The 60,948-nt window shown below is 39.8% G+C and overlaps 6 protein-coding genes across 6 annotated transcripts in view; 2 read left to right on the top strand and 4 right to left on the bottom strand.

Moving 5' to 3' along the window:
- LOC116258396 (phosphoglucomutase, cytoplasmic 1) overlaps window positions 1-1,809 on the top strand; it is an 11,787-nt gene extending 9,978 nt beyond the window's left edge. Inside the window, exons 17-19 of the mRNA XM_031635526.2 lie at window positions 1,071-1,203; window positions 1,338-1,454; window positions 1,541-1,809. Coding sequence (XP_031491386.1) covers window positions 1,071-1,203; window positions 1,338-1,454; window positions 1,541-1,612 — 322 coding nt within the window. The 3' untranslated portion in view covers window positions 1,613-1,809. The remainder of the gene's footprint in view (window positions 1-1,070; window positions 1,204-1,337; window positions 1,455-1,540) is intronic.
- A 5,075-nt stretch (window positions 1,810-6,884) lies between these two features.
- On the bottom strand, window positions 6,885-10,429 carry LOC116258395 (probable inactive receptor kinase RLK902). The gene is made up of 2 exons (XM_031635525.2): window positions 8,873-10,429; window positions 6,885-7,932 (listed from the first exon to the last, which is right to left on the bottom strand). The coding sequence occupies exons 1-2, from the start codon at window positions 10,272-10,274 to the stop codon at window positions 7,196-7,198; spliced, it is 2,139 nt and encodes a 712-aa protein (XP_031491385.1). The 5' UTR covers window positions 10,275-10,429; the 3' UTR covers window positions 6,885-7,195.
- Window positions 10,430-27,452: 17,023 nt separating this feature from the next.
- On the top strand, window positions 27,453-31,609 carry LOC116258359 (plasmodesmata-located protein 6-like). The gene is made up of 3 exons (XM_031635479.2): window positions 27,453-28,861; window positions 30,479-30,595; window positions 31,290-31,609. The coding sequence occupies exons 1-3, from the start codon at window positions 28,114-28,116 to the stop codon at window positions 31,295-31,297; spliced, it is 873 nt and encodes a 290-aa protein (XP_031491339.1). The 5' UTR covers window positions 27,453-28,113; the 3' UTR covers window positions 31,298-31,609.
- Window positions 31,610-36,053: 4,444 nt separating this feature from the next.
- LOC116258809 (ubiquitin-conjugating enzyme E2 variant 1D-like) lies at window positions 36,054-41,244 on the bottom strand. The gene is made up of 5 exons (XM_031636216.2): window positions 40,880-41,244; window positions 36,825-36,964; window positions 36,623-36,748; window positions 36,421-36,547; window positions 36,054-36,314 (listed from the first exon to the last, which is right to left on the bottom strand). The coding sequence occupies exons 1-5, from the start codon at window positions 40,905-40,907 to the stop codon at window positions 36,256-36,258; spliced, it is 480 nt and encodes a 159-aa protein (XP_031492076.1). The 5' UTR covers window positions 40,908-41,244; the 3' UTR covers window positions 36,054-36,255.
- A 692-nt stretch (window positions 41,245-41,936) lies between these two features.
- Window positions 41,937-46,717, bottom strand: LOC116258807 (uncharacterized). Its single transcript, XM_031636214.2, has 8 exons — window positions 46,389-46,717; window positions 46,051-46,291; window positions 44,789-45,011; window positions 43,578-43,648; window positions 43,335-43,412; window positions 42,745-42,832; window positions 42,464-42,519; window positions 41,937-42,125 (listed from the first exon to the last, which is right to left on the bottom strand). Exons 1-8 carry the CDS (start codon window positions 46,575-46,577, stop codon window positions 42,052-42,054), a joined length of 1,020 nt encoding a protein of 339 aa, XP_031492074.1. The 5' UTR covers window positions 46,578-46,717; the 3' UTR covers window positions 41,937-42,051.
- A 1,753-nt stretch (window positions 46,718-48,470) lies between these two features.
- Window positions 48,471-51,857, bottom strand: LOC116258808 (nudix hydrolase 17, mitochondrial-like). Its single transcript, XM_031636215.1, has 5 exons — window positions 51,720-51,857; window positions 50,537-50,648; window positions 50,219-50,302; window positions 49,162-49,293; window positions 48,471-49,071 (listed from the first exon to the last, which is right to left on the bottom strand). Exons 1-5 carry the CDS (start codon window positions 51,788-51,790, stop codon window positions 48,910-48,912), a joined length of 561 nt encoding a protein of 186 aa, XP_031492075.1. The 5' UTR covers window positions 51,791-51,857; the 3' UTR covers window positions 48,471-48,909.
- Window positions 51,858-60,948: the final 9,091 nt, after the last annotated feature.

Consider the following 60,948-nt stretch of genomic DNA (forward strand, 5'->3'; position numbering starts at 1 on the left):
TTTCTTGTTTTTTGGACTTCTTAATTACTTGTGCTCATTGATTAAATAATTCAGATTCTCCATTTTCTTTTTCTGTAAAGATTGCTTTGAAACAGTATTTGGCATTTATGCTTCGTGTAAAGGACTATATTGATTGCATAATTTGAACCTTGTTCTTCGATGTCACTGTGGCTATTTTCTGGAGAGGTCTTTCTTGAAGATTTTAGGAATTGTCAAGCAAGAGATAATTGTCACATGGGACACTCTTGGAAGGGCACTGTATCCATGTCTGCATATCTGGACTGAGTGTGGGTATGGGATAGGGTTTGGACCTAAAGTATGGGTACAGGTGCTAGTATGGTGCGAATCACTTTTCAAAAAAAGTTGGGTTTGAGTACATGGCTGTATATATATATATATATATATATAGAGAGAGAGAGAGAGAGAGAGAGATTTTAAACAAACAAATGTAGTAAGTTCTATTAGAAAAAGAAAAACTAGCTCACCAGAAAGTCCTGCTGAACAGGTGCAGGCAGACTGCAGAGAACATGAACAGCCCTTCACTTTCTTTCTGTTAAGGGCTCTTAATTTCCATCATATATATAGATACTATGGTTTAACAAAAACCTAATTAGTGGATAAAAATGGATTCGGTCAACTTTCATTAAGTCCAGAAAAGGATGGACATGGTCATCACCCAAATAGGGGTATCCGTGTGATGTAGGTTTGGACATGAATACTCACTTTTTTGCTTTTTTTTTTGTATGTTTTAATACTTTTTGTTTAATAGTCTATATCTTATAAGTATGAATTATGAAATGAATATATGTGTTTGTTTGCTTACAGTCTTTGTTGCTATCATACACACACAGACGTCTCTCTTGCACCAAGTTTTTTTAAAATGCTTTGCCGCACCACTGTCTGCACTTGCACCTGTGTCTGTTCCTGCACTTACATAGAGTATAAATAATAATTGAAAAAAAAAAGTAAAAAAAAATATGTTGGAAAAAGAAGCACTTACATAGAAAAATCTGTTTTTCCAGATATCTATACTAGGATTTAACTGAAATTTTAGTTACTTTCTGTTGCAGGATGATAAAGGGTATAAGATCAGATGTATCAAATGTTGTTCAAGCAGATGAGTTTGAGTACAAGGATCCCGTTGATAGCTCTGTTTCAAAGCACCAGGGCATACGATATCTCTTTGAAGATGGGTCGCGATTGGTAAATAGCCTACCAATGTACTTGTTGGACCTGTTGCTTTAAGTTTGCCAAATGCTTGTGAAAATTGGTCCCGTGGACTAGAACGCCAAGTGCTTCATGGAATTTATAGTTAAGTTGCTTCTCTGAACATGCAGGTGTTCCGTCTCTCTGGAACTGGCTCAGTTGGTGCAACCATCCGTCTGTACATAGAGCAATATGAAAAAGATCCTTCAAAGACCGGACGGGATTCTCAAGATGCACTCGCTCCTCTGGTACAAGAAAGTTCACAAACATCTTACAAACTTCTTTTACATGTTTGAAAGTCTATGGTATGCTAACTAACGTGATGAAATTTTAGGTGGAAGTCGCGTTGAAGCTTTCGAAGATGCAAGAGTTCACCGGTCGCTCTGCTCCTACAGTTATAACTTGAGCAACATATAGCCACTTGTGCAGGCAGGGTTTTTGAAAAAATGACTGATGAGTCTATGAGTCAGTTTTGCTTGAGAATAATGTCAAGAACCATGAAGCTCCCAATCATGTGGAGTGTTTACACAGTTTTGCTGCTGGGCAAGCAACTCCACAGCTATGCTATGTTAAATATATAAAATGAAGTTTGTTACTATGTTACTATTTGCTTCGATGAGCGTCTATGAGGCATAGCTCTCTCTCTCTTTCTCTGTGTGAGTTGGAGGGGTGGGGGTCTCACTTAAGATCTATGGATTCTATTGAAATCGAAAGATTTTGCAGGAATTACAAATCCATAGCGTAATACTTGCATTTTTTAAAAGTATGGCATTCCATATTCTTGTTACAAATCAAGGATTTAAAAATCTTAAACCACCTCAAATCTAACATCCACGGTAGCCAAAATACACCTTAAGTGAATTTCTTTGCAGTTGATTGATGTCAGATTGGAAGGGGTATACTCTTACCAAATGCTTGTGCTCTGCCCTTTAGAACCTAATCTTGAGTACGTTGCTTATAGTTTCATCAAGGGAAATGACCCAATAAGGTTAATTAACAAGTTCGGAGTGATAAAGCTGGACTCAATCGTCGGTTAAGCAAAACTCGGGCCTTCGCTCATAATGTGATCGTCTGAAGCGGCTTCTTCAAGTGAAAGCATTTTGCGGAGTTGAAAGTAACAGGATTTAGAGAAGAAACCTGTCCACCCAAGCTTGAATCGGCCATGAACAAGATGTTTTGGAATCTGAACTTTCTTGGCAGCCCAAACGCTTCAACAATTATTTCCAAACTGTTAGACAAATGACATATGCAAAATATATTGTTATGATCAATGTCACCAAATCCAAGATGCATCGAGGTAGAGTTCACATTTAGTTAAAACGAGTTTCATACTGGTTCTTGGTGCCGATATGCCCGGTATGGGAAACTGTTCGCCATGGGAAGCTTCAAAGCAACCATTTATCCAGTAGACTAAAAACCTGCTCATGATTCCGTGAACAGATTGAATTTAGACATCCGACCTTGTCCCCGGCCGATGCCTTCTCAACTTCGATCACTGTCATGATGTAGATGATGATGAACATCAGATATCAACAGTCGATGATGCTTGTCTTGGTAGGCATATTGCTTGCTTCAGGTTGCAGGCATTTGAGAAAGGAAAATGAAAAATTGTTTGGTCAGTGGTCCTGTTCCCACATAGACTGGGTCGGTTGTAGGTCCCAACAAATACAGCCCCAAGCAAAAGGCCACAGAACAACACCAGTCACTGTTCCTGAACAGCTCATTGAAACTCCTGCATTCACTGTTGCCACACTGTTACAAAATGTATTCTTCCACTCAAATTCAATCCCATGATTGGAGATGCAAAGGTCGTTTCAGGGACAGTTAACTAGATGGGAGTTAGACCGGGATTCGATTTGGAAGACCCAAAAATGGCAAAAGCCCAATCTTCAATAACCAGTTTGAAGCATAATCAGGCACCTTTTCTTATTTTTGGCGAATGATGGGAGAAAAATTAAATTGCCCATGTTGTTAGATTAAAGGGTTGTTTGGCAATGAGAACTGTTTGTTACTGTTCTATGGGTCCACTTCAACAAGGGCATATCTATGGGACAGTAAACAGTAACAAATTGTTGGTGTTGCTAAACAACCCTAACTGTTCTGTATCAAGCGCACCACCAGCCTGAGTGCAATGGGAACTGTTTGTCACTGTTCTATGGGTTCACCTCAACGGCATATACTTATGGAACACTGTTTCATGGCTAGAACATATTCATGAAACGATAACAAATTGTTATTGTTGCTGAACAACCCCAACTGTTCTGTATGATGCACACCAGCAGCCTGAGTGCAACGTGGGTCTTATTGTGACTCCCACTAACAAATCGCCTTTGCAAATTAATCTGTGATCTCCACCATCTTCTCTCTATAATAGACGTTCATCACTGAAAGATTGACTTAGGTATATGTCCGCGGTTCCTACCATCTGCATTGAAAATAGCTCGGTGGAACTACAACTCAATGTCAAGATTTCCATTATTGGGAAAATGATCTGAAAATGATTAGAACTGGACCCTAATCGTTATATGAGTTCGCCATTTATCTTAGGTAGTTAAGCTGCCTAACATGAACGCATATCCAACGAGTAGTCAAAATATAAATAGTGGCAATAGCGATTTCTTAGTTATCAACTGTATTCGTCAAAGAACTCTACATTCAAGAATATCCATCAGTTTGATTTGGAATTTCTGTCAGATATTTCAGCATCAGTTCTTCTGTCCAAATGGTGGAGGCTGGGAAATGAGGTGAACTGATTATGGATTGGCCTGAATTTAGCTCGTCAAAAATTTTTACAAATTCATGAAATAAGATAAGGAAGCTGAACATTTAGAACAAGCCTTCGATTCAAATTTAGACAAAGAGGCCCATGGCCTAGTGAAAAAACACGCTCGAATGTAGTTCATATATGAAGTTCACATGGTAAAGCACTAAAATTCAGCCTTCTGATGTATAAGAAAATTATAAAATGTAAGCGATTTGCAGAAGAAAATTGCGCGTCTAACATGTGAAAATACCATGGTAAATTAATGTTGTACTTTGTAATGGACTTGTGTTTAACATATAACTTTTCTTAAAACCGTTAAAATATAAGGGATTTGTAGAGCAACGCACATCTAACATGTGAAAATGTCACGGTAAATTAATGTAGTAGCTTGAGATGGATGTTGCTTGACATTACAACTTTTTTTTTTAGAAAAAAAAATGTCGAGGCATTAGAAAAAACCACTGATCCTCAAAAATGAAAAAACAAATTTGTTGGACATTTTAACATTTTTCTTGTTCTTCAGTACCTATGTCCCTGCAACTGGTGGGGTTAAGGATCTCTCCACCTTAGTTAATCATGTGGTTGGTAGATCTGTGATTCGGATCTAGATCCAACCTGGGCCCGCCTGACGCATTGGCAAAAGGATCTACAGCCTAAAAGGAAAAAGTGAAAATAGAAAGGTAGGTGTAATACTAGAAACAGAGACATACCAACAAAATATTTCGAAACCTATTCTTACATCAGATTACAGATTTATGTGAGGCAGCCAGGAAGGCAAACAAGTTGGATTTGGTTCATGCATAGTCACTACTGAGTCTTGCCTAGTGGAGTCCAGCCTCAGATTGAACAAGCAAACAATACTTGGTCGAGGACCCATTAGCTAGCCTGTTTGCAATTAGATGTTAAGATTTGGCATGAAATTAGATTGAAAACTCTACCCAAATCAAAATCGTCTGCAGGCATGCTTAGTTTTCATTACTTGAGTTCAGATCCGATTTAATAGCTGAACCAACTCCAGTTCTTGGCATCCCTAGATGCAGAGCACATTGGCAGATAGATCGGATTAGGTATATAGCTGGAAAATGACGAAGCCCCACCCAGACCTGATTCATTTGCAAGTTGCAACCTTCATCCTGGATCTGCTTTGCTTTCTTCATTTAAGATATAACCACAGAGAAAGCAGTGGGTTTGGTGATTCTCAGGCTGGGCAGTGTTTATATTTCCTGGTTGTAAGAATGATCAAACTGATTCATTTCTTAGCAGTTTGTGACAGGGGAAACTATACATCTCTTCCCTTCACCCTTTTGGTTTAAGGCTGCTTGGGGAGCTGGGTAGTTCTATGGTGCACTTGTTGACTCATATCTGCAATGCTAGTACCCATAAGAATTGAACAGAAGACACATTATACTAATGCCGACCAACTATGCTAAGTCTCTCAAGATTGAAACGAATTCATTTAGTGGAAATGTGAGGAACCATGCTCTTTCTATCCATTCACATGGAGCAGTGCAAAATTTTAATGCAACAGTCAAAGGTACAGGTGTAGGAGAAACATATAAAACAAAGACGCTCATTTATTGCAGCGCTGAGAAGATCAAAGCAGGTCAGTGTGAATGAATAACCATGGAGGAAAAGAAGGGGAATATTAGGAAACGCAGACGAGAATAATAAAAGCATAAGCAGCAGAGAGATTGAGCCCATCAAAGGGGCAACGTGGGTGTGGAAACATGTGAGTCCCCAGAGGAAAAGCTGTACTGCGATATTAATTTAAGGACCTCTTTTTCCAACGTTGAAGAGACTCCCCATCTAATTTTCGAAAATTCGATGATGGTACTTGATACTTTGTAAAAAGTGCGAATAAGGGGCCAGGCATTTGGAGATGAAGGGAAAAGCTGGGTTTGAGATTGAATTTGGAGTAAAGTCGGGACCGATTCGGGCAAGTTCGATTAAATTTTAGTTTTCTGCAAGCCACTTGCTCTTTTGACTCTGGAGATGCTGCACGGAGGCACAGCTATTATCCAGGTCATCTCCAGAGCACTATCACTCAAGCCAGATCCACAGGCCTTCTTCACCTTTATATAATCGGATTCAAAGTTCTAAATGCACCACATTCAATACAGTTCAATAATCAGCAGGCCATGCTTGAGATTGGAACGGAGATTCGAAAATTCAATGGTACTGAACGCAGCTGGCCTCTTCGAGCTCTTGATTCCAGTAAAAAAGCACAACAGAGAGAAGAGCAGCCCACTTAAATAACCAATGATGGCACCACTGGCTTCCACCACCACCGCCGCTGTCACAGATAGAAGGACGCCACCAAACTTCAATTCTCTCTCGTCCCGGCAATATCTCAGATGTGTATAGAAGGACGGCCGACGGATGTGGGGCCAAACCAACCACATGGACAGGCGTGGCCGCAATTATTGATGCTCTCTTCCCACCCTCAGTTTCTTGCTTCAATGGGCAAAGTGTTGTCATCAATCACCATTCACTAGCTAAACGGTGTTGCTTAAAACACGAGATCTCCCTCTGTCGGTAATGATCTCTTTCTTGAAGCATTTGGAGCACAAGCGACCATTCCTGCTTACCCTTCTTAACTGAGGATGCTGATATATTGATGACGACAATGACTGGTGATTACCATGAAAGCGAGACCCAGAGAAGAAGCCATCTTAGGAAGATGAAAAACAGAGGCTACGCAGAGAATTAATGTTTAGTTTTTGTTCTTGGCATTGGTAAGATCAAGATTGATCCTTCATGGCCTCCCCTTGTTTGATGTTAACACCATTGCAGCATGCAGTTTCTCTTTTTGCTTCCTGCGAGGCGGGCCAACTGGGCCCTTTCGGCGGACTAAATTTTGTCCTAGCTCAGGGTGCTGTGAAGGGAAAAGATTTCAATAACGAGAGATTGTGGATTGACAGCGAGGAACTTTCCTTGAAAAGTGAAAAACAAGAGAAATTACAAGAGTTTCTTTAGATAGAAGAGAAAAGAAAGAAGGGGAAAAAGAAAAAGGAAAAGAGGTAATTACAACAGGCAACCAGCATCCACCAACACATAAAGCCCATCTCTCCTGCTTCCCATTATTCCCCTTTCTAAAATCACACCTCGATGGTAACACCAAAAGTAAAGTACACAAGAAATGAAGGAAAAAGGAAAAGAAATGAGAAGGAACACCACCATTGTGAGGATGGTGAAATGATAATGAACTCTTTTTTAAGTGTTTCGTTAACCAACAATGACTGCTAAAACATCCACCTTCGGCTTACCTTCATTTGCTTGTGCCTTTAGATCAATCAAACAGGCTCGGAGGGGAGGTGGGGCATTACTACCTGTGTCCTCGATAGAGTTGGCTGTCCTCTGCGAAGAGTGTGCTCCTTCCACGTCATCATGGCCGCTGGTAACATTTCGGCGGAGCTCTTCAATCCTTCTCACTACTTCCTTCATTGTGGGCCGCTGGTCCGGGTAGTTTGCAGCACAATCCATGGCCAATTGTAGCGACTGAACCATGTCTTCTTCAACGTTCTGGTATCTCAAGAGCTCAAGATCAAACACCTCGGCAGTCCACTCTTCCCGGACAACAGACTGCACCCATCTCGGCAGGTCGACACCTTCCTCATTGAGCAATGCATGAGCAGGTGGCTTCCCTGTCAAGAGTTCAAGCAGCAGCACTCCGAAGCTGTAAACATCTGCCTTCTGAGAAATTCGAGTTGGATCAGTGACCTCTGGCGCTCGGTAGCCGATCACACGATTAGTCGAAGGCACAGAGGAAACGAGTGTGGCAAGGCCAAAATCAGAAACGCAGCCATCATACTCCTTCGTCAGCAACACATTGGAAGACTTGATGTTGCCATGAGAGACGTTAGGGCCTTGAGAATGGAGATATTCGATTCCCCTTGCTGCTCCCAGGGCAATCTGCGACCTTGTCTCCCAGTTGAGTGGTGTTCTGCCTGCTCCTCTGCTTCCTATTAAGAAAAAAAATGCTAGATTTATAAACCTAGAAAGGACAATACCAAGAAAACCAAGGAGCAGAAAATAAATCAACAAAAAAGGAACCAAATGCAAATCAACGTTGCTCACAGAAAGGTAAGATAAAATTACTCAACCAATTTTGTTATCCAATATTACGAAAAGAACCAATCGGAATTAATTGTCCAATATTAGTAAGAAGTACTAAATAATTACAATAGAGCACAAAGCTATCAAATCTGCTAGGAAGAGAAACACAAGAATCAAAGGACCCAGTGTACTACTTATGATAATCCTAGAGAAATCTAGGATGAAAACTAATCATGCTACTGACATGAAAAGCAAACCAGGAGAACAAACTGGTCAGAAAAACAAGTACGACCAACCAATCCTAATCGGCTGAATGAAGGAAAAGGTTTAACTACAATCTAACGATGCCCACAAAAAGAATATTGAGCCCAATCGTATCAGCAAGCATTAGATTAACCGGGATGAAGACCAACAAAATAAACTCAAACACTCAAATAACTATTTAAGAAGAAAAAAAGGAGACAAGAAGTTCAGCATAAAACAAACGAATGTTTTACAAAATTACTTATCTAAAACTCAACACTGGAAATGATTGAAAGAGCTAATTCAATCGAATTTCTCAAAAAAGAAAAAAAAAAGTAGAGGAATTTGTGCACAACGAATTGTACACTGGAAGGATAACTTACAAGCAAGATGAAGGAACCAATACCCAAAAGAGAGAGAGAGAGAGAGAGAGAGAGAGGGAGGGAGGGAGAACAACCAGATGGCGTGTACAAAAGAGAAAGGAAAAAACAGAAAAAAGAGATCAGAAACAGAAGGGCAATGCAATGCTACATTGATACCAAAAGAAAATCTCAGCTAGCCAGATCAACTCATTCAACAAGACAGATCCACTAGAAGACTTACCATGAAGCAATGCAGATAAGCTTCCCATAGACATGTAATCATACACAAGGAGCTTCTCCTCCTTGGAGTAATAGTAGGCCCGTAGGGGAACCAGATTCCTGTGCACCATAGATCCGATCTTGTCTATTTGTTCACCAAAATCTCTCTGGTTCATACTCACATCTTTCAACCGCTTCACCGCCACCACACTCCCGCCTTCAAGGACAGCCTTATACGCCGTGCCGAACGTCCCCTTCCCCAGAACCTCCGCCGAGGCCCTGAGTAAGTCCTCCAGATCGAAGCCCCGTCTTGAACCAGGGAAGAACACCAACTTCTTCCCGCCAGCAGCAGCAGCGGCAGCGGCAGCAGCCACCTCCGCCTTCTCGGCAACACCATACTCCTCCTTTAACCCTGTAGCAGCAGCAGCAGCACCACCCACATTGCCTTCTTCCGCGTCCAGCGACTTATCAAGCCCCACTGGATCCGGCGGAGGCGGCTTCACTGCGGCCATATCGATAGCGCCAGTCTTCCGTCGGTTGCTCTGCTTCTTCCCAACGCACATCAAGCAAATGTATACCAGCACCACCACTGCCACTGCGCAGGCGATCACGATTCCGGCGATGGCAGCACCGGACAGCTTCCGGTGCCTCTTCCCCTGGCCGGCATTCCCGTTTTCGCCACCACCCGAGCCGGTGGTAGAGTTGGGGAAGGGATTAATGGCGACTCCGGGGCAGGGAGGGAGGGGATTCCCGCACAAGGCGAGGTTGCCAGCGAACGACTCGGCGCCAAGGCGGCTAAGCGATGTCGGGATAGTTCCGTTGAGTCGATTGAACGAGACGTTGAACTGGCCGACGGCGAGGTTCGTGAGGTTGAGGTCGGGAATGGAGCCGGAGAGCTCGTTGGTGTCGAGAATGAGTGTGGCAAGCCTAGTAAGGTTGTTAAATGCAGGGGGGATCTCGCCGGAAAAGTTGTTTGCAGCGAGGTTGACGCGGACGAGCTTCTGGAGGCCGAAGAGTCCAGGCGGGATGGGGCCAGAGAAGTGGTTCTGCTGCAGGTAGAGGTTGCGGAGGTCGGCGAGCTGGCCGAAGTCCGAGGGGAGAGGTCCCGAGAGGGCGTTGAACCTGAGACTGACGGTGCGAACGGCAGTGAGGGCGCCGAAGACGCCGGAGGGAATGACGCCCATGAGGCCGAGGCCGGGGAGGTGGAGGGCCGTCACTCGGCCGCCGCCACACTCGACGCCCTGCCATGCGCAAGGGGTCGAGTCAGACTGGTTCCAAGGGAGGAACCTCCCCACAGCGGACCGTAAGGTTAGCAGTGCCGCCTTGTCGCCAGCTAGGTCTGGCTTCACCAGTTCAAAGAAGCCGCAGAGAAGCAAGAAGAGGACTAGAAGGAGTGGACGCAGCAATGTGGCCGTCGAGGCCATGGCCCTGAGATGGCGTCGGCAGCGGTGAAGGTGGCGGTGGAGCTTCCTTTTTGCCTTCAATTTTCTCTCGGTTTTGTGGTCTTGAAGGAGAGAAGGTCTAAGGAGAGGCTTTATGGTTGGCCATGGTGGGACTCTCTCTAGGGTTAAACGGGATATGGTACTTTTGGTATGGGATATAGTGGGTGGGTGAAAAGGGCAAACAGGTCAGGTCAGTAGTATTTCAACAGTGGAGAAGGGTAGAGAGAGAGAGAGTGGGGCAGTGTGACAGATAAAGGGTGGATTGGGGGCTTGAGTGCGGAGCTTGATCTTGATGGACGGTGCAAAATGCAGAAAAGGGCATAAGCTTGTCTGGCTAGAGTGAAGAGTACTACACTTGAGGATGACTGAAAGAGAGGGAAAGAGTTGCAGTGTCTGAAAAGACTGAGGTGGATTGGTAGAGAAAGAAACTTGTGAAAAGAAAGACCACTACAGGATGGACGGCCACAGATGAGGGGTAGAGGAAAAAATGAGCTTGTTGGACGGGTGGGATTTAGATAGAGAAATTAACACGACGGTGTTTCACAGCAAAGGCAAAGCCAATGCAGAGAGAAACCCTAGATTTTAACTGCACGCTGTTTCTGCATTTCCCATGCTTCCCCTTTTCCGCTTTCAACAGATTAAAAAAAACGAAAGCGTTTCCGATCTTCAGACCTTTCTTCTCCCTTCTTTATCAAGAAACTACTAGTAAATGCCTTTTTTTATCTGGAAGCAGGCAAGAAGAAAAGGGTAATATTATTGTTTATGTCTCTTGCTTGTAATAAGGGGAAATGGGCTTGAAAGAGTAGGCAAACCACCATGACCATCGTTTTCGTGTGTAATCGCAGAAACGTCTCTTGGCATTCAGATGAAGAAAAAACCGATGTTTCCCCTCCCACTGAACAGAGCTACAGCTACCACTGAAGGTTATAAAGATCTAAACAATTGCATCTCTTAAGTGATCTCATCTTTGGAAGATTTCTCGAGAAAAATTAAGAATAAGTCGACGAAAAGCCTCACGGAGAAGACTCTCAACTCTGAATCACGTGAACGCGAAGCTCTTAAAACACTAAACCATAATAAACACCCAACACCATTTCTTAAAATTAAAGCTCCGCCTAAAAATCATTTGTTCCGGTAGGCATCAATCCAGCTCATCTTCTTCCTTTCTCTATCATTTTCTTCTCCAAAAATTCAAAATTCTATACGAGAGATCTTTTCCGGGGATGCCCACCAAACACAGACCAGTCATTCTACCGGCCATGGATCGTTTTCACATGCTCGTCCACGCCAAAAGAATCCTCACTTGAGGGGGGAAAAAAAAAGTTAAAAGGCATAATTTTCTAGATAAAATACGCTATCCCCAGTCCCCACCACATGAATGACAGAGGCGCGATTCAATCTCCCAAGCACCAACCACTTCACACGTCTTCACTCCCATAGCTCGAGTGCTCGAGAAAAAGGCAAAAAGGAGGAACGGGGGGATCTGAAGTCAAGGACACAACAGTTATTAAGGTAAACGTCCGGACTAAAATGGTCACCCCATTGGGTGGCATTGTGGTAAATCTGTGAAACGTTTGGTCCTATTTTCCCACCGAAGCGATCTATAACCTCCTGGACGGCTAGCCCCATTAAAAGCTCCTGAAATGACGCATGCGTCCTTTTTCGCCTTTTCACAGTGGCAAGTTGGAGATGGGAGGCGACCGTCAAGGGCATAGATGGAAATTCGTCCAGCGAAGTTGTGGGGCCGTCGAGTATCAAAGATTCGGGGAGTGTGGAGGAAGGGCATGTGGCCAGTTGGGCATCTTTTGTTTCGGACCCGGAATTTTCGAAAATTTCGACCGTTTGGCTGTCTCTCTCCCTACCTACCGATTAATTGCTGGGGGCCAGCATCGCCCAGTTTTACTTAACTATCCCTCCCATATTAATAATAATTATTTATATTTTTTATTTTTAAAAAATAATTAATTTCTCAACTCAAATTACTATTTTTATTTAAAAGAAATTATTCATTTTTCAGCTCGAGATCGACCAAGTGTATACATAGAGTCTCGGTTCATCTAACTCATAGGTTGCTTAATTATATGCACCGAATGTTCACTGCCAATAGAGCCTTTTAAAACTCAACAGTCTCGCAATCTGCCTACCCAAAACTAAGAAATGCTAATACACTTCTCAAGTGTTAGTAAAGAAGAAAATATGGGAATTATTAAGCCTTCAACTATAAGTACATACTGAATGCACGCTTGGTCCAGCCGCAGTACTTGGGAAACCTGCATCGAAACAGGCCTTTTCAGCATTCAATGACAATTCATTAAGAACAAAAAAAGAGACAAAGTTGGTGCTTTCTTAAAAGCTCAAACGGAAAAATTACATGCATAAAATATCTTTGAAGAACATCCATAATGGACTTAAGCAAAAATTCAAATTGGGATCACGCTGATCATAGATTTTCCTTCTCCCAATTCATCTTTGGCTTTAGAAAAGGAGTTGTTTTTAGGGGCATAGCATAATTTGTGAGGGTTGTGGACCAATGAAAGACCAATTATCAATTCGATTCTCGTAAGTACTATTCATGCAAACTACAAACACTGAAATGCAGTCCTCTCAAGTTGAAGGAGGTATTAAGATGACAATGTAGAACCAGCAAAACCTGATTTTGCCCCAAAACACTATTTCAAGAGTGTTTGGATGACATTAAGAACTTGGTTTTCATAAAAGATCTGAAAAACTTGTAAGAATATTTTTTTTATTCTAAACCAAGTTTCTTACTTGTCATCCAAACTAAGTTTACAAAACTAGGTTTTAACCAAATTTTCAAAAACTTTATTTTCACAAAACCAAGTTTTTTAGGAAGTCATCTAAACCCAGCCAAAGAAAATAATCACAAGCCCATATAGGTCTCAAGTAGAGATCACTCAAAAAAATAAGGGAAAGAAGAAGATATCTCCCCCACTACAAAAGAAGAGTTTAATATAAGTGTTACTTTTTTTTTAATATTTTCTTTTTTTAACTGTCATTTTTGAATGAGAAATCTTTCAAATCAGGCCAATCTCGTTTTCTGCCGTATTGCGAATTGCTAATTATTTTGGAAACCAAGTTGGATCCATCGTGATACGATGAAACCAAACCAGAAACTTTCGTACCTTCATACTTAAAGTTGAAAAAGTATGAGTTCAACTCAAGTAGATTGATTTTGTTTTCGCATTGACAATTGGCCGCGGTTAGGCAAGAGGTATTCTAACTCAACTATGCTTGCCTGAGCTTAGCTTGAGCTCAGACTTGGCCCGTTTAGTGAAGACAAATCGAGCTGACTGTGTCGGAAATGATATTAACAACACTGGCTTTGGCGTAAAATGAATGAAATCCAAAACTGGCTTCGAAGATCACAACATAACTGGTTGAGTTGGTGGAACATCACCGGTTCGATTCTCATGGAAGTTATTCTCGGAAGTGAGATGATAATGCTCTAACTCTTTCAAGCAAGGACATGTAGCTTTGGACCCTAGAAGCGAAAGGTAGGGAGCTTTGGTTTCACCTGAAGGCTCTGCTTTGTAGCACTTACTGTTTAAACAAATAATGGATTTCAGCAATGTAGTTTTCAAATCCATGTTACATGCTAAAAACTAACCCAAAATCTGACGTCTGGCTTATGAGAGTTGTGCTTAGATGGCTTAGATAGTAAGATTCTTATATTCAAAAAAAAAAAAAAAAACATAATCTAAACGGTTGTATCAAGAGTAGTTTAGACAGTAAAAAAAAAAAGGGAGCATAAAAACAGTTGACGGGAGTTTGAATTTTAAAAGTGAAAAACTGACGGTGTCAAGAATTTCAAAGGAATAAGGGTTGTTGAAGAGAGGTGCTTTTTGAATTTCACACCCTCAGATCAGATGCCTGGACAGCCATGATAAGCATATGATATTCTTGTATCATATATATGTTAGGAGACTGTTGGGTCCATAATCATAACCGGCACTAATAATATATTTCTGGTGGCCCTATAAGATACTGTAGAAATAGTTGGCTAAGACCAACTAGGCGTTAAAACGTGAAATCTCTTTAAATAGGTTCACTTATGATGCAGAAGCACTTTATATATATATATATATATATATATATATATATATATATATATATATATATAAAAGAGAATTTTATCAAATTATTGATTTGATTGCTCATAAATTGACATTTTAGAAATAATGAAGTCTACTTGCTAATTTAGAACCAAAAGAATGACTTCTATCAAGTGATTGACAACTTAAAATAGTTATCACATCGACCTGACATGATAGGAGGGCTCACACCTAGTCCCGTCAAACATGGCCTGAGCAGCTACATTGGCAAAACTCGATTGTTCCAACTTTTCAGATCACATGGTGCATTGGCCGATCGATTCTTTTGAAATTTTTTTGTTAAATGATTCACCTCCCAATGTTAACAACACTGGTTCTCATAAGTTTTTGGTGCTCATATTTCAAGTTATCCATCTTGTCTTGCCAAATTAGCTGATGCCTATCTACTGACTCCTTTCAACTTGAAAGTTTTAAGTTAAAAGCAGTAGCTGAGTCGGGATTTTTTGACTGAGATTCTCGCCAACTCAGGTCCAATAGTAGCATCGCATGTGACTGAAACCAGGTCTAATGAGATTTTCGAAGGCCTAGCATAGGCGTTGGCCCACACCAGTCACACTGTAGCTCCGTTATAGATTGAGAGGCCGAGCCAGGTGTCTTGTACACACCTGGATGGTGCCACCGAAGCTAAACAAAATCACATGAATTGTTGGGATAGATTAGGTAGTCCCGATAATAATCTCAACTTGATTGTTTGAGTTGTTCCACTGGGTCCATTTGGGCCCATGCCCATAAATTATTGCACTGGCATGTCTTGGGCGCATCACTAATATCAATAATTTGTTAACGGGCCTCAAATTATGTATCCGTTTCTCCTCCTTTTTGGCTTCATATTGCTGCTATAATGGCAGCTTTGATTACGCTTTCAACCTGTTGCACAGGACATAACTGCAAGCTGCACAGCAACTCAGCATTTGTCTCAATGCAGGCATCTTTTTGAAGACCAGGAAAAGAAAAGAAGGCCTGAATATATAGAGACTATACACTAAATGCTAAAATCTGCCCCCACAGAATTGCCACCAAATCTTTGTTATATATCCAGACATAATGGGGAGAAGCTGGAACATACTGTGGTTCACAGAATGTTATCCAACATTATCCGGTTTTCGGGAAAATTTGGGCTTTTGCGAGAACGCATGTGCATGAGTGAGATCTGCCACTCATTGCGGGACATTTTCTTTTCTTTCTGTTTGTGTCAATGTGTTATTTGTGAACATGACTAACTTGATTTAGCCTAAAAAAATGCTTAAAGTGACCTTTATAGGTATGTAGATTGCAAATGGTCACAGGGGCACACCTCAAAAGCCATGCTTCAGCATGCTTTTCGAGTTCCTTTTCTTCTCTAGAATTCATTTGTTTGAAGTGAAGAGGATGCATGCATGTGATGAAAAGGAAGAACCCGAAGGAAGAAAGAGATTCTTTTTTTTCCCTTCTCACTTTCTCACCAACTTTTTTTCTTTTACATGTTTCTAACCATCTTCTTTTCCTGAAAGGTTGTTTATGTAATGTAATGTTCCATGAATCTGCCTCAATATTTTATAGTGCTTCATGTTGGCAGGACATCCCTTTATGATTAACAAATCTGAGGAACAAAAGGGGGCTCCTGTATGTTTTCATCCATATATAGATTTATATCTTTACATCTTTGAAAAAAATTGTAGTCATGATAAATTGATAATCACTTCTGCTTCTTTTTATCTTCTTTTCCCTGAAAAGAAGGAGATTTAGACCTATGAATGAATCATTTGAATAACCAGATCTTTACTAATAGAAGTAGTCAAATTGTTTAACTGGTTCTATTCATCTCTGTCTCTCTCTCTCTACACACACACGCACACAGATAGCCGATTATGCCAAAAAAGATCCATAGTTAACCACCTCTTGACCTAAAAAACATGCTGCTTTAGAGTTGTTTCGCACTTTTGAGGTCAGTGGCAACTCATTAACTCAAGTTCAATACTGGATCTTGTTAATCTTCATTAGATACGGGCTGCAACTAAAGCCCTTTTTACGCCTCCCGTGTGTGACAGGACCTAAAAATATGACTTCTTAAATTCCTCAAGAATTTGTAAACATGCTGCCCAACAACCAATTGCCATGGTTCATAGCATCAATAAATATCAATATAATGGTTCATTATATGAAGGATAGGCAGGGATCAGCATGCCCAATCAGACGTTCATGTTGGTTCAAGTTGATTTGCTAAATCCAATACCAATGCCAACATCAACACCTGAAATTGCATGTAACATTCCATGTGTATAATAGGACTTGAAAATACTTTTATATAAAAAAAAAAGTTTCAAAAAAGCTTATAAATTTATAGACCTTGGTTTTTTTTACCATAATTTGTTCTGTAATCTTTATGTACTGATATTGAACCCCGTTATGAGACAAACCGGATTATTTTTCTTTTTTCTGAAATATATGCAAATACAAAAGTCAATTAAAACGTAACTTTGCAAATTAATGCCCATGCTTATGTTGTCCAGATATTACCGATTATAAGCATTATCTTTTATGTGAAAGATAAAACAAGACCTCCTAGTCGACTTTGCCAAAAGGTTTGGACATAAGACATTGTAAGTTGGAAGAGATCAAGAATTCAATGCCCAAAAAATGTCGTTTTTGTTGACATAAGATGGTAGACGTCTGCCCAACTCCAGCTAGCTTATCAACATTGCAGAAGCAAAGCGACAACAAATTTGCGAAGAAACGAACCGCACATCTATCATTTTCATGTTTGAATATTGATTTAATAAGACCATTCAATTAGTTAACTTGGTCGTTCCTGTTCTGCAAGTCCAACACCAGTTCGTCTTTCAGGCCTTTCTTCCTCCAACTTAAGAGGAACACCGCTGATCTTGAGACATAAATAAATGGGTTGGATCTGGTTTTTGGTTTTAGGGTTTTGGTCTTCTCCTTCTAATTTCTGTCACTAAAATACTACATAAATTAAGGCATACCATATATATATGTTGATTTATTATTTAAGAAAGGTAGTGTCTGCAGGGTCCTTCAGCCGTCGACAAATGGCTCTTTCTTCAATTGGCCAAATATTAAAATAAATGGGCATACCAAGAAGCAATTATTTATTATACTTGAGCATAATAGTGTTCAGTGCGCTGAAATGCCATTTATGTAACAAGTTAAGGACTCAGTGTACTCTTCTTTGGGGAAATGCGGAGATGAACAGTGAAGGCATGTGTTGTTGCATCTTTTAAGTAGCTAAGGACCAACTAATGCAGCACGGTTTTCAAACTCTTCTGATCTGTTTGCCTTTAACTAAGCATCGACTGCCTATATATCATATCTTGACTTGGATCGTTAATCCTAGTGGTATAAGGTTTAGGTGCTGTAAAATTGGTTTTGGAATCGAATCGAATCGAATCAAGGAAGCTGCCGATCCGGGAATTGATCTATTAAGCAATTAGAAAAAATGCTGCATGGCAATCTTGAATCATCCGCCGAACTTACTAATTTGATGGGAATAGCTGATTCAGATTGATTTGAACAATATTGATAAGGTTAATATGGACCCTTTAAGCACCAATGCATACCACGTGTAATCATTATAAATTTGTTGTTCCACTCAAACCAATGCTTTATTTGATAGGATATGCGTGGATACAAGCTGTATGAATATGACATCAAAATGGAATTGTCCAATAAATTTGTCTACATTTATAGTCAAATGATATACACCTACAAAAAGAAGTTCAATTTGAACTTCTACAAAAAAAAAAAAAAGGAAAGTCCTCTATGATTGGCACAATGGTTGGGGAAGGGATTGATAGACAGCCGGTTTTCGGTTTAAATTCTTAAGACATCAATTCCTTTGTTGCACAGGTTAAGTCCGGTGGGGACGGTACCAGGAGGCACCGAAAGCAAGCCCTATGTCCTAAGGAGACAAAGAGTTGGGTGAGAGCTTTGGCTCTCTTCTGAGTAGCAGAATGAATTATGTACTTCTCTTACTCACCCAAAATAAAAAATAAAAAATAAAAAGATGCCTAACTTCACCAAAGAAATGTCAATTCCATGAAAGTAAATGGCCTTACCAGAGAGACCTATGTAATACCCAAAAAAATTTAGTTATGTATTGAAGATTGTTAGACATATTCAAGGGCTTATAAAGAGAGTTATTAAATAAATGGTTGTCTTGGTTCCTAGCCTTTTGATGGCTGGAGCCGAAACTGTTAGAAGGCGGGTTGGGATCTGCTAGAGTAGGGGTTCAAGCCCAGAATAGTTCGGTATGATATCAAAGCTCGTTCAACACTCGAACCTAAGGTCCTACATGTGTGGATGTGTGTGCCCATGAGTACTCCTTGTAAGTTCTTAGGAAGCACTTCCACTTTCTTCTTGTATATATGAGTTGGTGCTAGGCATATCACTACCACATCATGTAACAATTAGCAAACATCAAACACTAAGAGAACTGGTCCGAAAGCTTGTCCTTTCATACTTGAGAAACAATTTTCACATGCTACGAGCTGTGAAATGCACGCATTCCTCATAGCCTTTGTTCTTATCCGCAAGTGTGATGAGATGATAAGATCGTTATGTCCTTGTTCCCACCTCAACAAACAGAAGAAAGAAGTATTTGAGATGTGGTGGGAACTAGGAAGAGGCAGGTGGTTGTAGTGGAATGCTTTCGTGAGCTTCAAAGGGGTCGATTCTGGACAAAGAACCAGTTGGAGAAGCTGGACAGCTAGACGCATACTTAGTGGGCTCATAACAATGCCAAAAGCTTTCATGGTAGGCTCATACTTTTCTACGGCTTGGTCTCCATGCGCCCTTTGCTTCAAACCCCATACTCCTTTGTTTCAGCTCCACTCTCAAAGACTTCGGCTGCAAAGGATTCCATCTGCATTTACTACTTTCTTATGTGTTATGTGTTGGGTGGTGAAAATTTTTAAAATATCTCCAGACAAAAAGTCGTCATGAAAGAATTAGCTAGAGTTTATGGTGAAGCAACAATTCATGTTTCTTTTAATTAACAACAATTTATGATGCTTTTAGGGGATATTTGGCATTAGGAATAAAGTATAAATGTTCTTAAAACTTCTCTAAAATTGAAATAAATTTATGAGATACTTGAACAAGTGTCCCATAAATATACCTTAGTTTGAGGTAAATTCATGCAACACCCACGTATTGTTTCTTTAAGCCGAGCTCTAAGGAGTAGTTTGGTAGCAGAGACATTTTGTAAGTATCTTATGAAATTGCTTCAAAATTTAAAGCAGGTTCATCAAGCACTACAACTATTGTTTAATGAACTTGTTTCAATCTTTGTAGTAGATTCACACTACAACTATTGTTTAATGAACTTGTTTCAATCTTTGTGGTAGATTCATGAGAGACCCACAATGGCGTGAAGTAAAATTTAAAGACCAACATGAAAATTTGCTTAATGTAACATATAGTGGGAAAAAGTTGTCTCAGATGGGAAGGTATTGTACGGATTAATTACATTTTGTCGGTGATCGTGAATCTTGTTAGATAAACAACTTGATAAGGCCTTCAGACGGTTTGAATATTTTATTTTGTTTTACTTGCCCTAACTTCAAGGTTAATGTTTTACATTAATCGGAAGCTAAATAGACAACACGTCATATCAACTTTCTCTGTTGGATCGACCGCGAAGGGTGGTAACTTTAGGTCAATTTTCCGAGAGAGGGGGGGTAAAGTTCTTCGATTATTTTCCAACACTGCATGGGAGAGAGAAGAGTAAAGTTAAATGCACCTACTCAAGGAATAAGCAGAAAAAACAAAGGGGTCTTTAAGCAACAAAGACAAGAGGGGAGAGTAGGTGACAATAGAAAGGTGGCATTGAGGAATTGGGTGCCACAAGGCCTTTTGTCTTTCTCATTTGATGTTGAAGGATCACGACGGCAATATCTTCCAATGAAAAGCTTAGCTGGGGGATCATGACTGCAATATCTTCACTCCCAACAAAATTAGTGACATCTTGCCAATGAGCGGAAGAGGCCGAGGTCCCCTCCTTTCCTTTTGTTCTTGGGGTCTAGAGCTGCTTTGGAATCCATAAACTTACAATTACACAATTCAATTTGATGAGAATAGAGTATACCACTCAAACAGCTAGCTCGGGAGAGTGGCGCACTGACAATGATCACAGAGATTCAAAATCCAAACCCTTTTTTTTGTGAGTCGCTTAGCTGGTTGTGCTATAACCCTCAACAGGGGGGGGGGGGGGGTGCGCTTAGGTCATGACCCTGGTGAGCGCAGGAAAAAAAAAATTATATTGAAAAAATCAAATTTTTTTAGTTTGGCCCGACCCGTCGCTCCTGTTGGCCTGACCTGCGACGGTTTGGCTCGCCCTTGAAAAAATTCTTGGCTCCTCCCCTGCCCCTCAAGGCAATTGGTGACATATGAGGGGCCCTATGTATCAAGCACATGATATGTAACATTAGTCGCAGCTCACTCTCGATCTGATTGGTAAGTAAAAATTCATTAAAGAGGGTCACAATGTGTCCGAAGTTTTCTTGCCAAGCCAAAATTAACAGAGCATGAAAAGGGACAGCAAACGATATGGTGATCTGGATATCGTCCGCTTCCGCTTCTGGAAAGGCACGATCGGTGGAGATGTTAGTGGATTGGATTTACCTTTTATATATATATATATATATATATATATATATATATATATATATATATATATATATATATATATATACTTAATTTTGTAAGGATTAAAAAGAGGGATATTAGTACGCAGTGCTACTCATCTATACAAGTTGGTGACGAGCTTTTGTATATCTTTGTAACATTGAATAAGGATTAGATTAATGAGAGATATACAAGACAAGATTTGTGAGTTTATCTCCCTCTTCATAGAAATACTTATTAAAGGGCATTTAGTGAGGATAGTGCGTGATTAATCAAAATTGTCCAAATTAACAAGTAGTCTCATACACGTCATTTATGCATACCTCTTAATATCTTGTTTTATTTGATTGCCACACACATGTCGCAGATGATGAATAATTTTATGTGCAAACTTAAGAGAAAAACATTAGACATTGATGTCTAAATTGAATTTCATGTACCGAGAAAACAAAATCCGTTCATTTAAAAAATTCATCAAAACCCAATTTAGAGACGTAAGTTTTGTTCCTTAACAAGGTGGCTCAAGCCAGCTCCTGCATATTTATACCAGTTTATAATGATTCAAAGATTCTAAATTTCAAACATATCAATTAAGCTGTTTGTCTTTTCGCTCGCAATCAATTCCAGGGTTTCCTTCTTCGTGTACCAGCAAGCTGTGAACATGGGGACGTCCTTAATGAGACATATTGTGGACGGGGACACTCGTTAGTGACTAGGGATGCCTTATGGAATGCGATCCACGCATCTACTAATCAAATGGAAAGGAGGCACTTCGAGTTGAACAAATTTTCTTTATCTAAATCATTTCTAAACTTAATATGTAATTGACAAGTCGATTTTGCCTTTAATGTAGCTGACAAATTCATTATTCATAGTTGTACTTCTGAGATATTCGTCTTCTCTTGCTATCTTAACTATGGTTAAGTAAATGGTTAAGGAAACATAAGGAAGCAACCTCCCTGTTAAAAGTCATGACCGGAGTTATGCTTTTATTAAATGCATATTAGTGCATTGAGACTGAAGGCGAGGCCGGACCACCAAGTGAAACATCATCAAAAGAGATTTAAACAACGGAAATGTTAAGGCTTCAGTGGCGGAGCTAGAATTTTTCGACTGAGAGACATTATGAACCCGGTGGGACTAAAACCAGGTCTATCTTTACTGCAATGGGATTTTTAAAGGCTTAATTAATGTGTAGACCAGCTACATTGGTGATCCGCTACGGCCATTACATTATAAAGAGCCTAATAATGTAGAATTCATTTATCTTGAAATGATTCCTGATCTTCAGAAAAAAAAAAAAAACTGCTAGATATTTTTTGGAATGTTAGCATCAATGTTACTTTATATCATTCCCTTCGAACCTAGTTTGGAAGGGCGCCACATTCTCGTTGATACGACTGGAAACAAGTACTAGTACGGGACACAGCAAAATAATTTTTTTAATTATTTATTTATTTTAATTATTTTTTTGTTAAATAGTAAATATATGCGTTTGTTTGTCATACCTACACTCAAATTTTGAAAAGAGTCCTGTCCTGACTGCATTCAAGTGACATAGATGTTACCGATATGGGCGTTTTTATTATGGCCCTGACAGAGATGATGCAGCGGCCGGTAGCTGACCTTTCAGAAACCCTGCCACAATAAAACAATTGCTCATTCCGGCCGATTCTCTACGGCCCACGGTGCCACATTCTCTGCATCCTTTGAAAAATGCCACCACTTTGATTTACGCTGGTTATATTTGAACTGAACAACCTTCTTCAACTTATCAGCATCTTTCAACCATAAAACTCAGTGACTCCAACTTGGATCGACAAATGACGAGTTCATTAGGTCAGCAAGTTGACTTGTTAACTTGATCGAGATTTAAAATAACCACAATGTAAATCACTGTAGCCGAATCGGGCGAGTCAGCATTGAATTAGTCTGAGTCGAGCCAAGTAAAGGACGAGTCGGGCCAAAATTAACTCATGGCCAGGTGACTCGAGATGGTTTGGGCGATTCTGGAGCCAACCTGAAGAGTCTGCCAACCAGGCTTCAAACGGTCATACCCACTAAACATTTTGCCGTATTTTTACATGTGAAATATGTTTGTTATTAAATACAGTGAATAAACCATGATAAAAATATCTCTAACAGAAAATATATTATTTGGTGGTCAGAACAAAGCGAATTATGGACGTATCTTCTCTTTTGTTTGGCAATATTTTTCAAATGTGTAAAACAAAATAAAGGTCCTGATTCGACCAGTCAACCATGAATCAGGAACTTGAAAAACCAAAAAGATTTCTCGTGCTACAATCGCGGGGGGCGGCGCTAAGAATTAAATAATGCTGCCGATCGACGACCCTCCGGCCTTTTCCAGGAGATCTGCTAACGAATTACGGCTTTCCCCGTTGTGATTAACCAAGTCCAATAGGGCTGAACCTAATCAGAATCCCGTTGAGTCCGATTCTTTACCTGAAAGATCATGCATATATATATATATATATATATATATATATATATATATATATATGCAGACATGCTACACAAGACTTGGCAATGAAATGTGGCATACGACCACATTTAAAGTCAACACCTGCCTTGTATTCATCAATACAAATATTGGACAAATTGAAATATTTGGCGGTCCCAAATGGTTAAGATGTTAATATGGAGGCTTTTTTGTTTTTGATATCATGAAACTGCACTCCAGCAGTGAACTTGGTTGCAATATTCTTGGTAGTGTAATACCCGGCGAAGCTAGAAGTAACTAATTAAAAGTATATCTTTGGCGCTTCCACTCTGAAGTATGTCCAGATTTTTATTGTAACATATGAACATAGGATTCAAATTATCACATACTGTTTCAGATGGCCAGATCAGTTGCTTAATTTCAATATGTATTGTCAAGCTAGAATTGTAACATGTAGACAGTAAAACCCAGAAAACGGGAGTACAGCAGAAAGAAAATAAGAGATGAAAACAATTAGTGGGAGCCTCTGCCACGCAGGGATGCATGTAAACGGTTTTGATAGAGTGTGATACTTGACATGTATATAGACCAAAGTATTTGGATTCAGTAAGATCATTCACGCTCAATTACTAAATGCAGAATAATATTGTATAAAGTTTATTTTACTGAATCCAATAGATATCTAATTAAATTCCATGGACATATGAATTTGGTTACATGAAAAAACTTTAATAAGCTGTCTTTTTGTTTTCCCTTCAATGTTAGAATCCACTTCCATTCTAATTCAAATTAAGCCATACCCAAATATGAGTAGGGAAGAGAAAGACACATTTTATGAGGCATATCTTACCTTGTAACGATGTAAATTAACTTGGATTGAATCTGCTCTTTACCAGATCCTTCCCAATTGGATCTGCTCTTGGGCTCAGACCTGAATTTTCTGGATCTGACAGGCGTAAGATCTGAGGATTGCATGTGATTGGGTGATCGGATCGTGAACCCATATTAGGATTTCGGTCACAAAACTGCAAACCAAAATCAGGAATCAGGATCCCATCCTTTCACAGGATTTTCAGCCTGCTTTGAAAGGGCAATCGAATAATACCGACCCATTAATATCCCTATTTATATAGTGGCTGCTTTCTTAGGACATCGATCTCTGCCCATAACAGCAAAAATAGGGACCTAACTGATTGTTACGCTTGAAATTCGAGGGCAAAAACGCTTGGTCATCCTAAGAATAATTATTTCTGCGTTGAATATTGTACACGAGAAACTTCGTTTGGACTCGATTATTGATGTAAAATCACAGTAGAAAAGCAGCTTATCTGGTACTAGTCAATAACGTAGATTCAAAAAAAGCTATCTCTTTCTCTCTCGAAGGGAGAGGTTTTTCTGTACAGCAGTCAATGCGTAGATAATTTTCTCTGTAAATGCTGTGAAATCACCAGTCAGCACGATGAATCATGATGAGGCGATGCCGTTGTCACACTCTACGTCTTGGATCCTGGGACTAAAGGCCAAGACATTTTCTTAAGACTGCAAAAGATAGAAGAGTGCTTCAAGGTGCGCTCCCCACACACAGTAGTACTACAACTTGAACCCCTAAATCACTCGACTCAATGTTAGGCATGCACCCTCCTCGTCGTGATTCCCTCCAACTCCAAGCGTCGCTCGATCCTTGCCAACTCCTGAACACCAACATCTGGTACTGCTGCCTTCTTCATAATGAATATATATTGCTAATATTGCATTCGATCAAATGGTGCCCACCAATATCATTTTCACAGCTACTTATTCACAAACTTTTGGGCATAATGTTTGCTTCCGAAGTACCATCAGTGACCGACTTCAAAATATTTTGTTTATTAGAGAGAGAGAGAGAAAGAGATGCAGAGTCGTAGGCCTTTGCGGGCCGGCGGGCAATCTGAAGGTGTAATTTGGAGAGCAGGCTCAGTAGCTCCCATGATAGCAGGTTGATCAAACTAACGATTGGGTTTCACTTACCGTCAATCCGGCCAACTATGTTATATACCCCTTCGGTCAACCTAAATGAATAACTTGTGGGGAATAAAAAAAGTATCAATGAAAACATGTTATACATACTTCAAGTCAGGGGTCCATATATATAAATATGTGCAAGATTATATAAACAAACATATATAAAAAGCAAGTCAAGAGAGAGCAGGTGCTTCCCATGGCTGCTAATGTGGCGTACTGGACTTTTTCTTGTAAATTGTCCTCTGTAGAGAAGTAAAAGTCAGCGAGATGAATCGGAATGAAATTTGTAGCAAACAGATTCAATTCCGTGGGCGATTCATGAGTGTCTCATGTCATTATTTTTACTATACCAAATATACTTCAAAAGAGTTTTCTTACGTTTAACTAAATTTTATATATTTTCTATAAATGTTTCTAAAATAGATATATTAATGTCTTTGCGAATTCACAACCAATTCAGGAAGCTGAATGGGCCGATCTGATTCGAAAGCCATTTTTCAATATAACACCTGCCTTTTAATTTATTTTTCGGTTTATTCTCGAGTTAGTGCGTAGAATACGACGGAATATAATTAATCAGTTCACTCTGCAGCACGTAAATGAAAACGGAGTACTATAGCTTAGTAGAGCCGGAGAAGTAGTAAGTTTTCAGCATGAACTGAACCCAGGACTTGTAGGTATAAAAGGTGGCTTCCTCACTAATTCTTTGGTAATCTCAGTTCTCTAAGCGACGTCATCTTCCGATGGGGTTGTGAGTTATGATCAATTCCTCCCAAAACAGATCAGCCATGAGGCGTTGCTTTCCTTGACCGGTTTGTGCGACACCACCAACTACAATGCATAAATATTATGAGGTACGTTGTAGTTTGTTGGCATTGCGAGTGGCTTTGACCTGTTGGGGCATTCATGGCGGAGAAGAAAGGATTCCGGGAGGGAGAAGAAGTTGCTCTTCTTTTAAAGAGGTTTATGGAATCCCTTTTTCATGAGGCGACAAAATCCCAACGCTTTCCCCAAAGTTTTTTCTCAGCTGTCAAAATGCTCTTTCCGCATCACCACTTCTCTTGCCTGTAAAACAGGGAAAGCTCGATACAGTAAGCTTTCCCAACTGCCCACCGCATTGTAAGTAACGTCGATCGTCCTAGCTGCATGTGGTTGGGGCTCCATTCGGTCCCGTGGGTGTTTAGATTCATCTAATTGTTGGCAGTAGGAACGCTACGCGAGTGTCTTAATGAATGTGCTTCAAAGAATGAATGAAGCCGATTCAGAAGATACTACAATTAATAAAAGTAATCACAGGCTCACTAAGTAGCTGAGTATGGGCCTCGAGTGGGTTCTTCATCTAAAACATCAAAAAATAAATACTTGGTCGATGGATGAAAGGGTGTCACCTTTGTGAACCCCAAAAACCCGCCGGATTTTAGGGCACTTACCCCATACGGTTGATGGACATAACTTGGAGTAATGCACCGATGTGGGCCTAAAAGTTGAAATATTTCATCTATTATGTCACCGGACATCATCCTGATTTTTGGTCATGAAAGCTGTAGGACGCCATGCCACTTTATGTGGCTTAATTGGGCACGACACCCAACTCATTTGCAACCGCCATTGGAGCTTAGGACCACCCTATCTACATGTACCCACTCAACCTGTCTACTGCCAGAGCCGCTTCAATAATATGGACGTTCAGCAATGGATGAGGGAGTTTTGAAATCTGCCAACCGATCTGGCCTTGAACTGGTGCTCCATTTTAAGATTATTAGCTAGAATCTTGTAGTTTTCGTTTGAGAGTTATAAATCTTACACGAGAAGGGAGCATTTTAATGAAGTGCCTTGCCGCGGTGGGGATCTCCCATGTGAGCTCCACAAAAATTTCTTTATTTTCATATTGGTGACTTTCATGTATGTCAGTGGTCTTATAAGTAAGTGGGTTTCTGGCTCCGCGACTGCCTCGTCGACTTCATTGCCTGCGTAATTGAGGTGCATATGAAGACACAGACGCGTCAACAACTGAGTTGATTCAGGAATTAGAAATACCAATTGGTTTGTGATTTTTACTGTCTGGTAAGTCTTAGCGGCTTCTCTGCTGGTTTCTTATGAACATGAGTTTAGGAAGAAGCCACACGACAAACATAGAGGGAGAACCCATACTGCCTGGAGCAACCAACAATAGGTACTAACACTCTCTCTAGCGGTTGGGTGGTTAAATTGTATTGATGCGTACATGTAGATGTGCAGATACAAAGAGAAGTATTTAGAAGAGGGTCCGCGGCCTCACGCTCATGAGACTCCGCCACCACCACCACCCTTCGTAACCTTCTCGTCCTTCCCCGCCCTCCTCCTCCTCCTCCGACCGTTCTCCTCCGCCTTTCCTCCACCATTCCTTGCCTCGCATCGAGAGAGAAGAGCCGTTCAGTTTTCTCACCTAAGATAAGGAAAGGAAAGGGCGGACAAAAAGGAGGAAGAAAGGAGGATAAAGGGGAGCTAGCAGATAGTGGAGCAGGAAAAGAAGAGAGAGAGCGAGAGAGAATCAATTGATCCCCACATTCTTTCTCGACTCGGCCCATCCTCCATCCAAAACCCGAAGGCAAAAGGAAAAATGCCAACTCCAAGGCCACCTTCCTCTTCCTCCTTCCTTCCCTTCTTCCTCCTCTTCATCAGCTTCTTCCCTGCCACCATACGCTCCGCCTCCTCGTATTCCTTTATTTATGGCGGGTGCTCGCAGCAGCGCTACTTCACCCCCTCGCCCTACCAGTCCAACCTCGATTCTGTCCTCGCCTCCCTCGCCAATGCCGCCTTCTCCGACCTATACGCCCACTTCACCGTCGGCAAAGACGGGGACCCGACTACCATAACCGGGCTTTTCCAATGCCGCGGCGACCTCACGGCCGGCGGCGGCGACTGCTCCCACTGCGTCCAGGACGCCATCGGGCAGCTGCACCCGCTCTGCCCGCAGGCCTGCGGGGCCTCCCTGCAGCTCGACTCCTGCTTCGTCAAGTACGACAACGCCACCTTCCTCGGCGTGCTAGACACCACCCTCATCTACAAGAAGTGCAGCTCCTCGGCTGCCAACGCCTACGACTCCGACTTCCTCGGCCGCCGGGACGACGTGCTGCGCCAGCTCTCCTCCGGAGGGTCGTACTTTCGGACGGCGAGCTCCTCGGGGTTTGTGCTTGGGGAGGCGCAGTGCCTGGGGGACCTGAGCTCGGGGGATTGCACGCAGTGCGTGACGGAGGCGGTGGAGAGGCTGAGGGAGGTTTGCGGGTCGGCTCTCTCCGGCGATGTCTACCTTGGCAAGTGCTACGCCCGCTACTCCTCCGCCGGCCTCTACTCCCATGCCAGCCACGGTGAGCTCCACCGGACCCTCTCTCTCTCTCTCTCTCTCTCTCTCTCTCTCTCTCTCTGTATATAGACATCTGCGTCACAAGGATACGTACGTGTCTGAGATGATCAATGACGCCATTTCAGTCGTTTAGGAGGTTCTTTTTTATTTTCCTTCTCGATTAATAAATGTAGTTTTTGATGTTCGATTACATCTAAAATGAGTGAAATAAAAGTAAAAATGAGTAAGGAAACTAAAAAATAATGTATAGTGAAGGAAATGTGTGATGCTTCTTATTTAAGTTAATTCATGTGCAATCTAAATTGCGCAATTACGTCTTAAATGTAGAACGCACAAGATTCTTCTCTGATCCCCAAACTCTGACCAGACAAGTTAATCTTTATAGCGTAGAACCTATAAAGCCAACTCCCCAATAGGAGGTCCATTTGAATGAACATAATGAATTTTTGTAGAACTTGGTTCAACAATCTAAATAAGTGGAATTTCATAGGCATGAAGATTGTGTCCACTCATAGGATATGAATAAAGAGTGAATGACCTTTTCAGTTTCCGTTTAAACATAGACGTAGGTGCTCATCTCTCTCCTGATTTTTATGATTTGGAGTCGAAAAGCAATTCAAGGCCCAAACCCCATGCACTCCCTTTATTATATCTTGAACAAATAGGAATTGTTTCATTAAATTCTTTAATGCATCTCATCCGTCAACTAGAGATGTATAAATTCTTTAATTCATCTAGCCCGAATCATATGTACCACATATACGTGGCCCTGTTTCAACAAAAACTAAAACAATGGGACTTCAAAATGGATATGAGGTAGGCATAATGAGGTCCTTTCACAAGTTAAAAATCGGATCCGATAACATTTCAGGGTCTAGACCTAACGATTTTTTATCATGAAATATGGCCCATCGACTTCGAAGATAAGAAATTCATCACATACAGTTTACCCCTTTGTCCCTCTTTGTGGTAGATTTTGGTCTTATGTGACACCTTTTACTATGGTGTAACATTTCTTTCCTGTGACATTTATTATATAAAGTGGTCTGGCTCGTGAAGGATTCCCCAGTTTTAAAGGAAGAGAAGAAAAGCAAAACCTTTTTCAAGATAGCACCCGCAACAATATATAATGTCATCATTCCCATGGTCCACCAAAGTCATATCTGTAAGTAGAGGAGGTAAATCCAAGGGGTTTTAGATTTTCTTGTAAGGGTTCAGGTCAAGTTTTACCTCTTAACCATTGTCAGTGGTTTTTCATAGGGATTTTTGTTAGTAAAGCATTGGGGTGACCTGACATCTACTCGCTCAAGTTAGTATAATGTTACGTACATATAATATTTAGTCATTTGGCATCATCCGGCAGTAAAGGATGATTTCAATTTTTGTTATACACATGTGTATAATCAATTTCACAGTACAGGAACTACGATTTATACACTTTGAAAAAGTAACTTAGTTTACTTGTAAATGATACTAAAGCATAGCAAAACAACAGGAAAGCCATGTTACAGTGGAGACATTTTAAACTATGCCAAACCAGCTAGACGCTGTTGTGCTTTATACAGACATGGAGGTGGGTGTCTGAGGAATTTTCCCCTCGTTTTTTTCTGGGTTGTTGCAGATTCACAGGGTGGAGATGAGGCGGGGAAGACGCTGGCCATAATCATCGGGTTGTTCGCTGGCGTTGCCCTCATCATTGTCTTCCTTTCCTTCCTCAGGAAGGTCTGTAGCGGCAAAGGTAAGAAACTACACACCGCACTTATTTATTCCATTCTCCTTGTCCTCTTTCTCTTTTGCTTTCACCGATTCAAGTTTCTTTGCCTTAACGAGATTAAAGATCAGAAAAAGCAAATCCAAGGAGGTACATCACCTGATCTAGGTGGGGCATGGTTTTCTAATTATAATTATAGAAGGGAGACCTGCACTTAACGTGTCCTCCTTGCCACTGTGCTACAAGTATGCAGTGCAGCTATCTGTGACTACTGACCATATATCCATCGAACAACGGAGGCTTGACTCTTCTAAAGTTTTAGAGAATGAAGTTACATAGCCAAGTCCATTAGGGGAGTAACTGGTTACCCTACAGTTTTTGAGATTTTGGGTCTTTCAACTCTACCTGCAGATTCATCTGTGTTCAATTTTTAATGTAGTTAGATTATCAGAACCCCAAATGTTACCGTCCTGAACGATTTTTCATTCAAACAATGCCATAGGATATGATCGGCGTAATCTGCCTGATTTGCCGATCTAAAAGGGAAAAAAAGGGTGGTGCTGCCCTCAAATATTTACAGAAAAGATAGAAAATCCTGCCTTTGGAAGATGGGAGCTCATGAATTTGAACATCTTCTTCGCAAAGCAAGATCAAAGCATGAATTTGAGCATGTTCTTCGGTGCTCACTGAGGATAATAACACCTTTTGTTTGTTAATGCAGGGTACTGAAAGGGAGAAGACAGCGCTCTGTGGAATTTTGCTCATTTGGGGACGAAAGTCGGAAATTGAACTTGTAATTTATGGTTTCAGGCTTTCTTCAAACCTCTTAAAGTTGGTGGGATTCCACCTTTTCCCCCTTTCTCTTGTATTTTTGTCCTTCCCCATCCTCGATTTTTACCGTTTGCCTGAAAGGTCAGAAATGATGCTGTTACTTTCAACCTCAATGGTTGGTACCTAAACGGTGTAGCAGGTGCATCAAAAGAAGTGTGAAGAAAGTTACTTTGGAATGAAGCATGAGTGAATGGTGACCGTCTACCACTACACACCGCCGGCATAAAGGGTAGCTTCTGGATATTTCCATGGCGAAATTGTTTCCATGGTCGTTGGCGAGTCCCAAACTGGTCGCTGTCTACTGTTAACTTCTCAGGGAACGATCGATTGGCCCTTGACAGAAAAAGTAAATCGAAGTAATAACTTTTGAATCTAATTCTCTGATAAGGAGGATCGCAGTATATAAATCATGTTCTGTCTCCAAGCGTGGGAAGATCATTTCTTCGTCAAACGGAAGAAAATCGTAATCTAAAGCAATCAAGTGAGCTTAACAATCCCCAAGGAGTTAACAACTCTTTCTTTAGCTTTCTGGCTTCTCCTCTCTCTCTCTCTCTCTCTGAATTTTTACGGGGCACCAATACGTAAATAAAAAATTATTCAAAAATATCAATATAAAAGTAGAAAGTTTTTGAAGATCTCAATGGGCACTTGACACGCTTGGAAGGGAATGAGAGTTCAAAAGCGTAGTGAAAATCTTAAAAAGTTCATGAGCTTTGCTTCCACTTTCACTGCCACAGGTAATGTCACTTTATTCGAATTATTGGTTGCCGTCGACATATTCTTGGCCTCACAATATGATAATGAAGAATATTACGACAATCACGGCTTCATTGGCTCCAAGTTAGTTAAAAAATAGAACAATGAATATTACTGTGCGATATTCTTGCTCCTTTTATGCGCCACTCAGGGCCTCTCTAGGTGCTTTATATTCTCGCTTTTGCAACTTGATGGGCCTTCCTTACAAAATCTGATGGAATCCTTCTCTCTTTTTCAATTATTTTATTTTATATTTTCTTTCCTTTTTTTTTCCTTTCATCTTCCCACATCTGCCTTACTTGCTTCTTTATCATCTCTAATCTTGCCAAGTTAATTAGTTTTGACACAATCACTGTAACTAAAAGGTTTCAACATAGACTCAAGGTTGGCATAGTGGGAGGGGGTGCCGCTGCCATCCGGACAGTCTGCGCTTCGAATCACATGGACATCATCCTCTCCCGCAAGCTGAAGCAAGATACACATCTAAGCATCGAAGACTGAGTTTTCCTTCACAATATATCCAAAAGAGGGTTTAGAAACAAAAGAAGGAAAGGAAGAAGGGGTTTCTCATGAACTTTCTTGTGATCATTGAATTTTTATTCCTCCTTGTCAATTTGATCATTTGCAATATTGGCGTAGCTTTAGAGGAATAAAGTGTTCCTTGTCCACATCCCAATTAGTACTGTTTGTTTATATTTTTAAAAACAACTAGTGTCCTTTGAAGTGCTGGCACTTAAATTATCAACAGCATGACTCGCATTATTAGGCCCAACTTCATGTCTCCCTAGTTGTGCATTTGGAAAGTTAGGCACATCCAATGATTCGATTTGATCTGATTGGATCAAGTTGTGGTCTACAGCCTACATAAATTCTTGCTGATTTGACATTCAAACAAGTCACGGAATTCGAATATCTCCATCTAACAAAAATTATTAACCTCCCATTTGTTTTATTGATGTAGGATTTCCTTTTTTTCGAGAAAAACAAGTGAAACTTGGAAAAACATGACATCAAACAATTCGGAAGAAGTTTCCTTTTCTTCTTATAAAGCATTGTCTATAAACAATACCTCGCAGGACAATCTTCTTTCCATGCAATAGAAGCCAAAAGCTGGAAAAGCTTCTAGGGTCTCTTTACAACTGTTAGATTCTCCAAAAAGAAAAAGATGAAATACACGACAAAGTCAAGTAATTTCTACTAATATATAGCGTTATAATTGGTCGAGGACTAGGGATAGATTTAAAAATCAACCATTATTAAATGAAGATAAGTTAAAATGCAGATAAGTGTTGCTAATAGCAGAACTATGGCCACTAAGTGCTAAAGAAAATCACGAAAACGGTGTGTGATGTTACATATCTCACACAATCTCATCATCTTTTCAACAGGACAACTTTTTATATAGGCTGCTAATGGAGTTGTTAATTATTTGGTTTATTAAATATTGACTTTGGCTAATCATAGAACTAAAGCCAACCTGACCAAAAGGAATTAACAGCAAGCAACCCTAAAGTGCTGCTGCCACAATCATGCATTGTGGCACACTAATTTGAGTTTAGCTTGTTATTGGCGGACGCGACCAGAAACTTTAATTTAAACCTCAAAACTAATGACTGAAAGAACAGGAGGACTTCAAATTGTAATACAAAAGCATGCAACTTCAAAGCTCCAACATGCATGCAGTATATTTTGGATGCAGCCTCATAATAGAAAAGCCTTTCTCAATGTGGTATTTATTCGGGAAAGAGAAGAGCAAAGACATTTTCAAGGTAAAATTTGTGCATGTCTGTTGAAAGCTTCACCTTATTGTAAAACTTGAAAGGAACTCTTGTAACCAAGAGATTTGGTGAACAGTCGGATTTAAAGTCAAAAAAATAATAAGAACCCATTATGATGTTGACCTTGGTTGGTTTTCTTGAATGTAAAATGAAATGCAAGTCCGATAAAAATCCATGAAAACAAACGAGCAATACCTTCCCCGCAGTCTGCAGACCTTCACGAACTTTTATTTCACGTGAGTTTGACTGTATAATATCAGAGATGAGCATAGAGGATGCACTCTCAGAGAAACTCGCTGAAAAGAATCTGAAATTTTTCTAAGCTTTCATGCAAAAAATGATTCAGATGTGTGTGGTTTATAGGCAATAAAACTTACGCATTTTCCTTGCCAACCAAATGGCTCATATGTCAAATGTGAATACTGTATCTACAAATAATAGCGCTTAAATCACCAATATGAATTGATCCTTTTCCGTGTAAACTTACCAATAATTAAGAAATCCCTTCAAGTTGATTTGGGTGGCCAAGCTCATCCCGTTCCCATAAATTTTCCATTACGTCACTGAAGGTAATAGCTTCAGTTATTAGAGCCATCAGCCATGTTTGGATAAAACGCAAGACAATGAAGCAATGGTATTGCTCTTTGGGTAGGCAAGTGAAAATTTTCAGGTGTTGTTTATGGTTCAAAGTTTTTCATGTCATACTGTGTACCACATTTCCAGACAACCCTGTACAGATTTTACACATTTCCAGTGGGAAAGTGACCTCTAACTTTTTCCCTTGAAAATTTTCACAAGCCGTACAGCATGAGATGTTCGAATCGATGAAAGCCTTATTGCCATCTGGAGGCCGTTGAGAAAGATTAGGCTTAGCATCAATAGCAGCAGGAAGCAATGAGCTGGTTTAACTTGAGTTCCGCCCTAACCACCGGCATTTTTGAAGCCAAGAACTATGGAGTTCTAGCAGCCTTTTTGTGAGCTAAAATTCTTTCTGCCTCCTCGGACACAATCTCAGCATGTACACCCACAAGACCGGCTTGTACAAAGAGTGGCACCATGAGATCCGAGACCATGACTACTTGTATTAACAACCAAGGACTCTCCCTCTATGCCCACTCCGTGGGTACACCTCTTCATCTTCGACCACTGTTTCAAACACCATCAAATTCAGAATCATACCAAAATCCTGACAAATCAATGGGCATCGCGGATGGCCGTCGAAGGCAGAGAGTTAAGATTTTATTTTGTCATTTCATTTGTTAAAAGCCTCTCTCTCTCTCTCTCTCTCTCTCTCTGTGTGTGTGTCTAGGGTGCAGTGCAACATCAAGTTCCTCTGTAACCTGCTAAGTGATCAACCTCAAATTTTATTGCCAAAATGAATCTACAAAAACCGATAAAGAACGAAAGAGGGCACAAGCAGTTAAAATGCGCCCCACATCGTCTTAGATTCCTTGAAGATGGGATCAAGAAAAAGCTTAACAACCTGAGCAGGTGGATTACAATTAGAAATGTACAAAGAACTCCTAAACTGGAAAAATAACGATGCAGCCGAGAGATTGTAGGCCAGAAAAAGGCCAGCGCCCTTTTGTTTACTAAAAAAACCTACTTAAACAAAAAATGAAAGGAATTACAATAAGCAAAAACTCAAAACCCGCAAACTTTGGTTCACATATTGCTAATGCACCAGCAACTTGTTTCAAGAAAACTCCAACGTTGACATGCAAACATTTTCATTTCCTGAAGAGAATAAAACTATTAGACATCTAATTATGCGTATCTAATTATCTCCCCCATGGCCATTAAGAAAAAGGCCTGAGTTGTGTTTCGAACATAGATTACAGTTAGAAACTTTCCTAGCTTACCGTTCACCATCGAATTCTCATGAATAAAAAGAAAAAAAAAATTGTGAATAAGTATGTTGGGCAGAATGAGAATTCCGGAGACCGAATAGATTCACAACCAGCTTGTAAAGGTTGAAGCTGGATTTCAACAGGGCAAAGCCACACCAGGCTCCAATAAAAATTTGAGTAATGGAGTAAAAATCGTAGACTATACATTAAACAGCACGGTTTTCCAAGCTAGAAGTCGATATTTCCGGACGTGTTCTACGCATTCAAAGGTAACGTGAATGATTCATTTGATATTTTTATTTATAATGCAACATTGCATGCCCACACGTACTTCTAGGGCCCAAACTCCAATGTTTTGTAAAATAACCAGAAGTTGTCTTTAGCGAAATAATCCTGAAAGAAGAGGAACCTTGTACAAAGATCCTCATCAGCCCCACCGTTCATTAGCTACATATTTACATGCACAAATCACTTAGAGGATGGAACACCTAAGAACGATGTGTTTCTGATCAACCCGTTGATCCTCATTACCTGAAAATAAAGAGGGAAAAAAAATTGAGATGCAGAGAGTTCACAATGCAGTATCCCTACCAAAAATAGATCCTTGGAGAAGTCTAGAACCATAAATTCAACCAACCTTCAATTGGTTGAAGAAGCTTCCTGTTCTGAGGCAATGCCATTTCTTTCTTGAGATGGATCAGGATATCCTCCATAGTGCATTCACGTTGCCAATTCCCAAGAACAGTAAATTGGTTCGGGTCGACCTAAACAAGGAAGACAAAACGGTGACAAAATGCTAAGACAAAGAAAAGGAAATCAGCAGAAATCAGTTGATATACAAATCCAGTTTCTTGATCAACGCAGGTCATGTTTATTCGAGTCTGGAATCTGACTGTTGGAGGCCTATCTGGATAATCTTTGTCACAGAACAGTTTCAACTGATAAATCTTTCCTTCGTGCACAGTCTGAAGACCAAAAAGGAGATTTTGGTCAGGCACAAAAAATGAAAATCAAACGTCAAAGTGGTCTAAAGGAACATACGCCAGGAGGCCCAATAATGGTTCCAGTCCATGATCGCATGTATATATCATCAGCATCATCCATCCCATAGCTGACAGTCCCATCGCCAATACCCTTTTCTCCCCTTTCAAGTTCTTCAAGCAGTCTGAAATTTCTAGGTACTGCACCAGCATCCATCAAACACAGCCATTAAACATGTAGAGGACATGAATGAATAGCAGAGAATTTAATTTGAAACCAAAAATGATGCCTCTTTTAGATGCTTGTTTTGTACTATGGAGAATCATGATTGCATATACACTTACAGAACACAAGATACATCTAATTGATAAAGTATTGAATGAAAACAGAAACAAGAATCACTGTAAGGACCAATCCATGTAAGATGGATTCAGCTTTCTACTGGACAAGGGCTCATATTTTTAACTCCAATACCGGAATACCCTATATGTCAAAAAGAATAAACAAGACATGGCGACCCCATGTTATCCTTGTGTCACATTCTACAGGAATAAGAAAGAGTGATGCAAAACAGAAACAAGAAACATGACAAATAAAACCCTCAAAAAGAAAAAAAAAATCCTCAAAAATTACAATCACAGTCCATGACATAACTTCACCTGAACAGAATCAAATTTACACCTACTTCTAGCATCTAACGCTCAAACTTCAAGGTAGGGTCAGAATATATCATGTTAAGGGGCACTAGAAGTGGCAAAAGCATTCAAGGATAATCATTCCTTATGTATTTGTTCTGTTCTCATTCATTCAAGTAATACATGCTTTCGTTCTTTTAAGTTATACACATATAAACAAAGACATAGGTGCAACAAGGCAAAAAAAATTGTACAACTACACACTCTGTTTCAGAGTTTCTGCATTTTCACTTTGATGGAATAGTAAGTTCAGAAAGTCTAGTTTGTTGAGTGCCCCTGTAGGAAGGAAGCGTCAAAGTTTAAGGATAGGAAGGAAGAATTACAACGTGGGAGAAATTATGGGGTCAAAACAAAAACATTTTGAGATGGTTTACACTGTAAGGGACTTTTAGCCATGACGAAACCAGTAACACGCTGCATAATACTAACAAAGCTATGAAAACATTTGCAAATGCTACTTGTTAAAAATTCAAAAGGATATTCCAGTTGAGAACAGGACCATGAGTATAAATTTTAAGACCCACTGAATTAGGACCTTAAAACTTAAAAGCATCCCATGAAGCATGAGTATCCCATAAAGCATCCAACTCATATTCCCCACCCAGAGATATAGCCTACAATCACTACAAAGGGTGAGGTTGACAGTATTAACAGGAACCATAAGACACCTATCACCAGGGCTACTGTCATGGAACAGGTGTCTCATAACACTCTCTCCTGTCCGCACCCCTGGCATTCTAACAGCTTCATGTTTAAAAACAGGAGGTTTTAGACTGAGTATCTCAAAACACTTGGTGCTGCATTTGATTATTGAGATTTACTTTTGACATGAAGTATCTCAAAAGTACATTTTGGGGCACTCCATTCCCAGAGAATGTTTATGTCAAAAATACATTTTGGGACACTCCATCCTCCCCCATAGAATGTGCATTCTCAAATTTACATGAAGTTCCGTAAAAGATAAAATAAAAAACAAGACCAAAGGCACATTTGAGACTAAAAATGACAGAAGTTCCATGTCGTCATTAAGAGTCTGAGACTATACCTGTGTTTTTTATTATGTTCAACAAAAGAAGGGAAAGAAAAGAAAAGAAAATTTCCATGTATGCAATCCATATGAGAGAGAGGGAAGAGCAAGCGAGGAAAAGAGGTTGGTAGTTGTTGGTTTCCCTTTAGTGGAGCAAATCCCATTTTTGAAATAGTTGGATTCGCTCCTTGAAGATAGCTGCTTGTCTGAAACAGTAAAAATCGATCGTTTGTTGTTTCTACATAACAGAGATTTCTTATGTCAGGTTATGCAGTTCTATATGGAATAATATACGTGGACATAATTTCACACAGAATATTTGGGACTTTCAAGATTTGTCCTGCTCCCTAAGATCAACAACCGAAGACGTATAAATATATAAATAAAATTTTTATATTTTTTTCTCTTTTTTATTGGTTTGATGCAAGTGCACCAAAACATTATTCTAAAACTAATACTTTATTCATCAAACCACTCGTTTTCTGAAGGACTTGGATACTAAGAATTATCCTACAAAACAACATACAGTTGTTTTACTTTTACAGGCATTTCTCCACCAAACTTTCTGCAAGAACGAACTTTTAGTATTTATAACATGCATCCACATTAGTTACTGCAAATGCATTGGGAAATATATGCATGTAAGCATGTCCATATGTACATATGCCTTTTGTGGATATATATACTATATACACACATATGTAGACATACACACATACTGTACACTTATATTTGTTCTTGTTCTGCCAGGCTGAACATAATAAAAAACTTTCTTTGAACAAGAGTACATTATAATAGTTTGTATCCACGTCGTCATTAAGAGTATGAGACTATACCTGTGTTTGCTTCACAACTGTTTGGCAGAAAGCTATCAATGCTGACAAGAGTATCAAAGGGAAACATTTCAAAAACAAGTTATTGAGACACTACTACTAAAGAGAGTATAATATATCATCTTCCTAAGAACTGAATTAATATCCAATAGATTGGGTGAATTTGCTCCAAATGAATTAGTGTAGATATCTGCCCATACATGTATTGAGCACCATCACTACACCATCTTCAATCATGTTGCCTATACACTCTATCATACATAAGAGAATTACACGGTTCAAAGTTCATGGTTCATACTGCTTTCAGCTAAATGACTTGTTAATGCTAAAAGCCTAAAAGATACATGTGTCATCCTATTCCTGTTGCAAGAGAATTATAGTTCAAGACAGGCTTTATGGATGTAACAGCATTACATCTTAAAATTTCAAAAGGTCAAAGCATGCATGGATAGATAAATTCCCTTTTCCTTTTCTTCCATAGGAGATTATTTACACATTGTATTCCAGGTCAGGGTCATAGTTATCGTGTGAAATCAGACTCCAGCTTATCTTCAGATAATAGCACCCAAATTGGAGTCCAAGTCCTACCCTAATCAGCTAGATAAGATTAAGAAAAATTCGTGAAAGCTAAGCATGCTTGGATCGTAGCCTGATTAGTCACCTAGGTGAAATAGTCATAACAAACCGCCAAACCTCAAAACAGAAGGATTTTGTGAGACAATAATCCAGGAGACCTGACAGAAAGAAATCTCAAACGAAAAATCACTGCTGCAACGAACTTCATTGACATAAAACCCCCCTCCTAGACTCCTACAGAATCTCAGACCTCATCAGAAGGGGAAACGAGAAAAAAGTGGGGGAATCAGAAAGTGATGCTTAAGGAGCCCACAGGAAATAAGGGTCCTTGTTATCGCCAACCTATCCTAAATCACAACGACAAAGTTCTCCATGGTCTTCAATAAAACCACATTTTCTCATAGTTAGTCCAAGTATGAGGTTCCGACAACACTTCTCACTATCAGCATTCCCTGATTACCATGTAACACATGGACCGAGAATGCGCAACAGTTTGGCCATTACGGTCCCCGCGTGCAATTATAAACAAATCAACTACGCTACCCAGAATTCTTGTTCTGACTACCAATTCATGAACTAAAAAAATGCTTCTTGAGAACACCAACTTAAAGAAAACACAAAGGAAGATACAAAGAGAAAAGGACGAAAATCCCTTGACATACAAAGAGAAAAGGAAGAAAATCCCCTGATGAAACAAGCACCTCAGTGTCGGAAATGAATAAATTCCAATGCCATGATAAACAAGACAGAGTTAAAAAAAAAACACAGACGCGGCAACACCAACAATCACATAAGGCGTCTATTGTAGTCAACTGAGGTAAGCACCGAAACAAAAGGACCGCTGGCAAAAGACAAGCACCGAGAAAGCCAATTTCGGAAACATATGCCCGCAATCGCATAAGCAGTATGCGTAAAAGCAAGAACAATGAAAGCATAGGAAAAACAAGGCAAAACAGAGAAAAGGTTATAGTTCGAGCTACTCACCCACAACCCTAGATCCTTCCGAGCCCATCTCCGTGCCTTCTCCTAAGTTCTCGATCTTCGAGTCGAAGAAGAAGCAGCAGCTCCCCAACTCTCAACTGCCCCTGCAAATTCAGGGTGGTTTTCGAAACCCCACTCTCTCTCTCTCTCTCAGAGAAAAGTTTTCCGCGTTTTATTTAATGAGATAAATAGCGACGATACCAAGACAAACCCCCTTTCTTTTCTCCTTTCCTATTTTTCTTTTCACCATTCGTAATTTATCGGTTAGAATTTGGACGGCCGAGATGCAATGATTAAGCAAATGGGTTGGCTGAGATTCGAGATGTGGGCATCACCAAATGCAACCTCTCATTGGATACAGCCACGGAGATTCTGATTTGGATTTGGATATCAAAAAAAGATTGCACTGAATCTTTTGGTAACTAGGCACGCCTTTTATTAAGCAAATCCCATATAAAAACCTTAGAAAGTAAAATCTCGAAGCTGTTTTATGCCTTTGGGTAAGGTGGAGAACAATCTCACCTCCCTTCGTGAGAGCCAAAGCTATGAAAGCTAAAACTTGCTTACATGTAACGTTAACAAATAAATAACGTCAACGGCCTTGCAGTTCTTGTTCAAGTGAATGTGTGAAATGGATCCTATCGGATGTTGACCTCATTATGTTGGTCATGCATGCAGCTACTCGCGTCGGCGTCGCCCACATATGGCATTACTTTCTGTGGGATGTCACCTTTGTTCTTGGCTACAAGGCCCGGATCTAGTCTGCAAGACCTGCAAAGCCAGGTTGATCCAGCTGGGTAGGGCAGTACTGGCCAGACCAAAAAGGCCCACCGATACGGCCTTCAAAACACGACACAACAATTGTAGACGGCTTGTTCTACAATGGGACCAAATGGGTCGTGAATCTCCTGACCAATAATATCAAATAACTTTTAAATAATTTTCAATAGGGAAATCTCGTTAGTTGTTCTATATGGTACCTAACTTATCTTTCGGTAAGAAGTTTACCAAACTAGCTGGATTCTGTCCACCAGTAGAAGAGAGAGAGAGAGAGGTTCAATGCTTCATAATTTCTTTTATAATTACGCATCAAATCTTCTAGTTTACCATTACAAGGATAGAAACACATGCAGTGTGCAGTCAAAATTCTCCACGCTGGATAATCAAGCGGCAGCTCACGCCAACTTTCTGTTCCTTCGAAGTTCATCCATGAGAAAATGTGCTACAGATTTGTATCCCATCTCACGAGCTGACAATTTGCATTGCACAAAAGAGTTGAACTTGTTAGTAATGTTTCAACCGCATAAGCAAGACTCCTAACAGGAGCTGAATCCTTTTATCGTTCACATCGTTTACTCAGAATCAATATATCATTAGCTTTGACACTTTAGAGGAAGATGAGGACGTGATGCACATCTTAAAATAAATTCAAAGCCTCTGGAACTTAAATTTATGTTAAAGAACTTAAAGTCTGCACACCAGGAGTAGTGGAGACGTCAAACCCATTGCAAATCCAACAGAATTTGGCTATTGCTAAATGTGGATCATTTAGTTAAACTGCATAAGGGGGAAGGCAAAATGTCAAACCTCTGAAAATGGCAATGCCAGTAGGTGCTAGGTTGTGCTTCTTCAAGCAAAATGAACTGCAATTAAGAGCCCCAAACATCTGTCACTATTTGAAAATATATGATACGCTATCAAGTTTCATAGCAAGGGTAGTCATTTGCTAAAGTCTCTATCTTTTGACACAAGGTTCAGTAGTCCTGCTTCAGGACTGTCCTAGGAGTTACTCAAGTATTCTTATTGCATTTCTTTCACAAAGTTTGCAAATTGCCAGAAGAAATTTTGGACATAGAGATGAATGATACCTGTTACATATCCAATATGGTTTACTGCCTTGAGCTTCAATGCAATGTGGGCAAACCCAATTCCTGTTTTTTCTGACTTCATCTATATCTGGTCAATTTAGAATATGTCAAAATAGCCTTACCACATAGCTGACTCACAAACAGTTTTTCTGTTCACATCATATTATGCAAGTCCAAATTTATGAACAAGGAAATCTAATCAAAAGTTTCATTTAGTCCATTCAGAGTACATTAGATATTAAATTGCAGTCAGGAGATATTTCAGCTACTAGTTCCAATTGAGTAAGTAGCTATTGAACAAAACAGTTGCAAGTGGCTGGTCATTTTTCACCCGAAAGTACACCATAAACAATTGTCGATTAAATATCGCAGGGAGGAAATTGTTTGCAATTTATTTCCAACTCTCAATCTACAAACTACAGGAAAGGAAGACCAGCACTGGCAAAAACGCACTGAAAGGCTGATTTATTAACAGGATCATCTCACTCCTAGCTAATCATAACTAGCAAGTGCATCAATTTTGCTGCTACAATGACATGAAACGTCTAACAGAAAAATTGTAATGCATTTCTTGTGTTAGAATGGCTTACCTTCTCCATATCTGACCTTGAGACATGCTCTACAAAAGACACCTTGGCTAGAATGGCATATAGAGCAATCTGTCTTTCCTGAAACCAGCCTTATATTAGAAAGATATAGGGAACTTTTGTACATGGTTATATAAAATTAGCCTTCAGAAACAACATTCACCAAAAAAGTTCAGCAATTTTAAGATAAGGGCGCATAAAGGTTTATCTTGTAAAATGGGCATGAATTACATAGTACATACTGACCTAGACAAGGCTGCTCCACATCACGGTTTCCACATCGCAGGCAATTGTCTTCTCCACATAGCTTTTTCTGTCTGAAACAATTCAGCATATTAAAAAACTGCTGATGGTCTGAAGTAAATATGCCACTAAGTTGAAAACAGTAACTGTTTCCATGGCATTGATTAAAGAAACAAGTGAGTAACAAGTATTATCTTCCAACAAATGTTTAACATGCAGATGGCTAGGTTGACTTAAGTCTTCAGCCAAAGGAAAAGAAAGGTGCAAGAACCAAAGGTGTTTCTCTTCTCAGATAGTTGAAGACAACAGAAAAGTATCCACAGTGATAAAGGGAAGTACTTGTGAGTTTTACATGACCGACAACCAATAGGGTACAGTCAGTGTGGCATATCCTAGCCAGTTGCTGGGATGTTCAAATCATAATCGTGGTCTCTACTCATCATCAACCACAACAGCAAATCTATAACTCATATTATGGGTGAAGCACATGTAGAGAATGGTACTGCATCGCTTCCTGCCCCCACAAAGTGCTTTCAATTTTCAACAGAAGGTTGCTGATTGTTCAGTAACTTGTTTTAGCAACCCACATACCAGGATGCAACATATGTTCCTAGTGCTCAGTACCAGATAAAGCCTTACATTCAAAATTCATCCCAGTCGCTAGTTTATTTTAAGGAGCAACTGAAATGCTTACATCAAGATGCAGAAAAGTTCCAGTCCAGCATCTTTTTCCATAAGCAGTACCAAATAAAGCTTTATAATCAAAATTCAGCCAAGTGCTAGCCTCGTTTTGGGAAGAATGTGAAACATAGGCTCCATTAGTATCCCCAACTCTCTGTCAGTATGAAACCCCTCAACCATTTATGTGCTAGGTACGCATAACTGCACGTTTGTAATCTAGCCAACATACAAGAATTAGGCAACTGTGGCCTATAAGTTGATTTCTCAACCAGACTGGTATTGTCAAAGTCCATTCTGCTAAAACCTTAGCATCTCATCTAATTTCCAGGCCCTCTGTCTCAATCGGCTGCACCAGACAGCAATTTGCACCTGCCATAGCTCCAGAATTTTGCTTTAATTAGAGATCCATACCCAGTTTATGTCACCAGTCTACAGGAATGATAGTGTTCAGTGCATGAATCTAGTGAGTGATATGTAGAGGCCATTCAATTGCAGGAAATCCAAAACGGTAGAGAGTGAGAAAGGAGTAAGACCTACAAAAATGGCAGCATATGCCCAAAATAGGATCGTAGATACTTCCTCTTTCCTTGCTATTGCACCTCCGTGCCAAGACATGGTCAGGAAGCTGCAGGTCAGCAGGTCTGGCATATATAAGTGGTGCATTTGCTGGTCTTACTTCTTCGCAGCCGTCCTCTTTCCTAGCTTTCAGTGGTTTTCCCTTCTTGAATGAGTCTGACAGAGGCTCCTTCTGGGGATCTAGATGAAGAACCAAAGAAACAACGAGACAAAGAAACAAAAGAAAGTAAAACATAAAATCATTGGTTGAATTAACATGGAATTCGGAATTCCCACAGTTAATTCCATTTCAAAAAGGTGTGTTTGCTACAGGCAGAAGGCAAACGAGAAAAAGGAAACATGTGCAGGACCCACGCAGGACTGACAAGTGACAAATCACATCTGCATGTTCTTCTCAACGCAAAGTGGGAACATGCTCTTACAGAGAAACAAGCAATCAGGACGGGTCCTTGACACAGATAAATGTTGCATGGTTTTTTGCAGTGCAATTCTATTAATTTCATGATTGGCAGCATATATAACTAGCTACGACACCGTAAGGTTCAAAACATTCCCTCAACTGGGAGCAGAGTCTAATTGAGAGCTACATAACGCCGACCGTTTCAAGGCACCATCCGGACTGATATTTAAAGGTAACCCAAGATTGTACATAACCTGTACAAGGTCTTATGAGCTACTGATAATTTGAGTCCTTGAGTTCTTCTAAACTAAGCCTTTCTCCTTCCTTGCCCACCCCCAACCCCTCTCCCTCCGTCTTGTTTTTATCCATCTAACTTCCATCCAGTCGCTACCGCATTGGAACAGATACCAGTATGACAGAAACAAGCAGGGTTGCTACAAACCGCACGCAAGACAAATGAAACTGAGGCAATCACCAGAAACTCAGGTGAGTTCTTTCAAGTTGGTCGGGTTTCCACTATGTTACGAATTTCATATAAGAGACTCTTCTGGATTGGTTCCAACCAAATAACTGCTCCTACCGCGTAGTAGTTCCCCGCCATTACATTGTGAGAGCATTTACATTGCCGGTTCAGTTAAACCAGCAATGCATCAAACAGATAGAGGGCATCGGAACCACTCGTCATAATACACATACATTCAGCCATGAGACTTGGCCATAATTATGTGGTCCTATATGAGAGAAATTGGCCATTAGGTTTCGATTGCATTCTTTGCTTCTAGGAGAAGGAGAAAGGAGAATGTACAGGCTATAACTTGCCTGGTATGGGAATGGCAGTCCGTTTGCTTTCCAACCGGCTCGACCGGCGCCTGCCCAGTTGGGAAAAGACAGACCCATTTTCTGGGTCGCTTTTGTCTTTCAGTCGACTTGATCGACGAACTGAGGTGAAATCGCGCACTTTCTTAATATATTTCTTCGGCGTCTTGAAAGGTTTTACTGGAGAAAACCTCTCTTTGAGAATCTCCGCGCTCCTCTCCAAGCCCAGAGATGCCAATTTCGCCTTCGAATATCAATAGAGAGCGAGAAGATAGTGAGCAATGGTGAGCTAAAAGGGATTACATTTCTTTAGATGGGGAGGAGGTAAAGAAAAGGCCAACCAGGTTCTCTGCGACCCTGGCGTTCCGGACATCTTCGTAATGGCTCCTTGCTTGTAGTCTGCCCATGGACGACGCTAGAGAGCGAGAGAGAGAAAGAGAGAGAGAGAGGAGGGAGGAAGGAGAAGGGAACACTAACGGCACTGAAAGCTGAACTTCAAATTTCAAATACTGCCGGCGCAGGCGAATCATATGAACACTAATCGGGCAGGCAACGCAAGGGACAGGCCGGGACCTACTCAGCAGTTCTCCATTATACAAGTCTGGCTCTAAACCAGTTGGGCAGATCTGCAAAATCGTGTTTGAAAAGAAGACAATCTCTAGCTTTCACTTCTCATAGCAGGCTTTAACTATCTGACCATTAACCATCCTATAATATGTTAAATCATATATTAAAGGAATAACAAATCTCTCGCGTCCAATTTTTGTAGCAGGCATTAACTATGCGATCGTTAACCATGTTCATTTAATGGGGACAAGATACCTGGCCGAGGACCAAATTAGCTGGTCTCTTCCCCCTCTTCAGAACAAAGCAATGCTCTCAAAGCGACAGGGTCTCCACCACCAATACCTGTTCGAGGCACCTGAAAGAGAGAAGACAATCTCAAGCATGCAACAGTGACAGTGCATGCCCTCGTTACGGAGGAAATCAAGACGTATGAATTGGCAAAATCAAAAGACATTGTGGATGATTAGCAAAATCAAAATGATCTGTAAAAGCAATGTTGCTATTGTAAATACCTTGATTTTAGTCAGATGTAAAAACACTGATGAAGCAAATTTGAGCTAGCCGAATCGGCGCTATGGGAGATGCTTGACTTTTTCAAAAATTTGTAGTAAGTTTAGATTTTTCATTCTGCCATCTAGTCCGAGGGAGAAAGAGAGAAGATAATGAAGACACAATGCGTTAATGCTTGATGTACTGCCTGCATTATTTAAGTCTGCACCGAACTGTACACCTTGATGAGTGCCATTTTTCATTTATTGGCCTATCCGCTTAGATATAGATTTGGTCCAACCTGACAGAGTTTAATTAAAAACAAAAATGGAACTTACTTTGTGTTTTGTGCCTGGGTGATGGGACGAAAACCACATCTTATGTGGAAATTTTTATGGGCCAGGTTATTTATTCCCTTTACCAAAACATACTTTTCTCAAAAGTTTTGGCAAATCCAGTTCCAACCATCACTCAAACACAACTTAAATGTTGTTTGAAAAGCAATCATGGGTGTCATTTAAATGTGTCATGGATAGCGAGATTTTTTTTTTTAAAGGCAGGCCAAGCCGTTCAATCAACTCAACTTATCCGAGTAGGACCAAACTAAACCCAAATCCAAAAAATACATTGAAATTTTAAAACTTTTTAATGTAATTTGTTTTTCCAATTAGCTGGAGTGGGGCCACAGACTAGGCGAGCCCCCTCCCTCGCCCCTAGTGCCATGAAACTTAGTTGATCAGAAAAGCAAGATTAATTTCGAAAGTAGGTTTTGTAAGCTTGTGAGGGTTCGTGCAGATTCCAAAACCAAGTAGGCTCGAGCTCAGACAAGTGCCGAACAAGTAACAGAAAATCATTGACCTTGTTCCAATAATTGTACATATTTTGGGATTTTTACAACTAAGGTCGCAGGCCATGTTTAAACGTACTGCTCCAATAATTATACATACCTTTTCAACTATATATATGACAAGCCAAGGTCTTTGGCCGTGTTGAACGTTTGTGCCCCGGACCCTTTTGGTCGGTCTCTCTTGGAGGCATGTGGCACGGGTCCAGGCCGGACGCTTGGTCGGTTTATTTTGAAAAACACGTGCATGAAAATTAAGTAAGTATTAGACAGATTTTACTTTAGCTATCAGGAGAAATTTAGATAACAAATATTAAAGTTCGATTCTCGCAACTCGGTTTGGAGATCACAATCGAATCAAATCAATCTTCTTCATGAAGTGTCTTCTTCTTATCAGGTAGAAAACCCATAGTGTGAAGTGAAGCCCACTCCATGCCTCAATGGACCTGGAACTGAACAGTGTGGAAAGTGGAACCTAAGTTATAATACAGAATGATAACATAGATTGCTGCTGCATCGTGGAAATTTTTTACATTTCACTGCTTCTTTCTTTTTCTCCACCTACCAATAAGGTCCTTCATAACCAAACAAAACGAAGTACAACAATTGCTGCGGTCGACGTGAGGACCTTAATTTGGGGAGCATCTTACAGGTCAAAAGAATAAATATGAAACGAAGATTACAAATTAAAAAAAAAAAAAATGATTGCATCGCTCTATAGATTCCAGGAAGCGAGCAGAACATAAGCAAAGGTATACCTTGTGATGAATGTTACATCCAAGATCACGTTTTACAGATGCTCACAAGACGGTTCAGAAGCCTTCCAAAAAAGAAGCAAAACGTGACCTTCTCTCTTCCTAGGTTGGTGTCTAGCTACTTGTTGAAAGGAAGTGGCACGGTCAGCAGAAAGCGGTCAGCCCCTCGGTTATTAAATCGTTTGTTGCCGAGATCTAGCAGTGCTGCTACTCGGAAGAAGATGAATCGTCTGATGAATTTGTTGAATATACTGAAAGAGCGGAATCAGCGGGGGTTTTCAGCGGCCTGTTCGTTCGCCGTATTAGTAGTTCAAGTGCTTCTCGCATCCACATATACTCGCAAGAAACTCTTGCTTCGCCAACAGTTACCTGCCAAAACCAGTTGCAGCACAGTTGAGTAATGGCCTTCTTGGTGCAACCAGAGAAGATGGTAGCGATCTCAAAGATTTGTAGACATACCCATTTCCGTTCTCGAACATTTTTTTCCGGCCACCAATCCAGTTGCTCAGTTACGTGCAAAGGGAACATGTATCCCACGCGGTACGTGTCTTTGTGGCTTTTGCTTTTAAAGATCCATTCCCCCAGCAAGTCCTGCAATCGACCATAAGCATGTAAACAATTTGCCTCCACTAGGGAAATAGTTTTAGGGATCAAACTTCAAAGTATTAGATCAAGTTTGCTTGCTATAAATTCAACCTTTCACTCGGTTATTTAACTACTTCACGAAAGGACCTTCGACTTTTAAAGAACATTCATGTTTGAATATTTTATATCTGTTGAATGAAATTACATATCATTAAGATATATGATCACTCGCAAAAAGAAACGTTAAAGTTTGAATGTTGCACCTATGTCTTTTAAAGAACATTCATGTTTGAATATTTTATATCTGTTTATAATTGAGTTAGGTAACTTCTTGTACAATAATATTCAATTAGTCATTGATTGTCCCTCATGTTGGAAAGGGGTTTTACTGTTCACGAGCCTGCTGCCCATGTTACAGTAATAAAATTTAAAAAACAAAACTGCTTTTTCCGGAACTTAATCAGAGTAGTTGAAGTTGGTCTTCCTCGTCTACCATTCAAACACGCGCGTTGATCATTCAACAACTTCCACGTTAGCAGTTAATGCAGCTCTCTCTCTCTCTCTCCCTCTCTCTCTCTCTCTCTCTCTCTCTCTGTGTGTGTGTGTGTGTGTGTGTTTATCTTTAGTCAATCATCAAACAGTAACTTAAAGATTACAACACTATATGTATAACTTCAAAATCACATAAAGCAAAGGCAAATCATGCTCCGATATGTATATGTATACATACAACCTAAATTAATGTTATAATGCATATGGATTGCTGATACTCGTCTAAAGATCCATATAATTAATTAGGATGCAGTCCCTTGTTAGTTTCCTAGAAATTCAGTTTGCATTTTTATGAATAAGATCTGAAAAGCATCGACCCACATGTTTACAACCAGAATCAAAATAAACAAAAGGGAGCAAGCGGAAAAAGTAAACTAACACCAATGTCTCCTCTTACTCCCGCTTCCTCTAATGCTTCCCTGCGAGCTGCATCACCGAGTGATTCATCTGTCTCCCAACCCCCCTACAAAGAAAATCAGAACAATCAGAAAAAGAGATTTTTTTTTTATCCCAAATTCAAAGTTGATGGGACTTCTCGATCTTGATTCCACACAGTTTGCTTTGCAAGTGAGCACTTACATGTAATAAAATAACAATAGATTACTAATGAAGCAGTTAATATTTTGATAGTTGATACCCGCTAACTATATATTATTAATGAAGCAGTTATACTATATGTATGTATAAATGTACATACCTTTGGAAACAACACCCCGTTGCCCTTCTGCGAGCTGATCATTAGGACTTCAAGCTTCTTGCCGAAACCATTCTCGTTAGAGTCGTTTGCAGTAAATCGATAGGGAATGCATCTGAGGTATCAGGAAAAAAGCAAACCAGCTTCAATTTTTTTGAATAAACCAATAGTCCTTCAGTTGAAAATATAGTAATTGGTGCTTACAGATTGCTATTTTTTAAAGGGATATTAAATGAAGCATAACAGATGGTTCTTCGATCGTAGTCACAAATAACAACAATAACAGTAATAATTTTATTTTAATCATAATGGTACTTATAATTATGTTGACTAAAATAACTTGGTAAACGGAATTAACGCAAAATCATTGCTTGGAAACTAAGAGAGCAATCTTCTGTTCCTGTGGGCCTGCATCACCATGTGGACCGTCAGCAGCCTAAATTCAATGCCTCAACCTCATCTAGATCCTAACTATTATTGGCGGAGAACCAGAGAGGCAACTTCGTCTGCCTCACTTTCTGTAATGAAGCGAGAAGACGACTTTGCAAAATTTCACTCATCCATCACACACATATCCGTAGCCGTTTTCTTTTGGTAGAATCTATTCCCACGGAACAATGTACAATTTTCCATTAATGCTGCTAAAATTTTCAAGCGTATTTCTTAGCAGGTTCCATCCATTTCATTTCAGTTCATACCTCCCTCCCTCCCTCTCTCCCTCTCTCCCCCTCTCCACCGTGAAGTGCCCTTCCCAAGACAAGGCCCTTCATTCTCCTTTTACCTAAGAATGAAATACAGGGGGACTCGCCTGTTGACTACCCATCTTAGTTCTACTCTCTCAATCACCAAGTCTTGTTTCAAAAGATGCTGTGGTGATCCACATGGCCAAAAGGTTACAGTGTAGAGGAAAAGTTGTTCTTTTTTTTCCCTCGAGGATTCTCATTTCTCAGACCAGCAGCGCATCCATGGCGGCACAGATACTTGCTTCGTGAACAGAAGGGGTACGAAACGTGCATGGGCTCACACAACTCGAGGGAAGCATCAAACGCCATGGAAACCATCTCGTCGTTCAGATCTACGTCCGATACCATATGACATCTTCAGAAAGAAGCCCCCAGTTTCGGTGCTACGATGGTGACGCGAGAGAGAGAGAGCAAGAGACAGAGAGAGAGGGAGAGAGAGATACCCTGCAATGAGACGTCGACCCTCATAGTAGCGTTGGTGGCGCCTCCCAGTGCGAGAAACCAGCGGTATCATTGGCGACGACCCTTTCGATCCAAACCTTTGTTACCGAGCGAGAGAGAGAGAGCGAGCGAAAGAGTGTGTCAAGGCACGAACTTGGAAACAAATGAAGGCTTTCTATTCTATATATGCTCTTTCGTTTCCGTGTTAGCCGCGTGTCTACACGACACCCATGCCTTTTTTTTTTACAATTCATGTCGGTGGCATCTAATATATATATATATATATATATATATATATCAACTGCATCAACGAACGATCAGACCTACACGTCAGTGAACACGTTAGAGGGATTAATTCATCAAAATCTCTTCGCTCAGGTAGGCTTTTCTTGGTTCGGGTGAATTTGACTCGATCCACTTGTTACTAAACAGAGTCAAGATTCGGAGGAGCAACCCGATCTGAAGCTCTTGGAACAAGTGCCCCGGTCTTTTAAACTTTCAAGTCAAATGAGATGGCTCGCTGTGGTGCTGAAATGACCGAACCAAGCTGCCAGTGGTTTAGGACCCCGAATTATTGTTGTTCTCCACCTGAATCGCCCAAGCAATCGAGGCGTCCTTGTTTGACTGGACGGCCAAGTGAGTTCAGCTAAGTATGTCGCCCAACTGAGCCGGCTATTACTCCGGCGAATCCTTGCCTCACAAGATAGAAAGTTTTCAGGTTCTACAGTCGTATTGTAACAAGTAAGAATCAAGCAGAATGTACAAAGAATCACGATTAATTTCCTCACATGGATCTCCCATACCCACGTAGTCTATGATTAATTTACATCAGTTAATAACTAGTTCACGCAATTCCACTTATTCCTTCACAAAGGTTCTATTATTTTACAATATGATCTTATCGCTTCCCGGTTCATCTAATGGTTTGAAATTATCATTCAGATATTGGTTCTAGTGCTTTCTTTCGCTGCTTCCATTTGCTGCTTAGAACTTAATTTACCCCGATCAACAATTTTGCTACCATTTGATCAAATCTTAAACCGTCAAACGGGCTTTTTCTGAATAGCCGGAAAACTATTATGGAATACAAGCAAGGTATTGCGTTTCCGTTTCTTATTATTTCTTCCGGAACATAATCACGACGACATGGTCTAATTTTTGCGTCAGAAGACGAAGTCATGGTTCTGTAAGTCATCCATGTCTGGTGTCGCATAACTTCAGTTGGCATCTCTTGCACGGGTCAACCCAATCTTGCCGCACCAGAAAACCATATTGAAATTCGAATTCAACAAATTTAATGCCCGTATATGAACCAAGAACACAGTGTGTGTGAAACGGCCTTTATGATCGGTATCTCATACCCATTTTCGGTCGCGGGGAAGCTGCCGGTGATCCCCATGGGTTGACAAGTTCATCTCTGACTTCCAACAATGGCAGGGGTTTTATTTTTGCACATGAAAGACAGATGTTCAACTTTCCGCCCTGTGAAAGGACGTGTTCCTTTCGCTTTCGAGATTTTGGTCGTTCCCCATTTTGCATGAAGCGATTTGTGATGCTCAGGGAAACGGAATTTAGGTGATGCGATCATGACATGCACACAGGCTTTTCATGATCTTCGTAAACAATATCCCAACCATTACGAGTTGGCCGCAGATATCACGTTCTTCACGTTCGAATGCGTGCAGCACATGACTACATGTCTTGATTTGGCTCGGCCAACTACGTGAAAAGATGTTCTTTTGGGATACATGAGATTACAGGTCAACTGCACCTATATGTATAGAGAGCAAGATACGAAGTCAAATTATTTTAACCGGTTCAGAAGAAGATATAAATTTTAAGAGGAAACTACCTCAATTAGGAGGCCATGAAGCCCGATTCGATCGGCAATATGGATGAGACAGCCTTAGAAGCTCATTAGTGACATAAACTGATGGAGGTTCAATCCGATCCAGCTAATACTATGCTGGTTAAGCAGACTTCATTCTGACCATATAACACCAAATAGAAAGCTAATCCACTGTATTATCACTATAATCAGTCAAATTTGCACTCAAGTCCAATCATAATCCAAATCCGATCAAAATAAAAGTAGGCAACTAATGTTCTCATCGTCCCATGCAGCTAACTCGTCGACCATATGAAAATTTTGACAGCAACAACAAACAATGACAGACCTTCTTGGCCATCAAAAGATCGACAGAAACCAAAAGGAAAAAAATTTTATGTCGACGTTTGGAGAATCAGAATTAAAGTTTGATATCAAAGATTTAAACTAAACGATTTCACACGTGGTAGGTAGCACGTGTTGACTTGAGGAAAAAAGACCCTAAAAAACTAACTTGAGTTAGATGGCCGGCCCCCAAAAAGTCTCCGACTCTCCACCGCAGTTTGCTGCATTCTTTAAACAATGTGCACGGCAGCCCGCGGTTTGAACAGTCCAGATAGTGTTTCATCCATAACTTTCCACGATCTTCTAGGAAAGTTGCGAAGGATTCCAAATCCACCTGCCAATTCACCAAACGCCTTTGAATTGAGACGCAAGTTTCTAATGACACGGTAGTACTGCCCCCATGTTCAAAAGGAAAAGTTTTCCCTAGTTGAACGAAACATCCTAAATGCAGTATGTACTAACTTTTTTCCCGGATGTTAGAAGGATTAAGGAAAGAGTTTCATGTAGATTGGGAAAATGTTTGGAATTAATTCTATCTAGCATCTGTAATTTTTCCGGTAAGAGAGATTCTAAGCAGAAGTTGGGAGCTGCTGTACTCATCAATTCAGAGGCAAAATCATGGTCTAATCGCAATGTTAATTTGCTCCAATGCTGTGAAAAAACCGCTGTTGTCGAATCCGAAGTGAAGCTGCCGATTCAGGTCGATTATGATTACACTGGTCTACTCGTATCTGATTAAGCAACCATAATAAAATGGATGATCGTCGCAACCAGTGACGTTATATTTGTGTACGTGAAATAAGCACACGTATAGGAGATGTTGCATGCTATCGTCGCGAGTAGTTAATAAAATCACAATTCGTGTTGTTTATCGTGTAAGAGAGAGTGAGAGACAGATTGAGAACAAGTAACGTTAGTTTATATTTCGATGATTTGTTGCACGTTCTAGGAACTTGAGTGTTAGACCGTCAGTTGCTTCCGATTGGAAGGTAAGCGAGATGAACTTTTCATTTTTTTATATATAAAATGCGGTTACCCATAAATTTTTTTAATATGGCATGACTTTGATTGATAATGATCTACCAAAAGCAGCACTTTGGTTGTTTCGCCAAATACACGATATGGAGGCTGCGACCAGAAGCTGATCCTAGCGTTAAATTTGGCAGTTATGCGTCTAGACGTTGGTTAATTAGCATCAAAAGCCAAATAGCCCATGCATTCAGATCTAAGATCTGAAGTTTTAGAGTCATCATATTTCTTTTTTTCTTTTAAAGACCCAATTGTTTAGGTCTATACCTTTAGGGTTCATTCGGCAGCAGTAACACATTGTTACGTTACTGTTTCATGAATCTGTCCTAAAAAATTGAAGCAAATTCATAAAACATTTGTTGCTATGTTTTATGAATATGTTATATGTCCCATTTTTTGAGGCAATTCATGAGGCAGCAACAATCTGGTACTGCTACCGAACATCACAACTATGTGAGAAAGATCCAAATATGTGATTTCAGGTCGTCACACTTTCAAGAGATGGATCCAAATATGTGAGGTAGATGAAGATATGTTTCTTTAGTTGAGGCAGATCCAGATATGATTATTAAGTTGAATAGTATAAGATTTCAGACTCCCATTCCTGGTGAAACTTGTTAAACTTGGATCTTGCCGAGGTCCTTTCCTATTTGAGTAAAAATTCAAGCGCATTGCTAATCGACTATTCTACAGATAAATGAAAGGACTTGGAGGATACAAATAGGTGGGAAACAAGTTTTTGCTACAATTCTTAATTCAACCAATACCAAATCCATGCATGTATTGTTTTTCAAATCCACTAGAATAACAACAATTTGGCAATTGATTAGGACTTAGGAACAGTCAGGACCTGTTCTTGTAAGACCAAGAATCCCCATCTTACCAACAATTGATTCTCTCCTAGATCAGAAATGCTGTAGCTGCCAAGACGGTGTATTCATATGGGTCTAAAAAAATATCAAAGAGCGAGCACATTTTAAAAGGGAGTTATGAATGGTGTCAAAATGAAGACCGTAGATCATGCCCAAATTATTTCTTGTAAAACTTTAAGCAAAGGAGATGTTGTGGATATATAAAACAGGTTAAATATCACCTAGGCGAAGCAAATTTAATTTTATTAGCAAATTTACTTTGATTTGACCTATCATGCAAATCCAGAGCGTTGAAGGATTTGATTTTCTGGGGAAGCGCAAGTGAAACAAGGGCCTATGCTGCATCTCCTTTGACGGTTTTCTAAATACTAGGTGTTGCAATGCCCTTTTCAACGTGAATACATAATCCTGCTTACCTTATGAATGAATAATTTTCTCGATTTTTTTTTTTTTTTTTTTACCTATGGAGATAGGCTTTTAATGTGGAGACAGATGTTCTGCCTTATCCGGTGATGTCATTGAATGGTTGTTTTGATCTGATCTCATGCAATTGTCTCCTTCGCATTCTTCTGGAAATTTGTAAAGTACAAAAATAAAAAAAATTCGACATTCTAATACTTGATTTTTTACGTTCATTTTATTCTTTTGTTTGCCTATTTGAGGTAAAGGCAATGTTTTTATTATAACAGTTCAAGTTTTTCCTTAATCTTCGCTAGGCCATCCATCCATCTTGAAAGATCCATGGCCAAAATGATTGTAACAGGGCAACTAAGGGTCTCATATCTTCCTACTTGCAATAAGCTGAAATAGATGATGATGATATTTGATGTTCATGATGATGATGAATATAATAACGATGGAGATATGGGAAAAAAGGAGCAAATTGTCTTTTATTAACAGGCTGAATTAGCTCTAATTGATCAATATGCATCTAGCTATATTGGGTTTTTTCCTTTCCAATCTAAAATTATTATCAACTAATAAAATAGCAAGGGGACAATCTAAAAACCAATGTCAAACTTTGTCACTTCAACATGTCGAGCCAATACAATCCATAAGGCTTGATGCACAGTCATATTGATTATATGGAGATAGGAGCAACGTGAAGTGATAACAAGTCAGGCATTGTATATGATACTTTTGAGGAAAAAAAAGATACTTGCTAGTGGAAATATTAGAATTGAGTGCCAATTATGGATACAAATCCTTTATTTTTTGAAGTAAAGAGAGTTTTCTGGGTTTAGTCAACCCCAGATAGTGCCATATCCACTCACTTATCAAGGTAACAAATATTGTCCGTTTTTAAATTGGTTCACCAACCTTTCAAAGGCAATGTCAATTCAATGCCAAAATTAACTACTAATCTCTTTTCTCATTTGAGTATGAAACTTTAATGAGGATTTCGATGCACAGGCATATATTGCTCGTTAGAATCCCTATTTATTTCTAGAATAAAGGCCCTCCTCACGTCACTTTTGACAAGATACACAACCCCATCCAATTCATGAAATAAACTTAGAAACCCCACGAACTGATTTGAAGCACACTTAAACACCCTACAACTAATAACAAAATAATTAAAAATCAATAATTGTAACATGAATTACGCATTACATGAACAACTAACTGCCATCTAAAAGAAGAGGACCTAAGCAAAGGCTATAACATGAATATGAATAAAAATACCAAAATCAACTGAAATCAATGGCCACATTAACTGTACTTGTTTCATAAATAAATTAGAACATGAAAGTCACCAAGCAAGATCACAAAGTCATAGAAAAAGCAATCGTGACTATGTAACTAATTAAGAAAGGTGACAGAAGACCTACAAAACGGCCAGGCATCGTCCGGTAAAGACACCGGCTCGATAGGCAGACCTGAAATTCAGTGGATTTCGACTTTGCGTAAGCTAAGTTCTTTGGCTTTATTTTTAAAGACTCTAACCTCACACCAATATAAGACTAAAAAGAAAATGAATAAGAAAAGGTCAGACTCGGCTAAAAACTGCCATAAAATCACGTTTGATAGAAGTGTGTGTTTTCGGCAAATTACACCTGAAACAGTCGTGCTTTGGGACAGAGGTCAATCATACCACACAAGAAGACTCTGAGTAAGTTTTATAGCCACAAAAAAAGCGATCTTTTTTTTTTGAAAAAATGTGAAAAAACTTGCTAAATAACATTGCCGTTTAAAACTATAAAAAAATGTGTTTTTTGAAGAACATTATAAGCGAAAAAAACATGGTTTTTTTGTTTTATTCATTTTTTTTCATGCTTTTTTAATGCCAAACAGCTTTTTTTTCATTTCTAACTTTTATTTGTTGCAAATATTCTTATTTTTTTTATGTTTGCTAATCTTTATTTTTAAAAAATTACTGTATTTTTCTCTCTTTTTTCAAGCTCACTACGTTATACCCGAGAAAGACTTCACGGTTTAAAACTCAAAAAGCCTTTTGTGATTATGGTTTTAACTTCTGCTATTTTCATTTTTTACTACCAAGTATTTAGACCTGTGTTTGGATGAAACCTCAAAAAAAAACTTGGTTTTTTAAAAACCAAGTTTTGTGAAAGTTCTTTTTTTAACCGATTCTTGAAACCTGGTTTCTATTTTTGGGTCACAACACACAAACCAGGTTTTCGGTTTTCAAAACCTGGCTTTTTTGTTTATATGACAAGAATGAATTTTTGAGGGTAGAGTTTAACGGTTAGTAAGCTTCACTAGTTTGGCCTAAGAAACGGAATGCACGCCTCTAAGAGTATATACTTTTTTCCTGCTAACCAGAAAGGCAATGCCTTTGCCATTCGGTTCATCTACATGATACCATATTAAGCACAAGCAGTGTTTCAACAGGATGAAACTATTGAAAGAAAGGATTTCTGTATGTTAATCGAAGGTACAAATACATGTTCACTGGCTATCCGATGCTATTCTTTGGCATCAGTTAGCACTCACCACGGAAGCTTAGATTAACTTAACACCAGGGTTTCTCGAGCACCTGCAAGAACTAAACTGCATCTGAGAAAGAATCACAACAAATTTCCGTCATAAGCCTCCAAACAAGCGGCAGAATTACTTCAAAATGGGATCCATTTGTTTACAGAACTTGCATAAAGCATTCATTGTCACTTCCACCAGTAATGTGCCAATTTTGACCCATGCATGCCCCTGCGTGACCAGCTCTGGCATTCACTTCACCCTGAATATGTGGCTGGCATCACTCCATCTGCAGCACAAAGTAATGTTGACATACTGGTTGAGAGTTTCCATGTCTTGTATTTATTTCTTATACTTCTTATATAAACCATGAAATGAGGAAAAACAGGACAGGCTAGGAGCATAGAAACTGCAATTTCTGGCTTGCAGAATGATGCAACCCTATGTCATGGTTGTAGAAAGATTCAAATTGCTATCAAGCATGCCTTTCATGTCGATGAACATGCCCATGAGACAGTAGAAACAGACAGGAGAAGATCTCAAGTAAGTTAGATGATAGCTCTGGCAAGAAGAAAAAGCAAAATGGATTAAAGTACAGTATGAAGTAGAAAAATATTTCCTAAGACCTGTGATACATCTATAAGATCATTATCCGCAACTACCATGCCTATGTTAATGTATATTGAAGATCACCAAGACATGCCGAACGAGAACAACCAAAAAAAAAAATTAGAAGACACCATTTGGCATGCATTGTAGCTGAATGATCAAATCTTGGCAAGGGAAGTTCCTAAACTGCATAAATGGCGAACACCTTAAAGCAGTGAAACTTTAAAGAAGCATAGATTTACTATTTTGTCATGAAGTAAATCCCCATAGATTTACTATTTTGTCATGAAGTAAATCTTATTAACAAAAACTGCTCGTACTTGCGTTGTTTTTACCATGTCCCCACTTCATTGTTTCCAAATCAAGGACAAGCAGATCGTTTAGAAGTCCCCCAGCTTGAGCTCTCCGTCACCACTAATCATGAATAATCTAGAGCCAAGCGAAGTGACAGGGTGGTCTCCCCTAGCTTCCTGAGAATCTGAGATTATCATACTTGTGCCAAAAAAATTATTCGAAAATGTTGATATATGAATGTGCAAGTATTTTATTATTACTATTATTGGTAAAGTTTAACAGTATCACAAGAACAATAAACAATAAAATGCCAACCAACCGCAAATCCAGAAATGAGCAGGAAACTAGTAACTATCAGGATTTCAGGTTCTGCATATATAAAGGCGAGACAAAAGTGAATTTTATTTGTCATTGAACTTAAAAGCATAATAAGACGAATACACGAACTTACAGCAATGGGTATCCACATCAATTGATCGAACCGATCAAAATGGATAGCGATGGTGAATTAATAAGTTAATCAAAATGAAGGATCTATATTGGGCATGCAGCAGGAACTTGGTTATGGGAAGTGGGAACTGAATGAAGAGTGAAACTGATGGTGAATTAATAAGTTAATCAAAATGAAGGATCTATATTGGGCATGCAGCAGGAACTTGGTTATGGGAAGTGGGAACTGAATGAAGAGTGAAACTGATAATTAGTTGAACAATTTCTTAAATCATGGCAAATCAAAGAATTAGTAGATGCCTACTAAAATTTCACTTTTCTATTATAAAAGAAGCAAGCCTGTCAATATTGTCTGGAGTTAATGTTTCATATATCCTCCCACAGCTGGAAGTTTATTTCCCCATTTCTTGTGTAAAGGAGACAACAAATGGAAGCACCAAAGAACGGTACAGGATTAAAATTGACCAAGATTCTCATTTTGGCAGGGAAATATATAGACCCCAACCAGATGATGACATGAGGAAGCAGGGAATGGTTCATAAATACGACCATCCATGCCATCTTCCTGACCAAATGCTAGTTCAAATACGACCATCCAGGTAGATCAAAATTTCTTTCTTCTCGATTAAGATGAGTTGACCTTGAGATATAAAATTAGTTGGTCAACAATGAGACTTTGTGATTTATCAAGAAATAAATATTTTATTTTAGCTAAAACCATCTTGCAAATCCTATGAGCTACTGATTATGAAAATAGGAGCTTAGGCACATACACGCCTACAGTCAATACAATCATCCATAGTCATCATGTAATTACTATGGAGAATTGAAACCTAATTCTGTTCATGGTTAAGAATGTTAAAGAAA

The sequence above is a fragment of the Nymphaea colorata genome, chromosome 8 (genome assembly GCF_008831285.2).
Source record: "Nymphaea colorata isolate Beijing-Zhang1983 chromosome 8, ASM883128v2, whole genome shotgun sequence".
NCBI lineage: Eukaryota > Viridiplantae > Streptophyta > Magnoliopsida > Nymphaeales > Nymphaeaceae > Nymphaea > Nymphaea colorata.

What these genes read in the sequence shown, in the direction of transcription:
- LOC116258395 (XM_031635525.2), bottom strand. Translation starts at nt 10,274, where the DNA reads ATGGCCTCGACGGCCACATTGCTGCGTCCACTCCTTCTAGTCCTCTTC. An exon ending in CTTATCTGCATTGCTTCATG is followed by an intron (nt 7,933 to 8,872) that starts GTAAGTCTTCTA and finishes TTTTCTTAATAG; the next exon opens with GAAGCAGAGGAGCAGGCAGA.
- LOC116258359 (XM_031635479.2), top strand. Translation starts at nt 28,114, where the DNA reads ATGCCAACTCCAAGGCCACCTTCCTCTTCCTCCTTCCTTCCCTTCTTC. An exon ending in CTACTCCCATGCCAGCCACG is followed by an intron (nt 28,862 to 30,478) that starts GTGAGCTCCACC and finishes GGGTTGTTGCAG; the next exon opens with ATTCACAGGGTGGAGATGAG.
- LOC116258809 (XM_031636216.2), bottom strand. Translation starts at nt 40,907, where the DNA reads ATGGGCTCGGAAGGATCTAGGGTTGTGG. An exon ending in CCATTATTGGGCCTCCTGGC is followed by an intron (nt 36,749 to 36,824) that starts GTATGTTCCTTT and finishes TTTGGTCTTCAG; the next exon opens with ACTGTGCACGAAGGAAAGAT. An exon ending in TTGATCAAGAAACTGGATTT is followed by an intron (nt 36,548 to 36,622) that starts GTATATCAACTG and finishes TTCCTTGTTTAG; the next exon opens with GTCGACCCGAACCAATTTAC.
- LOC116258807 (XM_031636214.2), bottom strand. Translation starts at nt 46,577, where the DNA reads ATGATTCGCCTGCGCCGGCAGTATTTGAAATTTGAAGTTCAGCTTTCA. An exon ending in GACTGCCATTCCCATACCAG is followed by an intron (nt 45,012 to 46,050) that starts GCAAGTTATAGC and finishes TTCTTCATCTAG; the next exon opens with ATCCCCAGAAGGAGCCTCTG. An exon ending in TGTGGAGCAGCCTTGTCTAG is followed by an intron (nt 43,413 to 43,577) that starts GTCAGTATGTAC and finishes GGCTGGTTTCAG; the next exon opens with GAAAGACAGATTGCTCTATA.
- LOC116258808 (XM_031636215.1), bottom strand. Translation starts at nt 51,790, where the DNA reads ATGATACCGCTGGTTTCTCGCACTGGGAGGCGCCACCAACGCTACTAT. An exon ending in ACGGGGTGTTGTTTCCAAAG is followed by an intron (nt 50,303 to 50,536) that starts GTATGTACATTT and finishes TTTTCTTTGTAG; the next exon opens with GGGGGTTGGGAGACAGATGA. An exon ending in GAGTAAGAGGAGACATTGGT is followed by an intron (nt 49,294 to 50,218) that starts GTTAGTTTACTT and finishes GGTCGATTGCAG; the next exon opens with GACTTGCTGGGGGAATGGAT.